This window comes from Hordeum vulgare, chromosome 7H (genome assembly GCF_904849725.1).
Source record: "Hordeum vulgare subsp. vulgare chromosome 7H, MorexV3_pseudomolecules_assembly, whole genome shotgun sequence".
NCBI lineage: Eukaryota > Viridiplantae > Streptophyta > Magnoliopsida > Poales > Poaceae > Hordeum > Hordeum vulgare.
The window spans coordinates 55,189,734-55,261,137 of NC_058524.1; the positions used below are offsets into that span (position 1 = coordinate 55,189,734).

General features: G+C 44.3%; 5 protein-coding genes and 1 non-coding gene across 7 annotated transcripts in view; 2 read left to right on the forward strand and 4 right to left on the reverse strand.

Annotated features, from left to right (window-relative positions):
* Positions 1-8,485: 8,485 nt before the first annotated feature.
* LOC123413000 (agamous-like MADS-box protein MADS3) lies at positions 8,486-9,774 on the forward strand. The gene has a single exon (XM_045105947.1). The coding sequence runs from the start codon at positions 8,568-8,570 to the stop codon at positions 9,675-9,677; it is 1,110 nt and encodes a 369-aa protein (XP_044961882.1). The 5' UTR covers positions 8,486-8,567; the 3' UTR covers positions 9,678-9,774.
* Positions 9,775-12,618: 2,844 nt separating this feature from the next.
* On the forward strand, positions 12,619-15,986 carry LOC123411070. Its single transcript, XM_045103992.1, has 14 exons — positions 12,619-12,698; positions 12,786-12,880; positions 12,966-13,067; positions 13,178-13,285; positions 13,376-13,456; positions 13,571-13,689; positions 13,800-13,901; positions 13,985-14,101; positions 14,194-14,247; positions 14,340-14,406; positions 14,490-14,543; positions 14,654-14,728; positions 15,303-15,335; positions 15,460-15,986. The coding sequence occupies exons 2-14, from the start codon at positions 12,791-12,793 to the stop codon at positions 15,550-15,552; spliced, it is 1,095 nt and encodes a 364-aa protein (XP_044959927.1). The 5' UTR covers positions 12,619-12,698; positions 12,786-12,790; the 3' UTR covers positions 15,553-15,986.
* Positions 15,987-24,423: 8,437 nt separating this feature from the next.
* Positions 24,424-28,011, reverse strand: LOC123410781 (probable protein phosphatase 2C 54). 2 transcript variants are annotated; one of them, XM_045103718.1, is made up of 4 exons: positions 27,637-28,011; positions 26,584-26,784; positions 25,852-26,063; positions 24,424-25,356 (listed from the first exon to the last, which is right to left on the reverse strand). In XM_045103718.1, exons 1-4 carry the CDS (start codon positions 27,712-27,714, stop codon positions 24,786-24,788), a joined length of 1,062 nt encoding a protein of 353 aa, XP_044959653.1. In that variant the 5' UTR covers positions 27,715-28,011; the 3' UTR covers positions 24,424-24,785. The 2 variants fall into 2 exon arrangements, with proteins under 2 accessions (XP_044959653.1, XP_044959655.1); XM_045103720.1 differs by having other exon boundaries at positions 27,633-27,653.
* A 29,048-nt stretch (positions 28,012-57,059) lies between these two features.
* Positions 57,060-57,132, reverse strand: TRNAK-UUU. The gene has a single exon. It is a non-coding gene; the product is annotated as a tRNA-Lys (tRNA).
* Positions 57,133-60,253: 3,121 nt separating this feature from the next.
* Positions 60,254-63,747, reverse strand: LOC123411207. The gene is made up of 6 exons (XM_045104151.1): positions 63,371-63,747; positions 61,726-61,900; positions 61,407-61,635; positions 60,959-61,101; positions 60,804-60,872; positions 60,254-60,709 (listed from the first exon to the last, which is right to left on the reverse strand). Exons 2-6 carry the CDS (start codon positions 61,885-61,887, stop codon positions 60,578-60,580), a joined length of 735 nt encoding a protein of 244 aa, XP_044960086.1. The 5' UTR covers positions 61,888-61,900; positions 63,371-63,747; the 3' UTR covers positions 60,254-60,577.
* Positions 63,748-70,854: 7,107 nt separating this feature from the next.
* The window catches only part of LOC123407140 (receptor-like protein 15), a 9,488-nt gene continuing 8,938 nt past the window's right edge, over positions 70,855-71,404 (reverse strand). The window contains exon 4 of the mRNA XM_045100208.1: positions 70,855-71,404. This exon is cut by the window's right edge and continues 1,576 nt beyond it. Within this exon, the coding sequence (XP_044956143.1) occupies positions 70,855-71,404 (550 nt within the window).

The window sequence follows — 71,404 nt, forward strand, 5'->3', positions numbered from 1 at the left end:
CTCTTGTTTTATCAATGCTATATCCATATGAGCTTTCCTACATGACTATGGTTAATATCATGTAAACCTTACAAGTGATTTTTATCATGTGATGAATTATTTCTTCGTGAGCTTCCCTTGATGACTATGGTAAATCTCATCTAAAACCTTACCGCTGTTATCACGTGATAAATTATTTCTTTATGATCAGATTGTGTTGGTGCCCTATGTTCAATTTATAGATGCATTATCTGATTATTTATATTTTCTTGCCCAGTTTAGATGATTAATCAATAGAGGGAAATGTCTGCGTTAGTTGGGTTTAATCTTGCCAGTAAACTACCATCATGAACGCAAATGAAAAAGGCTTGCATTGTGCTATTTCCATTAAGGATAAATATTTGTATGCAGCCTTTAGTGAAATCATTAAATACAATGGATGACATATTTCTTAATGTAATTATATGTGTTTACACTGAAAAGTTGGATTGTGCAAAATGATTATTAGTTATAGATGTAGGGATGGTCTTGTCGATGGTACAAAGGAACTGCCTATATAACATCTACACATTACACACAATCTAGGATGACCATGTGAAATTTCATATGCACGTTTACACATGACTATGTTACTTGTCAAAGTTTTCCTATTGGAGAGTTATACTTGGTGAACCATGAACCCCGGTCCAGTTTTGTGTGGGGGCACAAGTGAAGACCCTTGTATTTATGTTGCTTAGCTTATGATTGGTGTAAGAACCTTGTACCTCCATAGATTGATACCTTGGTTTCTAGCCGAGGGGAAAGTCTTGCCGAAGCTCCTAGACTTGGTAGCCCAACTAGTTGTTAGGCTATACACCTAGAAGCAAGCGACACACACCACTCACAATATTGATCTTACATCCAAACTAGCAAACTAATAGATTAGTGAATCAGAGAGCAATAGAAATCTATAAAAAAATACATGAAACATAAATAATTTGATCAAAAAGTAAGTGTCCATTACATGGCAAGAAGCTTCTTTGTATGATTATGTTGTATGGATCACATTTATGTAAGAAAATTCATGTGATCTTTGTGGGATATTAAAGAGAAGATGCTACATAGTAACTCTTACAAACATGTAATCTAGCAGATGGACTACCAACACATCATCAAAGGAGCATCAGGGTTCGATGGTTGCTAAATATGGAGATGAATTTATGCTCCACGAGAGTACCAACATAGGGTTGTAGATGAATTCCAGATCTGATTGCAAAGTGGCGAGGGAGTAAATTGTCGATAATTTGAGCGAGGGGTTTTAAATAAACATATCGATAAGGGCATGGGACTAAAAGGAAAAGACCCCCTATGGACCCCATGTGTATTGGACGCGCCCTAGACTACGAAACATGATCCTCATGTACCCCATGTCTACATATTTTGGAAGATGTGAGAATTCGTTTTCAGCTTAGGAAGGTTCTAGGACCCACAGACATAAAAAAATGCAACTCGTCTCTATGAAAACTATATTAATAAATAAGTGGAATTAAATAAAACATTCCTACTCTGCTAATAAAATGACATCGAAACTTCAAAGTTATATAGGGATCATCAATGTTATGCCCCTAGTTGTGTCCCACTCAGTTGTTCTACCCCTAGTTTTAAAAAACATTGTGTTCTGCCCAAGCCACTTCGCCCCTCTTATGCTTTTTCAATTTGACCAATTAACCATCACTTTGAAAACATCATCACAAATTCATATTAACACGGGAAAACACAAAAAATATATCCAAATGTTCACAAAATATCACCTATATGTGCTTGTCATATGTATTCACGACAGAAGTGGTGTTTAAACCACATAAAAGGTTATTAATGTTAGTAAACCTGAAATACCCCACCAAAACTTTTGTCATGAATGCAAGTGACATGCATATATAGGTGATGTTTTTATGAACATTTTGATATCTTATTCATGTGTTTCTTACTTAATATGATTTTTTATGGAATTTGTAGAGTGACTATCAAATGGTCAAAGGGCAAAATCATAAGAGGAGTAAAGTGGCTTGGGCAAAAACCAAAGATTTTTGGATACTAAGGCAAAAAACAGTCGTGTGGGACACAGTTAGGGGAATAAAATTAATTATCTGTGTTATATATATGTTAAGGATATAGCAGAAACCCCCATGAGGCACCTCCTTGCATGAATTTATCGTGGGTAGTCATAAATGCGATATGTTTTACCTAATTTTTTGGATTTTGAAAGATTTATGAAATCACAACCATACATAAAGGGAAACCTAACTTATGGATGTAGTAGAAACTTAGCACTAAATATAAATATTCAACAAAAAATGGAATTTAGTTTCAAAATGAATTGATGTGTCTAGGGTGTATCAATTTAGCAGAGAAGGGAGGTGGAATTTAAAGGAGTGGAGCCAATTCTTGGAGCAAGATAGATGACTTGGAATGAGTGGAAGGAAGGCTAGAAGAGGGAAAAGTGGATGTATGTTACCATTTACATGGTGCTTCACATGTGCATGTCTGTTCCACACCAAAACGCCATGACCCACTAATTGTTTGGGGTCCATGATGCTAATTGGCAGGAGCAATCGCAGTTCTCTATTCAAAGGGAGCTTAGGGGTTGAAGGGAAAGGCAGTGTACGATGACTTACTTATTACTAGTATCTAATATTTTCTCCCAATATATCGTACTCCTTCCATCCATGAAGTTGGTGTCAAATTCTAGTTTTCCGCTTTTAAACATTTAGGCTAGTCTTCAAAGCATACACATAACTCATGTCTTGCACGTTGCATCACCCTCGCTCAACTTCCAACAATTTAGCATTTTTTTGCATGTGTGTTTAGTCTCAAGCATTAATGGAAGGCATGAATCATATGGATGTATGCAAGACGCCATGGAGTATTAGCAATTATTTACATGTAGCGCAAAATATGGAGGAGAGAAAATAATCCCATATAAGGCATGCAAACCTGGGTCATGTTATGCTAATATATTTGTCGGGACCCCGATCCTAAGTCATAGGAATCCAGCCTGTAACACATTGCATCTCTTTGCGGTCTCACGCACGGTTAACTCCACGGCTGCAGCCTTACCTTAGCCGGGACCGTTTGCGTCTTTTGACTCACGTATGCAATAGTGTCGCTAGCATTCCAATGTCAAAGAACCCGGATCGACAAGTCTAGTCATAAACCAAAGTGGCGGTACCGCACAAGGACATGCGTACATGACCCAACAAAGCAGGTGTCGGTCACCAGCGAGTGTAGACGAGTCGTAGCAAGCTACAAGGACTTCATTACATCGCGTGACATTTCCCCAAAGGGGACAGACACAGCAGCTAAGAAGGACACATGCCGGTCAACCAATGTGTCCGGAGCAATAGCGAACTACCAAGGCTCGTTGGATCACAAAGGGGCATTTCCTTGTAAGGAGTGCTACTAAAGTTCACAACTAGGTAATCGAACCCCATACATATGAAGTACGACACACGTACGCATGGCATACCGATATGTATAGATACATCGATGGTATCACAACATAACCATAAACATACAAGCTTTATTTAAGAGGCTCGGAAGAGCCACACACATAATATTACACATTAAGGGTCTCACGACCCATAATAGCAGTCATTCAGTTACAAGCCAGCGGAAGAGTTTAAAACTGTCTGAGTACAGACAGGTGCAACTAGAAGGCACATGGCCTGACTATACTACAGACCCAACGTAGGGCCAGATCGTAGCCGGGACACCAGCTACTCGTCGTCGTCGATGTCTACGAAGAACCCTCCATTAGGGTCATTAGCAACCTCTGCAACATTTATTAAACAAACATGAGTACGGAGATACTCAGCAAGACTTTAGGATAACTATCTACTCATGCAATGTATCAAAAGGTATTGTGGGGTTTCATGCGGGAAGCCAGCATTTGACTCGTGGCTAGACAACTTGCATTTTTAAATAATTTTGACAACTTGATTTCTCGCACACGAGTCCACTAACACCACAACAATATACCATCGTGGAATCATTCCTTCTCCATACGGAAATGCCGTCCACGACACTCACGCTTATCTTGACAATTTTATGAGTAGCCATTGAAGTTATCTATGAACAACATATGTCTCCAAGTAGTCCATATCCGCGGACGCGGCTATTCGAATAGATCATAACCCTGCAGGGGTGTACTTCGCCACACACGCTCTCGCCACTTATCGTCATGTGCACGTCATGCACCTCGGCAACCTTCAAGAGGAAGCCCAGCGAGGGAGTCGGCCACGACCGTTAACCACACTAATACCTAGTCCAGGTTTATCGCCTATCTGAGAGTAACCCGTACGGAAGTCCGGCCGAGGTTTCTGCCTCGGCCTCAAACGATGTGCGCAGGGTTCCCAAGCCCACCATCCGGGTGCCACTTGGTACACCGTGCCACTGCCTACCGCATCATAGCCCACCTCTCAGGTCAGCACTATGCACGGCTTCCAGCATGACTATAAACACCAGAAACTACTTGCAACTCCTGGACCGAGTACTAAGCGATTAATAAGTCGAGAGGGTCAATTAAGTATCCCAACGTGTGGTACTATCTAGTCTTGGATTACATACACGGAACTCAGTTCCTAAGGACGGTTCCAATGAAACAACCCGCTATGTACTCCTACACAGCCTTTCACCGGTACCTTTACCAAATCAGGTTCAACACACAACCTTTGCTTACCGAACACATTCTCACAATTCTGTTCATCTCCCAGATGACAGACCATACACAACTCTAAGCATAGCATGCATAGCAGGATAAGACACATCATGGCTCAAGCAACTACCAGGTATGCTAGGTTGCAAGGTTCGGCTATTTGCTGTGACAAGGATAGGTCATGCAAAGGAAGTGGGTTCAACTAACGTGGCAAAAGCATTTGAAGCATTTGATCCTAATGCAATAAGTAAGTGCAGGAGCAAGAACATGGGATTTATCGGGATGATCAAAAATGGTTGCTTGCCTTGTTGCTCAGAGGAGTGACAATATCTGTCATACGGATATTCGATGGAATCCGGGGGAGCGGAGCCTACCGAAAGGAATGACAACAATCAATAACAATCATATGCAAACAAGATGATGCATGAGCATGGAATGAGAATGCAAGGTGATAAACTAATATAGCTAGCATGTATTAGGTTTGAAGTTAATTTGAATCAAATTCAAATATCACTTCAAACGAGGTATTCTCGGATACTGTGTTAATTGATTCGACCTGATGCTCAGATCAACTTGCTTTTAACATGCATGGGATGACATGTTAGGTTGCTGGTTTGTAATTAAGATAGTATTTGATCATGTCAATCATGGTAAAATTTAAATATTTTCCATATTCCATTTATAAAGTATTTATAAGAATTGACTTATTCATTAATCTACATGTTTGGGTTTTGTAACATTTTCAAACATGTTTGAAAATGGCATATTCAGATTCCTTGAATTTTTCTGATACTTTTTCATATATAAATTATTTTCATTGGAGTTACAGATTAATTTCTATGAATTTTTTGAAGTTTTAAACATTTCTGGAATTATTTCTATACTGGAAAATCCATTTATTGCGTCAGCCTGACATCAGCAGGTCAACTGACCTGATCAGGTCAAACCTGACAGGGGGGACCCATTGGTCAGCCTCTCAGGGGCTAATCCCGCGCTGACCAGCCCCTAAGTGGGTTTGACTTGGCCTTGGGCCCACTGTCAGTGAGTGCTTAGGCTTTAAACTTCTGGATTAGGCTGGCCACGTCGGCCCTCGCCGGAGCCTGGCCGGCGGCGACCAGATCCGTGGCAGAACCTCGCCGGAGACATGCTAGAACGTGTTGTGGTGCTCGGAACAAGATGCTGAGAGCACTGGAGTGATCTCCAGGCTCGACCACATCCAACGCTGGCCTCAGGGAGAGCTATAGGTGGCCCGAGTAAGCCGGCAACGAGCCGGGGCAGCTGCCGGAGTACGGGTTCGATGGTCCAGTGGCTAGGGGGCACGGATCCGAGGGGAAAGAGAGGGGAAATGACCGCAGGCTCACGGGGAGTGCAGAGCAGGGCTTAGACGGCTCGGGGAAGGGCTGTTGCCGGCGTTTCACCGTCGATTTGCCGGCAACTGAAGGTTGAAGACGATGGCGTTGGGGACGTTGCAGAGCTCGGGGAGACTTCGGTCATTGCAGAGAGAACCAGCTCGACGAGGCGAAGCTGCTAGACTACTCGGATGGAGGTTCCTGTGGCTAGAGGCGTGGCGGCTCGAGCTCGAGCTCGTGGCAATGGCGGCAGAAAGAGGGAGGAGAGATCCGAGAGGAGGGGGGAAATTGGAGCTGGGGAATGGATAGGGTCGGGCTCGGGGTGGATATTCCCAAGCTTGCCAGCGCGAAGCGGCGGCCAGGCAGCCAGGGAGCTGCGTGGAGGCGCGCGGCGACGCGGCGGCCACCTCCTACTTCTACTGGCAAGGAGGAAGACGACAGGAGCAGTTGGGCCGGGCCAGGTGAGCGACAGGTAAGGTTTCCTCTTTCTTTCTCTTTTGTTTTTTTCTGATTTGTTTCTGTTTTGCTATTTCATTAACTTGCTATTTATTTCAGCTCCCAAATAGTTTGTAAAAGCTATTTTAAACACACCAGAATACTTGTTGGAATATTTCCAACCATTCCTAAAGTTTTCAACATTTTTGAAAGTTTAAAGTTTCTGATTTCAAATTTAAAACTTGAAACCAGTAGCTTTTTGCATTTATTTAAAATGCCTAAAGTATAAAATAAATGGTTTCCTTTATTGATTATTTGTTTCCAAGAATTATCAGAAAAGTTGAACTTTTCTTGAGGCCATTTTGGGTTCATAGATTTTAACTAGTTGAATTTTCCTTTATTTTGAGAAGTGGCTAGGGTTTGTTGAATTTTCCTTCACCACTTACTTTCTTCTTGTTGATAGTTTCCTAGATGCAATGCAAAGAAAACATGAGCACAAGCTAACTTGCTTAAGGTGTCAGGGATGTGACAATATTCCTAAGAGATTTTTACCCACTACCTCAAATTATCTCAACATGCATGCTTCACCATCATCAAAATTATTGTAACCATTAGATTTACTAGACTGATCCACTCGCATCCATCCGATGTACGCATGAGTACTCTACCATGCAACAAGCATTAGTGCATTGTAAGTGGTTTTAAATCAATCCTTCCACATGCATTAAGAAAAAGGCCCACCACAACAATGCAAATATGCATAGGATAAAAGCCAACTCAACATTCAAACATGAACTATGATTGCCATTCTACTATGCTAAATATTTGACAACTATAAAATAAAAAACATAGTAAATCTTATGTATTTTTAATCTTAGTTCACTTATTTTACTTCAAATATCCATGTTCCGTATAATCAAAACGCATTAAAATGTGTTGTTGAAAATTCTACACAATGTGTGGGGTGTCATCTAGTTAAGAATTAAAAGAGACGAAGGAGAGTAGTACTACACACATGCTAAATCTTCTAAAAACATAATTGTTGGTACATAGAAGATTCTCGAGGGTCCCAAAATAATTTGAGCTACGAAAGTGAGCAAGTCAGTTGGCCCATTTTGTAACCCTGGTAAGAGCCCAACTTTCCCGCTACAACCATGGCCCATGGTATTTTGAAATTCAGACCTATAAACTCAGATGGAGAGAACAACTCATTTTATAGTAAAAACACACAAGTCCCAAAGCAAGTTCCATTGTTTCACAACATAGTATGGATTCAACGACTAGTACAAGAGAAAATATTACTATTAGATATTTTTTATGTAAAAAATGTTCTCACTAAATGATGTATATTTAATCATTGTAATCATTAAATTGTTGAACGCAATTAATAATAAAAAGCATTTTACCGTTATTCATAGAAATATAACTTAGTTGGATTTAACTCCTCATTAATTATACAATGCTAAAGGGTGAGGATGTGGATGTGTTCACACATCAATGGTTTAATGGTTCTAATTTTATAATTTTTTTGGAAGTGTTTTAATCGTTCTAAATAAGGATATAAATGCACACATATAGACACATATGCAGCGATTCGAAAGAACGATGTCAATGTACTCATATATGGATATTTGTCTAACAATCAATTCTATACAAAACTAGTATATGTTCATAAATTTGTATATATTTTAATGCTTATTAAGGCTTTACATGATCTAGCACTAACAAAAATGGCACTATATCAATTGCTACTAAATTTGGATGTATGGATAAGGATGAACTTTTAATATCATCCTTATTATGCAAACGTATCATGATCACAAAAAACATCGCGTACACCATTGCATATATGTCCATGACAAGTGGTCCCAACATATGCATAGTGAGATGAAACTTTTGTATTATTAGTAAAACTTTCTTTTGGATAATGTACACTATTTCGGGTCCTTGAGGCGCTCTGAACTATTCCCTTCTATATAAATGGATGACATCTCCACATATCTCCCACCAATATGTCACTAGTCAACAACATAGGTAAATCTCAGTCAGTTTTTAGATCCTTGTGCCTCCTATTTCTAGTGGTAAGTTTCTTTGTCGTTATAGCATTTAGTATGCCGAGGAAGGATAGGCGGTCAGTTATCGCTTACGTCGAAGATGACAAAGAGCGTGATGTCACGTTCTTCAAGCGGCGCGGCGGCTTGTTCAAGAGTGCTGCTGATCTTTCTGTTGTGACCGGTGCTAGGGTTGCTGTCGTCCTTGAGACGGAAACTGAGAAGATGCATTCCTTTGGTACGCCATCTGCTAACCCCATTGCTGATGCTTTCCTATCAGGAGCACCACTAGAAATTCTACTTGCCGATGAGGCAACAACTACTAGAATTGCACAGCTACAAAGTGAGGTGGCTCGTCTAGATCTTAATTGCATGAGAGAGTATAAGGAAAACCAACTCTCTATCGAGCATATGAAAAAGGTCCAAGAGGAGTTCCCAGGTATGACAGCAAACCTTATCTTCTCGAAGGAAGAAGACCTTGACCTTGAAGATCTCGAGAATCTATCCAATGAAATCTCTCGTGTCCATGATAACATTGGGCACCGGTTGCCACCATTGCGTCATGGCCGTAAATCCATGACAGGTGGTGCAAGCATGATACAAAACATGCTACCGTCAAGTTGTGTACCATCGGATCGCATGAAGACTATCCCTTCATCGGTGCACTCAATGTGGTCTCATCATCTTCCACAATATCAAGTGTGTTTGTATCCACTACCGTCATCACCAAGACACACTGTGGCACCACATTTTCCTCAGGTGCCAGCAATGATCCACTCGTCACCATCTGCTTCAGTGCCACAGTTGGATACCGAGATACAAACAACACCTAATCAAGCACATGAGCTACCTCCACCACAAGATATAACGGTCAAGGACTATGTAAGTCCTTGTAACCTAGTGAACCCACAGAACAATCTAAAACCTAACTCTACAACTGGGTACAATTTGGAGGCCTCTCCACTATTGTCCTACTCTGGTGGCATAGATTTTACCATTGATGGACCATTTGGCTATGAATCATGGGGCCATGCTCCACCAGAGCAACCATTCTACAATGGATTTGTAGATATGGGTGCTTACTTGGGCTATAATGGTGTTGATGTAGGACAGTCTTCCATGGGAAATGATGGATGTGTTAATGCGCCGCAGAAATCTTCCTCTAGCTAGACGCTAGTCAGCACAACCATTTTAGTGCTATGTTAAAATAAAGTCGTTCCATTTCCATTTGGAAATTTGTAATCATTTGGACTGTTTACTAAGTCCATTCAAGGCAATAATAAACATGTTTGATGTTATATGTATTGGACATGAAGATATTTCCTTATCGATGTGTCGCATTGTGTTTGGGTTATAGTCAAATATTTTTTATTTTCCTTGTTGACTTGTTCGACATCTTAAGAGCGAAGTAATATGAACCTGGAATTATAATTTCAATGAATTGGAAAATTCAAACTTTTATATCTATTTGTGGCATAGTGTTTTTGTTATAGTCAAATATTTTTATTTTCTTGTTCAGATGTTATGCATCTTATAGATGAATGAGTATGAACAACAATAACAACTTGATATGAGATTCATTTGAAATTATGGTAAATCAAGTTTTTTATAATAGATGCATGTGCATCTTGTCATTGAACTAAAACAAAGAGTAAACTCGTGGCCACATAATGCTCCATTAATGGCATATATGGACAATTACAAACATAGAAAAGCATCCAAAATCTAGAGCTCTACATGAATATATATTGTAAAATGTCATTTTTAACATGATGCTCGACAATTACAATGATGAAAGACTTAGAAACATATAATCACAATCCCATATGGACACGTCGGTTAAATAACACAAGTACACCACTTCTATATAAGAACACCCTAAATCTGAAACTCGTGTATGACTATAGACTCTATTATTTTTTTAGATAACATATGATAATTGTTCATTAGGTAAACTAAGTCATGGTGGGTATTTATAATATATGCCCAACTCAAATCATCATCCCTTACCACCACAAGCACATAAATATGAGCAAAAAAAGGAAATGCCTAATCTAGGAATCATTTTTCATATTGTAAAGATCAAATACTCATTTTTATGATACAACAAATCCTTTAACCAAAATAGAGTTTAGAGTATATAATGTCTATCCCGTCTGCACACATTAGTTAACAACACATACGTTGCCAGTAGCAACGTAGAAAATCACATCAAATTGGGATCTCACCTTGCACAGAATATAAACCCATATCATAGTTGAGTTGGATATCTCTGGCAAAAAGTAGAGTTTGGTATGATTTTCTTTTCTTGTATGGTCCTTTATATGATTAAAAAATGTGCATATAATTTTTTTCTATTGGTACTATGCATAATAAGAATAAAGTATTGTTTATGGATCTCAAAATGTTTCTCCTTGTGAGTAGAATCAGCCTAACAAAAATATATTTATTGATCATGCCAAAGTTTACTAAATCATCAACGATAGAATGGTTGCAACTTGAGAATGGTTATGGACCAACATGGAAGATCGCCACTTAATCCAAGGAAGTTGATTTATGAAAAAATAAAGGGAGTGTTTCTATTGAAAATAACAAAGACCAAAGCAACTCAATCGAGAGGAAACATAAAAAAAAGATGACCAAAATTAATAGAGTTTGGCCAAGAAATCCTAAAATATCTTGCATCAACTACACAACCCATAATAACATAAGCATGCCCAATATCATTTGAGTGGTTGGTTGATATGTGCTAAATATTATTTATCCTTTTATACATGATTAGTTATGAGCTTCAAAAGCATTCTCCTTGCCAAAAGATCTGAATATAAAAAAAGAGCTACCTGAGGATCACTGTAGAAGGAATAGAGAGGGGAATGGTGGAATCAATGTTTATTGCTTGAGTTTCGTGGGGATATATATAATATTACATGACCATTTTGGAGTACAAGACAAGCTAGAACAAATCCTAGTGTATCCTATGTTTCCTAAATAATCACATTGCCCAACTTCCCCTGCACTCACAATGTCACAATGATAATGACACATACGATGAGACTATAGAAGAATCCGAAGGTAGGCCATCCCCACATAGTCTGCTAGACTGGAGACCGACGAGGTTGCTCAAGCAAGGCGGAAGCCCTTTGTGCCATTGTCAAGATAGTCAAGAGCATAGGATGGTGTAGCCCTGTTTGAGGTAGCCATGCGAGGGACCCCGTGGTCATTATCGAGTCGGGGGTTGTCAGTGTCTAGGTAGTCTTTATGGAGCCACGGACACAGGGGGCACCGTGTTAGTCATGGGCACAGTGATGCGCTAGGATGAAGATAAAGTAGGCGAGGGGACGCATCTGTTTTGCCAAGCCCGAGGACAAGTCGTGGAAGAAGGCACGCGTCAATGTCGCCAACCCCGGGAATGTGTAGACTGAAGAAGTCGATATTGACAAGGCGCCGCACGAGGCTCAGACCTGGGGTCTGGGGACACGTCATGGACGAAGGCACACGTTGGTGTTGCCGGCACCAGGCATGCGTATACGGGGACGTGCAGGAGTTGTATGCCATGTAGGAGGAGCCAACAAAGGTGGACTCGACGACAATTGTGGTGTCAGTCGATGTGGGGTATAAGGTGTCCATGTCAACCATGGTCGTCGGAGTAGATGAAGTGATCAGGGAAAATGATGGTGATGTTGGCGATGAGCTGTTGCTGGACAAAGATCAATGAAAATAGCAGACACCGCCTGCTGCTCAGGTTGCCCAAATCAGAGGCAGGATCCTCGGCGCCGATGTTACTTCTACTTTTTGCGGGAACCAATGTGTAAATTACACAGCCATTGGTCTGTCACCAATTCTGTCTGTCACCGGCTCCCAAACCAGGCAAGCTCCATAGCATGCCACATATGAGCTGATGCTTTCTTCACCAGCTTAGCTTCCATATGATCCAACCAGGACTGCTTTTTCAGGGAAGTCAACTACGCTGCGCATATGCTCTGGATGCAAGTCTAAGGCAGGCTACTGATCTTTTCCACCTCCGTACTCTACCATTTTCCTTGGGATCAAAGACACGCGCTGCAGAGTCGTCGTCGTCGGGTGGTAGATTCTATAATGTCATGGCATAAATCGCACATCTATCTCTCTCCTCTTCCTGCCCTTCCTATCCCGGACCAGAAGCAGAGGTCGTCATCGATCGATATCGATCTTGTAAGTATCCGCGTTGCAGAGTGAGAATCTCGTTTCATATATATTCGTGTTCTGCCTTGAAATTTGCATCGTGAGTAATGTATGCAGTGAGGATGAGAATAGTCCCGTTTCTGTCGGCGTTGGCCTTTGTGTTGTTGGGGTTCGTCCTCGGGTTTTCTTTCCCGGTATCGATCACGCCCAAGGTTGTTCTTATCTTGGTATTGGCTTTATATCTAACTTCACATCATGGTAAGATTGATCTGGGTCTGGGCAAACAAATGTGTGCAGCTTCAGTGTGGCGTACTGCCTTGGAGTGGCGGTGGTTCTGCACGCTCCAGCTTCCTGGGCAGACTGTGGTCCCCATTCTGGAACAGCAGTAGCACTTCAGGGGTACATTGCATACATACAGTCCTGATTTTCTAAAATGATGCAGGTTAAAATTTATGAAGAAATTACACTACATGTTTGCAGATGATCTAAATAAATCTACCCTTCTGCAGATTGGAAATGTTGCAAGGAAACCTGAAGGAGCAGAGAGGTTACCGCCGGGCATCGTGGTTTCGGAGTCCGATCTTCACCTGCGCCGGCTGTGGGGATCCCCAAATAAGGTCTTTCTTGGCTTCTCTCAACCCTGAACTCATGTTATTGTGCCCAAGTTTTTCTACACTGAATAACTTGTTTCCGTTTGCGATGCGCAGGACGCGCCGGTTCGCAAGTACCTCCTGGCAATGGCGGCAGGGTACACGGAGAGAGCCAATGTCAATGCAACCGTTCAAAAGGTAAGAAGAAACCAACCAACAAGTGGTTTCTGCACTTTGATCATGCTGTCTCGGGCAAAGAGTAGCAGGTTCTTTACATAACGGTCATATGACACTGCACAACACATAACGCAGTTCTCGGACAACTTCGACGTTGTCCTGTTCCACTACGACGGCCGCACGACGGAGTGGGATGAAGAGTTCCATTGGTCGAAGGAGGCCGTCCACGTCAGCGCCATGAAGCAGACCAAATGGTGAGGGCACCGTGTCTGTCTGTCTGTCTCCAACATTCTCTTTTTCAGTCAGTCCAAAGAACAATCTTCAGACTTTCTGACCTGGAATGTCTGAATGATGATCGATGAAGGTGGTTCGCCAAGAGGTTCCTTCACCCGAGCATCTTGGCGCCGTATGACTACGTGTTCCTGTGGGACGAGGACCTCGGCGTCGAGAACTTCACCGCCGAAGCGTAGGATCATCGTCGATCATCTATTCGGTTTGCTGTTTTCTGAACCTGGCTCTGAAATGTGATCATCTTGTGGACGGCTGCAGGTACATTGACATCGTGAGGAAGCACGGGCTGGAGATCTCGCAGCCGGGGCTGGACGCGACCAAGGGGAAGAAGGCGTACGACGTCTCCGTCAAGAGAGATGCCGGCGAGATGCACAAGTAAGCAAAAGCAGGCACTGATCATGCACAGAATCAATCTTCTTGATATATACTAGTATGATCAATTAATTTGGCATGCGTGAACGGCACAGGACGGATGCAGGGGGAAGGCGGTGCCCCGACGTGCACAAGCGGCCGTGCAGCGGGTAATTGATCATCATCAACACAAGTTCCTTCTTCACCTTGTGTGATCTTTGTAGTGTCAAAAGGATGAAGAAGCATATGCATGCATGGGCAGGTTCGTGGAGGTGATGGCGCCAGTCTTCTCCAGGGATGCTTGGAGATGCGTGTGGCATATGATCCAGGTACATAAGCTAAGCTTGATTGGTCATTAATAGGATTTTCTCTCGAACTGAAACGAAGAAACGGATTAAATTTTGATTTGCAGAATGACCTGATTCATGGATGGGGGCTCGACTTCAATTTCTGGAGATGCGTCGATGTACACACAACATGACTTAACCATAGATACACGCAACATTTTGATCAAGTTATACAGAAACTCGCTTGGAAAACCGTTAACTATTTCCTTTTTTCTCTTTGAACTGGCAGGACCCTGAAGAGCAAGTCGGCGTCGTTGACGCTCAATATGTAGTCCATCATGGAGTCCCCACACTCAGAGATCAGGTAACGTAACTTCATCGACTGCTTGCCAGGAGCCCATCTACGTGTTGATTCAATTGCACCCCCTTTTTCTGCAAGAAATATATTATGTACGGTTACAGCTTAAAGCATGTTTATTTGGAAAGATGTTTCGCAAAAATATATTGAATTTTCACCATGTAGGGAAGACCCAGCATGATGCTGGCATTCATTGATTTAGAAGAAGAGAGCGGAAAACATTATTTGATCAAGTGATCATATGAATGGAAGAAATCTAGGCAAGAAAACCAAAACCAGAAAATAGCAATCTCCCAATTTGGTCCCGAAAGGGATGCTCAAGGCATTTAGCCCCTGCCAGACTGCTGTGTCTTCTTGACTGAGCACCGATAATTAAAACGTGCTGACGTAGTATTTATCTAGCACAAATTCATATAGTACATAAAAAATGGTTTAAGCAACTTACTACACACTACAACCTACAAGGAGTAGTAAAATTCAGTTAAAGCATGAACATATTACATATGAAGCATCTTCCATGCATGGCATGCTCTGGGATACTCTCTTCTAATTATTTTTGTGTTCCTCCATCGGCACGCAGGGCAACGGAGATAAGCAAGGAAGTAGGGCAAAGGTATGTATATATGTACATTTCAATTTTTTGTAGTACCAAATATTGACATTACATAGCACTAATTGATTAAGGTAACATAACATGTTTCATTAGAAGATTAATTGTTATTATTCTTGATGTGTAGGTGAAAGACCGGCAATACGAGGAGATGCACGCCTTCGACTCAAGAATGGCCAATGCTGACAAGGCGCTCGCCAAATCCAAATCCCTAACCTAAATTAGTTTCTTTACTTAGTCAGCTGGCTACACGGGGATTGTTGCACAACCAGATAATATAATTGACTAAACACTGTGGAAATACCCCTGGTTTTGTTAATTATAGACAGTTTTGTCCAACAAACCGAGAGGGGTTGCCATGAGATGATTTTATTTACTTCTATTTTTTGATTATTATTTGATTCATTCTTGTATATTTTATTTTATTGGACTTTGTATTATTGGACACTGATCGAGAGATTTATTTTATTCTTGATAACATACAGTTTCTGGTGGTTAGATACAACACTATGATAGGTAGAACTTGCTTTGTGCATTGACATCTGTGTGCTTCCCTAACACTTGCCGTGATGATTTTCTGGATGAATCTGTTACGAGAATGCTGCCTTATCCTGTAGTATTTGATACGAGAGTTCGTCTTAGCTTTGGTAATATCTCGTTAAGCGTCAGCTGTAAGCTGGTTATCCAGCATGCTTGCTCTATTCTGTGTGGCATATCAAACTGTACTTTCAGTATCCTGGGAAAGATATGGTCGCAATATTGTCAAAATCTTAATCCTTCAGTCATTTTGTTAACTTGGGCCCTGCAACTTCCTTTGCGTGGCAGAACGCTTCCTGTTTCGTGAGATGAAATAGCTACTGCCCACTCGGACAAGGAGTGTGTAATTAACTTATGATCGTTCAAATTTGCTGCAACATAAGCTATTTTACAAGCAAGTTTTTTATATGGCAGGGCCCGCAGTTCTAGTTATACCATTTCAACGTCCCCGAAGAATAAGCTAGTATCGTTTCAGTGTAGTAGTTTCGATAATACAGTTATCCTAGACACTTGCCGAGAAGAACTGCAGCATTTTCGGCCATCCTCCTCAGCCATACATGAGCCTGCTCACCACCAATCTGTATAACTTTTATATATCGGAATGTGCAAGGAGTCAGTTAATTAATACTTCCTCCATCCCAAAATTCTTGTCTTAGATTTATCTAGTTATGAATGTATCTAGTCACGCTTTAGTATTTAGATACATTCATTTTTAGACAAACCTAAGACAAGAATTTTGGGACGAAGGGAGTACATATGTACATCAATTATATGTTTGTCCACACATCTTTGTAACCGATCCAAGGAAGGAGACGAGTTAAACAAGTGGTTCACAAAGACAGTAAATGAGAGTTGCAACTACTTATATTGAGCACCTTTGTTGCTGATGCCTTTTGTCCTGCTCTCTACATCCATCCTTATATTGCCCATCCATCCTGATGCCTTTTGTTATTGCCATCATCTGGTTCCTGGTAAGCAATGTTCGTCACCTGGTATGTGAGCAAGGATGTTGAAAGAGTTCAACTAAGAGGCAATACTACTTAAAGTCTTCAACTCGGCTTCAGTTGAGTTGACTCGGCCCGATGGATTCGTCTAATTTGAGTTGACTCGGCTCCGATGGATTCGTCTAACTCGAGAATTTCTCATTTACTCGAGTTGACTCTGGCCGGTGGACTCCATACAAGTTGTCAAGGTAATGATTTAGGGTTGACTCGGCTCATATGCATAACAAGTTCAAATATATATCAACTTGGTTTTACTTGTGAAACTTGCAAGTTGAGACATTTAACTCATTATTGAAGTGAACAACAAAGCATGCATACATCGAATTTGACTATATGCGCATCATTACCATGTTACCTATACAATTTAAGAGATGATTAAAAATGCAAAATATTATGAACGCTCATGCATGACATAATCAAAACGAGTACAAAAAATCTATTGTCCATGCACTACTCTTCATGTGCTTGGTTGCCGCTTCCCTTCTGCTATGGGCTATGGGCTACGGGTACGGTGAGTCGGTGATTGTGGTTATGAGGTTCTGGGTGATCACGGGGTGGGACAAGATTGCCATTAACAGGACATAGAAGGAGCGGTCGGTAGAGGGGATCATGAGGACAAGAGGGACCAAAGAGGTGGCGCCAGGAACGATAAATCAATCGATGGGTGCCTAGGACCAGAGACTAAGATGAACCGATGAGTATTTGAGGCGAGGTACTTGGGTGATTGGCCGTTTGGGTTGAAATAAACCTAGTTTTGCGAGCTTAACAAGTAACTCACTAGTCGGCCTATTGTGCTTGTCCTTTTTCTTACGAGAAACAACACTCTCATTGTAAATCACAATCGCCTTGTTATGAATGGCTTGTTAATTAGTATATAAATTTCTGAAGAAATAATTTTCGAGAAAAGTATATCAAGTGGGAAACCAAAGATTTGTGCACAAACTCAAATTAAATTTGTATTTGAACAAGGGCGGGAGATATCCATGAAAGAAACCAAAGAGACATGTCAAGATCAAGAATATATTTAATGATACCACGGATGATGATTTATGGCTCTTAGGTGCCACACACCCCTATATGAATATAGTATATAAAAAAGACTAGGAAATTGTTTTTAAACACTAAAATTTTGGGATATCAAACATTGGTGCCATTCTACTCTCGTGTTTAATTTTGTGAGGAATGGATGCCCGGGGTATTCTTGGTAAAAAAATGTCAAAGAATTCCCACGTATAGAAAAACTGTTTGGATGGATCGTATGTCAGTCTGTATTTTCTTCATCGCGGATACACATCCATTCCTCGCGAAACCAAACACAGAGGTAGAATGGACACTATATTCGTATAGGGGTATGTGCCACCCGAGAGCTCCCATGCATTTCTCATGATACCACTCTATGTATGATACGGGTATTGAAAATCCCCCTAAAAAACAATATTGAATGTGATGCAAATAACCCCGAAACTTCAGAGAACAAATTACAAGATTTCGAACAAATTTTACTTTACACCTGAAAGACAAGAAAGAAAAAAATCTGCTGAAAACAAATCTGAAATAAAACGAAAAGGGGAAGACATGTTTTTCATTCTAGGCCGTATATCTCATAAAAAAAAATTGATGATCAACTGACACCAGGTTGCTCTGATCAGGCGGGTCTCGTCCCTTCCACTCTCACCCTCCTCAATCCCTTCGTTCTCTCTCCTCTCGCCCCCCACGTTGACTGGAAGACGAGCACGAGGAGGAAGAGAAGCTGAAGGAGGTGGTGGAGGATGTCAACTCGAAGATGGTCGTCTGGGATCCCGTGTCTGGGAGCAGAACGGAGCTGCACAACATCGTCGTCCCTGACATCGACCGCCCAAACTATTCGGCCACGGTGCTCTGTGCAGCCAATGGCTGCAACCACACTGCCTGCAACTTGGGCCCATTTTTCGTGGTTGTTGCTTTTATCGGCATTGATAAGAGGCTTGTGCTGGCCTCAGTATACTCATCGGAGACCTGGGAGTGTCGGCAGCTATTCATATCGTCGGCAGCTACAGTTATTCTAGTAGTGACCGGCCTCTATTGATATCGGCGGCGTTGGAACCCTTGGAGCCTACATCATCGCAATGCCTTATTTGGTCGATGGAGGTCAGTCTTGATGGAGTAGTGTCATGAATCCAAATCAGAGAAATGGACCTGAAGACACTTGTCCCCATTGGCAATCCCAAGACCTCATATTCATTTAAGTTGGTTGGATGTGTGGAGGGCACCGATATCATCCTTGCGATCACATATCTTGGTGCATTGCGAATTGATCTCAAGTCCCTGGGGTTGAGAAAGTTGTCGAGTAAGCCAAATAGGGGCACAATTGAGCAGGAAATATTTGAGAACCTCTTTCTCTACATGAGCTTCAACAATCCACCAGGTATATAATGTTTGCTTTAACCCTTTATGTATGGTTTCGATGATGTGTTCAATTCACCAACATATGTTAAGTTCCCCTTAAGAAAATCATGAAGTTGCGCAATGAAATTCTTATCCTAGGGACTCATTCTTCAGAACTGTTTGCTTCTTTTAGCGGTGGCAAGTGTTGTGGCGGTGGCTGAAGCAAGTGAAGCAGGGCCCCGTGTGTCTTGAAGGGGGGCGACACAGCTGTTTTCTTTAACAACACGTCATTCAACGAAGTGTTTCTGTTATTTGGCCATCGCTAAAATGTTTATAGTAATAAAAGTGAGCCGATTATATCAAGTTTAGATGATTCCCCTAACGTGATGAGTTTAGTACGTTTATCACTTTTAAAGATCACTGGTGGATGTGACAGTTTGAATCACGTGCCAGCCGTTGAAGAATCGAACTTCAGTTTTAATATTTTTGGTGTCGGTTTTCGTTTCGAGTCTTATCCTATATGTTTGATATGGGAGTCGTAGGTGTGGTATGTTGTTAAGCGTCAGCTTTAAGTTCGTTACCCAGCAGCATGAAGACTTGCTCTTCTTTGCGTGGCTTATCGGACTGTACTTTCAGTAACCAGGGTAAAGATATTGTCACAAAATTGTCAATCTCTTGTTCCTTCAGTGATTTTGTTAGCCTGTCAGTCTGCTCCCTGCAAGTTCCTTTCCCAGGCAAAATGCTTCCTGATCTGTGATACTCTCTTGCTAAGTTCAATTTTGGCACTAGGGGAACCAGGCGTGTGTACATGCTAAGTTCAATTTTGCTGTAACATCAGCTATTTTACGTGCACGGTTTTCAACTGCTGAAATAAATATGCAGTTACAGTTATACTAAAGCCACGGCACTTATTATGCTACTAGCAGACATGGTGCCATTTCGATGTCCTCGCTAAAAGAAAGGAAAAAAGGCGCCATTTTGGTGTAGGTTGTTTCAATAATATCATAGCCCATACACAAAGCAGAGTAGTTGGCCAGGGAAAAACTGCAGCATTCCCGGCCATGCTCCTCAGCCATACATACATGAGGCCTGCCCACCAGTCAATGTAATCTATACTAGTAGTCTTTTTTTCATCATGATATCGTCAACCAGTTAGTTCTACATCAGCTATGTTTCTTCCCCTCTTGATCAGGGCAAAAATGGGAAATGAAAAATAAAGGAATCACATCTTGGGTCATGGTTTGCCATAGCAGCAGCAGCATCCTGCCTCATCATGACCATCTAAAGAAGGAGGTGGAAGAAAAAGAATGGAGAATGCAGGGGTCTATGGTCCGCTCAGTGGTGCCTGGCGCTATGGCCCCTGGGGCCATAGTAGTCCACATGGATCTCAGGCATCCTGTGCCCCCCTGCCCTATCTTTCTCCTCAGATATGGCCTCCTCCGCTTCATCCCCAGATGACCCCTCAGCACCGTCAGCCTTGATCGCCACCCCTTTCTCCACAGATTTCTGCAACCAGACAAAGAAAGCAAGTTTAGAGAACCGATCCACATAAACATCGCTACGAAGGTGGCGAAACGCCGGAGACGGCAGTCGCAATCACTTACATTGAGCACCGGGTTGCCGAGCGCCGCCGCCTTGCTCCCCGCGTCCAGCCTGATGCCCTGCGCCGTCGCCACCATCAGGAGCAGAACCACGGCGGCCGCAGCCATTGCCAGACATGTCTTCGCCATCTTGCACGTCTAGTATCTGTCTAAGGACCTTGAAAGAGATGAGCTTGGAGTCTTCAAACCCAGCTCAGGTGGAGTGGAACAGCAGCAGCTGCGGGCTCTGTTGTTGTCTGAACTCTGAAGAACCATTTGACCCTGGAGAGAGGGCATATATACCACACACTGACACAGACACAAAGCTTTCCTCAAGGGCAGCAGCCCGGGCCCGCCCAGTGATTGATGTCTGCAGCCGAGGGTGTGGCCTCCTGAAGTACCAATGCAGAAACATGGCCATTGTTTATGCAGCCCTCTGCTACGCTTTGGACCAGTGTGTCTGCCCCCAACCATGGAGCCGTGTTCATTAGGACGCCGCCTGGCCCCTGGATTAGGCGCGTAATGCCGTGGGAAGGATTGGATTAAGAATTCTGTCAAGTGGTTCTCAAGCAAGTGATGATGGGCATCTGCTCCTGGAAAGTCGCCTGCATGTCTCCCAGGAAACGGGTAATGCACTTGCTCGCGCGTCCCTCCAGAAAGGTGTCCGGGAACCATTTGAATCGCGGTTGTTTAATTGCATGCGGAAAAGTGTCCGGAGACCATTTGAATTGTGGTTGTTTAGTTGCATGCAGAAAAGTTGGACTGGTCGATGTACGTGCGTGCAATCTGGCGCTGTTCTTCATGGCCTTATCACTTATCACGCAATATTTTTGCTCGTTTCCGTTCACTGTTCGGTTCTAAAACGCATTTTTTATGTGTGTGTGTGTGTGTGTGTGTTTCGAGACCTGACAACTGAAAATTCATGAGACAAGATGCACAAAAAAGACCATCAACTTCGCGAAAAATTCACGGGTGTATGTTGCGTGATGAAATTTCAGTTGAGTTTCACTCATAGGCTCCAACGATTTCGGCTGCAGTTTGGCTTTCTTCTTCTATCTTTCATGCCCGTTTGAGTTCAGTTTCCACTTATCAGGATTTTTTTGCTTGTTTCTGTTCACTTTTTTACCTTTTTTTTCTTTTGTATTGTTGAACGGGAGAATAGGGATTGATGAAATAGTTGGTGTATTGCTTGAGCCTCGTGTGCATATATATAAGAGTACATGATCATCTTGGAGTACAAGTCAAGGCAGGAACAAATTCTAGTCTATCTATGCTTTCCTAAACAATCACGTTACTCAACATCCCCCCGTAGTCACAACGGTAACGACGCAGATGGTGAGATTGGAGAAAAATCCGAAGGTAAGCCGACGTTCAACCCCCCACGGTCGTAACGGTCGATGCATCGTGGAAGTTGTGGCTGGAGTGGAAACCGACGAGGTTGCTCAAGCAAGGCGGCAGCCCTTTGTGCGTTGGTCGAGGAAGCCGAGAGCGTAGGGTGGTGTAGCCGTGGTCGAGGTAGTCGTGCGAAGAACGTCGTGGTCGATGTCGAGTCGGGGTAGCCGGTGTCGAGGAAGTCGCCGTGGAGCCGCGGGCACAAGGAGGCGCCGAGTTAGTCATGGGCGCAGTGTTGTCGAAGTAGTGGTGCGCCGAAAAGAAGACGTAGTTGAGACGCGTCGCGCCGGGTTTGCCAAGCCCGAGGACACATCATGAACGAAGGCACGCATCGGTGTTGCCAGCACCGCGCATGCGTAGACGGACGAAGTCGATGTTGACGATGCGTCGCTCCAGGTTTGCTAGGCCTAGGAACACACCGGGGACGAAGGCACACGTCGGTGTTGCCAGAACCGGGCATGCGGAGACGGGGACCTACACACAACCTGTACGCCATGTCGAGCAGGCTAGCAGAGAAGGACTCTACGACGGTTGCGGTGCAAATCGGCGGGGGCCGATATTGCCCGCGGTGGTCGGAGTAGATGAAGCGGTCGGGGAAGACGACGGTGACGCTGACGATCGGCTGGTGCTGGACGAAGATGAAGGAGGTGGACGAGCGGTGCGACTCGGGTGAGCGAGCTGCAGCAGCGCCAAAGAAGAGTGACGGCGGCGGCGGCTGGTTAGGAGCGCGGCGGCGAGGCTCGAAGTAGGCGAGGAAGAGCCCACAACATGACAAAGACCAGCGCGGACGATGGCGTTACCGCGCTGAAGGAGACGGTGCGGCGCATACCATAGGAAGTCGACGCGCGGGGACGACGGAAGACCTCGGGGTGGCGGCATAGACCGCGTGCCACAATGCTACGCCCCGAAGGGGCGATGCAGCGATGGTGCGCGGGTCGGTGCAGCCACGGGGACAGTCTCGGGCGGCGGCGGGGACTGCGTGCCACGCTCGCTACGGCCCGATGAGGCGATGCAGCGGCAACGCGAGGGTCAGTGTAGCCACGGGGACAACCTGCAAAGGACGGCCTCGAGGCGGCAATAGACCGCGGGCTGCAACACTGCGGCCCGAAGGAGCGACGCGGCGGTAGCGCGCGGATCGGGCAACCGCGGGGAGAACCACTGGGCGGCAGCGCTGCGACCCGATGGGGCGACGCAGCGGCAGCCCGATGCTCGATCGATGGAGGCGCGCGCTGCACTCGGCACAGTCTTCACGGGGCCTGCAGAGGCGCGCGCAACCAACGGGCCAGGTCGGTCGCAAGGCATAGATGCGGCGGATCGCGGGCAGACGGGTGATTAATTCGATCGTACGCGAGGTCGTGGACGTCGCTCGGTGGAGGCGAGGTGGCGGCGGCCGAGAAGCCGGCAGCCGGCCCGAGGCAGGCGCCGCGGCCGAGGCGACAACCGGCCCGAGGCAAGCGGCGCGGCCGGAGATGGCAGCCGACCCGACGCAACTGGCCCGACGCGAGGCCGATGCGGCCGGAACCGGGAGCCAGCCCGACGCAACCGGCCCGGAGGCAGGCGGCGGCACGACCGTACGAGGCGACGGTGTTGATCGACGGGAAAGTGGTGCGCGAACGGCGGCTGTGATGGGCAGCCGCATGGCGCGTGGCCGTCGGGTCAGGGCAATGCAGGAGTCCCGATCGGAGCAGGGCGATGACGATCGGCGGAGATCGACGAGCGTGTCGGCGCGCGAACGACGGCGTTGAGGGGCCGCCGGGTTTGCGCGAGGCCGCCAGGTCGAAGGAGAAGCCGGGTCGCACCGATGTCGGAGTAGGGGCGCGGTGGTCGACGGCGGCAGCGGGCGACGCAATCCGATCTAAGATCGGAAAAACCAAAAAGAAAACGCCGATCAAAGTGACCGGCGGAGGAGAGAAACCCTAGATCAACAGATCGGGAAAAGACTCTCTAGGGAAGCGAACCCTAGGTACGGGCGGCGCGGCCCCCGACGGCGGTCATGGATTCCGACCGCCCCGGGGGCGGCGCGCGGTGCGGAAGCGGCGGCTAGGTCAAGAACCTTGCTCTGATACCATGTTGAACAGGAGAATAGGGATTGATAGAATAGTTGTTGTATTGCTTGAGCCCCGTGGACATATATATAAAAGTACATGATCATTTTGGAGTACAAGTAAGGGAGAAACAAATTCTAGTCTATCCATGCTTTCCAAAACAATCACGTTACTCAACATGTATTTTTATACTTGGCAAATGGATATTCCTCTCACAAGAGACATATAAAATTTCAGTTGCACTGATAGGCCCCGACAATCTTATTTACAGATGAAAACAGGGAAATGTATAATGGTACAACAAAGGCACACAGCCTCTCCTCCAGGACATGTCTAGTTCCAGCAGCTAAGAAATGCTCACAAGCGTGAGCCCACATGTTCGTTGGCTTAATTACCAACAAGAATAACAGCCACTGCCTCAACAACAATGGGGTAACATAACAACAACAGTGAAGCACCGACACGACTACATACAATTAGAACTCAGCAAGCACCGGCACGGCACCCGGTCACGGCGAAGGAAGTGCGCCGTCATTGGCTCCCTAGGAGTATCCTGAGGCTGTTGAGCCCGTCGGCCGAAATGCTCCGCGCCACCCTGCGGGGCTGGCTCGCCCTGATCTGAGGAGGCGCCACCAGGTGGAATGAGACCAGCACTGCTGTTAAATTGTCCGTGGCGCCCCGTCGTATCGCCTCCTCGACGATCTCCCTGCAGCAGAGCTTCACGTCGTTGTGCTCCTGGAGACGCCGCCGGGCAAAGTCCACGGCGTTTTGGTTCGAGAAGACGTCCCACAGCCCGTCACTGCCGATCACCAGGAACTCGTCGTCCTTGGTCAGCGTGGTCAGCTTGATCTCTGGCTCGGCGCTCAGGGGGCCTCCCCCGGGCCTGCTGGCCTCCTTCATTCCCTCGAGGTGCCAGTCGCCGAGGGCTCTGGTGACTCCTAGTAGACCGTTCAGGTAGCCGTCGTCCACGTAGCCACCGAGAGACTCTACGCGCAGCTTTTCACTGAGGCTGCAGGGCCTGTGGTCCATCGACATCTCCATCGCAATGCCACACCGGGAAAGTACTGCTCTGCAGTCACCAGCATTCGCGACCAGAAGGGACCTGCAGCAGACATAATAACGATCAGTATTGGTTATTATTAGGAAAGTCACCAGTGCAGTGAAATTTACAGGCATGGAAAACCAGCAAAAGCTTATGACCTTAATGCTGGACAAATGTTTGCAATATTATGCCTTTAGAACTATCTCCAGGGATAAATAAGGATGCATATATATAAATCATATGCTTGGGATGAAGATTCAAAGTATGCGGAATCTCTCTAGTTTATCATAGTTGCAGTTTGCAGAACACTCAAGGTTGCAGCTCAAAAACAGTATATATAAAGTTTAAACTTCAACAATATCATGATGCCATTTTGATGCATTTTCATTGTATGTTCGTATATAAATGCTCCTTGTGTTCCATCCCATTTCATAGATGCTGAACAATGGGACTTCCTAGGCAAAGGAAGTGTATTGCAGCTTATGGTTTTAATGACCGGCTCAATCAAAGATGATATAGAAAGGAGAACCACAGTTATATTTGGCAGAAAAGTACCTTCCAAAAATCATTGCTGTAAGTGCCGTTGTGCCGGACGACAGAGCTCTCTGGTGAGAGCATTTATCCGCAAACTGACTATCTATGTGCACAAAGGATCTGCTCACAACTTTCTCAAGCTCCAGAGGAAAATCGGCATCTTCCACAATGACCCTCGGCAGATTATCGCAAACAAAATGGGCAGCATCTTTTCCACCATGCCCATCAAAGACCTAGAAAATGAGAAATGCAAAAACTTGGTTACAAAAACACAATACCTCGTGATTCATATAAACGGTGAACAGCTAAAATGGTAACCACATGTCACTACACTTCCTTACTGTTAATAAGAACTGTAGTCTTAAAGTACTGCAGTACAACAATTACACTCAGAGAACCACAGTGTGTACTGCATTCTGTGCATAAACAGTGAAGAGAACTTTATTGGATGATGGCATGCCAGAATGTAGATCAAGGTTCAAGGATGAAGCATAGGATTGACTGTGGATAGTTCTTGATGATACAGAGGATCTGCCCATACATACTTTATAGAAGTTTCCTGGTACACAAATACAACTAAAGAGTTTCTACTATTGGGTGGGTACATGGATCAATTCTGCAAAAAACTTTCCTTTTCATGTGGGAAATTGCGGTCTAGGTATAATGTGGGTTATACACTAGTTGTAAATTTGAATAGAGTTGATTTCTGTGTCAAAATGAGGAAAAAGTGAAAAAGAGAAAGCATGTACATACCCCATAAAAGGAAACAACTTCTTTATCCACTGTTGGATAACCAAAGTTTTTAGCTAGGTCGGCAATACACACATGGGTATCTTCCATGTACTGGCGGCTTCCAATATCTGACCAACCGCCTGATCTAACACTTGGAAGGAAATTGCTGAAGTTACTCTGCTTGAAATCGGCAGTTGTGGTGTTCTCACAAACACTCTCCATCTGCATGTTAAAAAACACATTAGCATAGCTAAGAATGTAAGTAAAGTAGGCGAACCCTATAACTGAGAGCAGAAATAATAGGAAATAATTCCGATGAAAAAGATGAAGCACCACTTTGCGTAGTGATGGCAACCCATCCCATGACAGCAGTAAGCAACATTCATTATACAATCAGGTCTATCACTGACATAGTGCAGGCACTTCGAAGGGAGCAATCAACATGGATCATTGCAAGAATAACATGTCGTTCACTCGGCACAGCATTAGGGCCATGTTTGTTTCACTTGAGCCTTGGAGAGGAAAAGGTACCAGGTACTCCAATGCACAAGGAGTACTAATTGTTCATGTTTGCTAGGTACTAGTACAATGGTCTGAAATTAGGACCTTGCCCCCTGCCTGTGGCAGTAAATCTCATCATCACAATTATCTAGCAAATGATTGGGCACAGCGTGTACGCCCAGTACAGTTACAGAGTAGTAGTATTAGTACTAGTACTACTACCGACGAAGAAATGCGGTGGATGGACAAACAACAAGCTGTCACTTCTCACCAGAAATCTCCTACCGAACGCAGGGAATTCTGACCTGTTGAACGATTCAAGGAGACTTTCCTCCAGATTTCAAGAAACGGGAGCACCAAACGCGTGCGCGCAAAGCAAGCACAGCCTGGTTCATGTCCTCTTCCAGCTCAATCCGCCCCTTTCGCGCCATGGTGGAACACAGCTCGGGACAGAAACCATCAAGTTCGCCGAGCACGACGAGATTCACCTAGTCTAGCAAGGAAGCGCGCTCCCGAAATCGAATCTTACACTGCAGAGAGAGGGGGGAGAGAGAGACGGAGTGCGGTACCCACATGAGGCGAGGGGAGCTCGGCGGGCTTCTGCGCTCCGGCGTGGCTAGAATCGGGCCTCCCGGCGTCGTCCGCGCGCATGCCGGCCTGCACTCCGGCGTTTCTTGGCGCAACTGGCGCTGTGGTGGAGTGCTGGTGGGAAGATCGGGCACGAGGAGGAAAAGCGGAGAGGGGGAGGGGAGAAGAATAATACGGGCGGGTGGGTGCGGAGTAGGAGGGAGGGGGAAGAGGAATCCGAGGAGGAGGGCAACAGGGAAAGAAAGGAGATGCTTTGGGAATATCTGTGGGCAAAGAAATCGATCCGGGGAGGGAAAGGAAGAAGAAGAAGGTTGAGGTGGTGGTTGTTTGTTGGAGCTCGATTTTTTTATGGGGGCAGAGAGCAGAGAGTGTGGGGAGAGAGAGAGTGTGTGTGGGGGGAGGAAGAAGAGAAAGGCACGTGGTGCACGGGCGTCACAAGTGACGCTGATTGGATGGGCTTTGGAGATTTATTCGTTTGTTACATTTGTGGATATTTATTTTTTGAATCCTAGTTCTTTAGGGTCCGATTCATTAAAAATGTCGAAGAGAATTGTCTGGTTAATAAATGGAAAACCGGTCTAAAATCGTCATAATACGCCTGCAAAACAAGGCACACATGGCGATCTGACAACCTACAGAAGAACGCGCACACGTCGCCAAGGAGAAGAGCGTCGTCGAGGTTGCAATCCGGCGTCATCGTCATCACACCTCCGTGAGGGCGACTCCGATTTCACCATCGACGACCATCGATGTAGCCTCCGTCGCAGATGAGCGCAGAGGCCTGCGTCGGTCAACGCCAAATAGTCCACAACACGCGTCGGCGAGTGATATGTCTCAAACGTATCTATAATTTTTTATTGTTCCATGCTATTATATTATCTGTTTTGGATGTTTTATATGCATTTATATGCTGTTTTATATTATTTTTGAGACTAACTTATTAATCCAGAGACTAGTGCCAGTTTCTGTTTTTCCACGTTTTTGAATATTGCAGATAAGGAATATTAAACAGAGTCCAAACGAAATAAAATCTCCGGAAAGATTTTTTTGAACCAGAAGACACACGCAACAGGCTTGGAGTAGGGGGCAAGGAAGTTGTCGGGAGGCCAAAAGCCTACAGGGCGCGCCCCTGGGGGGTAGCCGCGCGCCCCCTGGTTTGTGGGCCCCCTGCAGGTCTCCTAACCCTAAATTTCCAAATATTCCTGTATCGCCAAAAAGGGTCACGAAAATACTTTTACCCTGCTGGGAGCCTCTGTTCCCGAGAGATCCAATCTGGGACTCTTTTTCGATAATCTGTCGGAGAGGGAATTGATCACAGAGGGCATCTACATCAACTCCATTGCCCCTCCAATGATGTGTGAGTAGTTTCACCACAAACTTACGGGTCCATAGCTAGTAACTAGATGGTTTCTTCTCACTCTTTGATCTTCAATACCATGTTCTTCATGATCTTCATGAAGATCTATCGATGTAATACTCTTTTGCGGTGTGTTTTCGAGATTTGATGAATTGTGAGTTTATGTTCAGATTATCCATAAATATTATTTGAGTCTCTTATGAATTCTTATATGCATAATTTCATATCTTTGCAAGTCTCTTCGAATTATTTGTTTAGTTTGGCCAACTAGATTGGTAATTCTTGCAATGGGAGAGTTGCTTAGTTTTGGGTTCGATCTTGCAGTGTCCTCACCCAGTGACATAGTAGGGGTTGTGAGGTGTCACGCCCAAGATGCGACCCTATCCTCAATTTGGCAGGAAAGCCTCGTCAGGGATAGAAGCGCATCTCGTCGTGTCGCAAGAATGGATATCGTTACAAGTACATGTACTGAAAAGAAGAGTTATATACAGAGTTGGCTTACACTCGCCACAAGCTACATCAGAGTCACATCAGTACATTACATAATCATCAAGAGTAAGAGCAGGGTCCGACTACGGACGAAAACAAACGACAAAAGAAGAACGACGTCCATCCTTGCTATCCCAGGCTGCCGGCCTGGAACCCTTCCTAGATCGATGAAGAAGAAGAAGAAGAAGCAGCAACTCCAAATGAACAATCAACGCGCTCGCGTCAAGTAACCTTTACCTGTACCTGCAACTGGTGTTGTAGTAATCTGTGAGCCACAGGGGACTCAACAATCTCATTTCCAAAGGTATCAAGACTAGCAAAGCTTAATGGGTGAGGCATGGTTAAGTGGTGAGGTTGCAGCAGCGGCTAAGCATATATTTGTTGGCTAACTTACGAGTACAAGAAATAAGAGGGGAAAGATCTACGCATAACAGACGTGAACTACTGGTGATCAAATGAATGATCCTGAACACCTACCTACGTCAGGCATAACCCCACCGTGTCCTCGATCGGAGAAGGAACTCACGAAAGAGACAGTCACGGTTACGCACACAGTTGGCAAGTTTTTAATTAAGTTAACTTCAAGTTATCTAGAACCAGTGTTAAACAAAGTTTCCACGTTGCCACATAACCGCAGGCACGGCTTTCCGAAAAGATTTAACCCTGCAGGGGTGCTCCAACTAGTCCATCACAAATTACCACAAGCCGCATAGAAACCCTCAATCACGAAGCTCGTGATCTCGTCGGATTCCCTAGTGGAAAACCTCAACTCTGAGATTACCCAAAGCATCACCGGAATCCCGATGCACAAGATATCTCGTCAAAGGTAAAACTAATCCAGCAAGGCCGCCCGACGTGTCGACGATCCCGATAGGAGCCGCGTATCTCGTTCTCAGGACACGACGGATAAGCACAGCGTACGGTGGCCTGATAGAAATCTCCCGAGTTGCCCCGGGTTGGCCCCGCAAACGGCTCTAGTTTTGGACCAACACTCATGAGGAGCATTGGCCCGGGGGTTGATTAAATTACTCCGCGGGTGCCGGCGGGTCCCTATGCATTATTATTAGGTTATTAGGCAAATGTAGTACCAATGTTGGGCCTTGCCAGACCAGCTTTAATCTAAAACGAATTATCCAGGGGGTCCCCATAACAACCCCGATCGTGTTAGGAGCGCTCAATTATGGAACATAACACTGGTATCCGAAACTAAGGGGGCAAAGGTGGAACAAAACACCAGGCTAGAAAGGCCGAGCCTTCCACCTTTTACCAAGTATATAGGTGCATTAAATTAAATAGCATTTAATATGGTGATATAACAAGGAACCCATGCTTTCACATGGAAGCATCTGCACCTGCAACTAGCAACGCTATCAACAGGGTTAAGCAAGCGGTAACATAGCCAATCCGTGGTTTGCTAGGTTGAACAGGTTGAAGGTTATCATGGCATTGTTGAGAGGCTGATATTTAACATGTGGTAGGCAACGAGACATAATCGGTAGCATCGAAATAACTAGCATGGCAATGATAGTAATGGTATCTAGGGAAATGGTCATCTTGCCTGAGATCCCGCTTGGAAGAAGAATGCCTCCGTGAAGCAGACGAACCGACGTAGTCGAACGGGTCCTCACTTCCGACACGCTTGCGGAACTCTATTGAAACGCAGCAAACCGGAGACACAAATCAACACACGGAATTCACCACACGATGCACAACACATATGATGCATGAGCAGCTGAGTACATGCAAGTCACGGCATGACAAATCACTCACTCAAACACTACACGTTAAGTGAAGTTCAATATGCAACGAGTTGCATATTGACGAAACTCCACGTTTAATTATTTAGTTCTATCCCGATTAGTTACACGGCAATATTAAATGTGATTAAACATGGCAAGAGGTGAAGCGTAATTAAACTACTTATCTAGGCATTTTAAATGAGGTCGGAAATGACATATAGCACCTCCGAGATGACCTCACATGTTAATTTACAATTCTGTCCAGATCTGAACTAATGCATTTAATTGGTTGTTAAACAGCAAAACAAATAGGTTCACGTGATTCTACGCATCATTTCAAGCAACCTACACATAAACAACATCACCAACGGAGCTACGGATCAAAAGATACGGACACCGCAAGATATGATGGCATGAATGCAAAATGTGTGCAACGATGGTCATGAGCACTTCAAAACATACAAACAGCAAGAGAAAATGAAACTACACGAGATTCTAAGCAAGTTTCCTATAGGACACGATCAAATCGGAGCTACGGTTCAAAGACTACGAGCAAAACAAGAAATCACTACAATCTGCCAAAATCAGCCACATAGCATTTTCTACGCCCCACAGCTACGGCTACACAACTCCGATATGCTCAAGCAAGGCATGGCACGGAAGAGGGCAAGAAGCACTACTACAAACTACTAACAACAACTATCATGGCATCATGGATCACTAGGGAAACAAGACACAAAAATGGCATCTCACGCACTATTTCAGACTTTGTGAAAAATTACACCTCATGAAAGTGCAGTTTTCGATCTGAAGCAATATTGACAGCAGCAAAACCTATAGCTACAGGACCCCAAATGGCATGAAAATTTGCAGCATGCTAGAGAAACACAAGGGCTACAACTAACTCCATTGGACCAACCTCAAAAGAGCTACATATCACAAGATGCAAGCAAGACAAGACAGCAACAAAATAATAACAGATTTCAGACTTAGAAATATTTCAGCACTCCAAATCAGCACTATTTCTAGCAACTTGTGAGCAAGCAAATCACACCTAAACATGCATTTCTATTGCAACCAAAAATACCAGGGGCCAGGCAAATCACCCAAGAACAACTCCCTAGTTGACAACTCCGTCAAACGAAGAACGGATTAAATCCTACGAATTAAACAAAAGGGCATCACGGCGAAAATATCGCACGAACTAACTTGCTCGAATGCTAAAACTAATTGCATAGAAAAATCCCATGAATTTTTCTAACCCGAAAACATATAAAATATGTGCGGTTGCACAACAAAATAAAGCCACACAAAAAAAACGAGAAAATAACCTATACACGGGAAAATAAACTAGCGGCAATCCCTACACGCAAAAATACCAACGGCCGCTCTAAAATACATGGAAAATAGGTTCCTAAAACATGGGCATTTTACCTAGGAGATATGAACAAACCGGACACGCGCAAAAAATAAATACGGGACAATCCCCTATTAGGACAGCACGCAAATCTAGTCGTACGTCAAGTCCAACTACTTCAAATATGCCTGCAAGTTGTAAAATAATATTCTACACGGAAAACTACACAAGTTTCATATTTAAATCATCGCGATCCAACGCTCGGTTTAAAATCTACGGGTGTTTTAAAAACATGTAATTTTCTGAAAAGAATAAATCGCCGACAAATAATAAAACCTACACGTGCCTAATCTGTTTCTAATGGGCTACACACGGGTGGCGCATGATAGAATTATATGCCTGCGACGCTAGATAGGGCAGCGGGGGAAGAGGCTCACCTAGTGGGCCAAGGCCCAAGAGAGGAGGCGGTCTGGGGCGAGGGGAGCTGGGCCGGCTGAGACTGGCCTGCAGGAGGCCGACCTGGGCCAGGCGCTTGGCGAGCGGGGCGGCCCAAGCGGCTGGCGGGCGAGCTGCTTGCCCCTGGCTCCTCCCGCACGAGCAGGCGCACGAGGTAGCCATGGCACCAGCACGGTTGACCAACGGCGAGGGGGCTCGTGGACGGCTGGATCTGAGGAGGGGGGTCGATGGATCCGGCCTTGACGGGCCCATTCCCGGCGGCGGCGAGCCCGAAGGCGGCAAGGGCGACGACTTCCATGGCGGCCTACACGGAACACGGAGGAAGCCATGAGAGGGGGAGGCAGGAGCATGGGGAGAAGAAGGACGTGACAGATCTTCCTGGACTGGCCATTGGCGGCCTGGGGTCGCCGGCGGCGTCGCTCGAGGAGGCGCGGAGCGCGGAGCTGGCAGGAGCATGGGTGGCGCGCTGGCGAGGTAGGGCGCACGGGCGAGCTCCCCTCGGGCAGGCGGCGGCTCTGGGCCGGGGCGGGCCTGCTGCGGGCCTGGCGGGCCCGGCGGCTGGAGGGAGGAGAGAGCCTGCAGGTGGGAGGCGTCTAGGGTTGCACGGATTTCGAGGCAAGGGGGTTGGCTGCCCAAAATTAGGAGGAGGGGTCTATTTATAGGAAAAGGGGGGCTAGGTTAACCCGAATCGCACTCCGGATCCAACCGTGCGGTCGGATTCGGACGATTCTGAACGCGGGTATGGGTACGCGGCCGTGTAGAGGGGATATCCGGGGACGAGAGGGAGAATGGGCGGCGCGACAGCGAGTTTTTTTAAAACAACGAAAAATGTCCGACGGTAGACCGAATACGGTGCCGCTACGGTCGACCGTTCGGGTACCAGACGGACTCCGATCGCGACGAAATTCGACAGGCGGCCTAGCTATATATAAATAAGACCACACGTCAAATCTCAACCCGATCAGAGAAATTTTTACGCACACTTTTAAAACAGGGTTTCGAACGATGCCACGGGCGCGTGCGAGTGCGGTCGGGCTCAGAACGGACAACGACGAGAACCGACAACTAACAACGGATGCAAGTTTTGAAAACTGGCGGCAACGGAGATGCCGATGCAATGCAGATGATGCGCATGATGCGATGATGACGCGACAAAATAAAATAGGTACACGACGAAAACGGAAAGAAAGGGGAATCTTCTGGAACGTCGGTCTCGGGCTGACACATGTAGCACGTATTGTATTGTTGCCATCAAGGATAAAAAGATGGGGCTTTCATCATATTGCTTGAGTTTATCCCTCTACATCATGTCATCTTACTTAATGCGTTACTCTGTTCTTCATGAACTTAATACTCTAGATGCAGGCAGGAGTCGGTCGATGTGTGGAGTAATAGTAGTAGATGCAAAATCGTTCCGGTCTACTTGATAGGGACGTGATGTCTATATGCATAATCATTGCCTTGGATATCTTCATAATTATTCGTTTTTCTATCAGTTGCTCGACAGTAATTTGTTCACCCACCATATTATTTTCCTTTATGAGAGAAGCCTCTAGTGAAACCTATGGCCCCCGGGTCTATTTTTCATAATATATTTTCAGATCTATAAACCAAAAATATCAAAAATACCTTGCTGCAATTTATTTACTTTTGTTTTACTTTCAGATCTATCACTATTTTATATTTATCTCTATCAGATCTCATCCTTGCAAATATCTCTGAAGGGATTGACAACCCCTTTATAGCGTTGGGCGCAAGTGTTTGATTATTTGTGTAGTTACTAATATTAAAGCCTTGTTAGTTCTCTTACTGGATTGATACCTTGGTTCTCAACAAACCGAGGAAAATACTTATCTACTTCGTTGCATCACTTGAACACGATGCAGCTCCGACTCTGTTGACGAGCATTGTAGGATAAAAAGCGCTGGACCTGCGCCAAGCCAGCACCAGAACCGACCACCCGTCTCGCGTCATCGTCACCGCAAGGCTCCTCCTCAAACAGCTCCGACTTCAGAAGAAAAGAGAGGCACGATGACCCCTTGAACACGATGGATGATACCGACTATCAGAACACATCAGCAAATCCTACTCCGCTTGAAGCAACCATGGTTGCCACACAAGAAGCCACGTAGAGCATCCACATTGTCGGACGGGCCCCAGCCGACCGCAATATCGCGAGCGTCTAGCCCATGGAGCGTGCAAACGAGATCCAAAGCTCTTCAAGACGACGCCCCCAAGAAGGAAGCGACGATGCCGACGCCGTCGTCCGACCCAATCGGGCCTAAGGTTTTCACCCAAAGAACTAGATCCAAGGGTATGCAGGGAGAGAACTCCTCAACGGTGCCTCCAAGGAGGTGAGGCGACATCCACATACGCTCACACAGTCGCCCAGCAAGCTTTTGCCCGACAAGCTTTCGTCCGGAGTACCTCCCAACACCACAATCCCACGCACAACACCTCCGCTAGCCCACACGCCTCCCACGAAGCCTTCACGCCATGACCATGCAGAAGCCACCACAAACATCCAAAAGTCCCCACATCCAGAAACTTAGTCAAGGAGACAAGCTGCAACGATGATGCCCGCAACAGAGTCACGACGCCCGTAGACGCCTCCATCATTGCCCCGATCGCAGCCAGGCATGGTTTTCACCGACAGCTGCACCACACGATCGAAGACCGGCTAGTCCAACTGGCATAGCTCGGCCACCACTTCGCCCGCACGAACACTGTAGCCGTTGCCACCCACCACCGGCCCCGGGATCCATCCTCCACCATAAACAACTGCTCAGCCACGGAAGGACGACCAGGCCCGTCGGCATAGGGCCCGCCTCACCGGATCTGAAGACAGAAGAGGGGCCTGACCAGATCGACAACCGGCCCGAGCCTCGCTGCGAGAGGCCAGCCAACAGCCAAAGTTGCCGCTGGGGAGCCCGAAGCTTGACCACATATCGCAAATCCGTTGTTGCCGCGAAGCCGGAGCCCCTCGGGAGCAGGAAGGGCGCCACAGCCACCGGGCCCCGTCCAGCTCGCAAGACGCCGGCATGCCGCCGGCGAAGCAGGAGTAGCACACCGTGCCGTCGAAAGCCACACCCAAGGAGAAGACGACGTCACAGGAGAGGGCCTGAATTAGAGGGGAAAAGAAGCTGTCGCGGAATGCCCTGTCGCCGCTGTTCGCCGCCCGGTCTTAGCCGGGCAGCAGCCTTTGATGGCGACGAGGGAGGGAAGGGGGAGGTGGGTGGCGGCGGCGGCGGGAAGGGTTTCCGCCAGAGTCACCCGTGAAGGCGACGCGGGGGCTCCCATTTGTGGATTTTCAATCCAAGGAACGTGAAGGAAAAGTATTGGGTTACTTTCTTCACTCCGTTCCTTGGAATTTTTCAATGCTAGATAGAAATTCTTATAGCCATCACTTTCTGTTAAATTTGTTCTATGTCAATAGCAATTCGACCGTGCAATTAAATGGTTGGAAACAGAGGCAACTACTAGAAAAAGCATTGGATATTTAACAAGTGTTTTACATCCATCAACCCCAAAGGCAAAAGCATCAAACAATCTTTTGCAAACATAATGTTCACAACTTTCTACAAAACTTTGTTTATTTTTCTTGTTTGCACTTTATAGGGAAATTACATTGTTATGCGTAAATTCTAGTCTTTTGTAGCTCTTGACCACTTTCTTACAATTGCATAGGAGCGGTCGAAAATTGAAACTTGGAAGTATTCAAACACTAATTAACAAGTGATCATCATCAAATATAAGCAGACATGTTCAGACGTGTTCGTGGACATCCATGGATGAAGGCAGACATATTTTTAGCCCTTAAGAAAAAGGAAAAGGCGAGGAAAGCACTCCACACATTGTACTGGGTCAGCCCAAAAGCGAGCTGGATGGTGGGGTGGGGCTGGGGTTTGCGAGATTGGTAACATGGTTGATAAAACAGTCTTCTGTTAAATTTACCACATAATTTAAAGAAGGCAATAATAATAATGTGTTATTTCTTAGTTTTATTTTTAAGAACTAGATATCCCTAAATACTCCCTCGTCCGCGAACAATTGTATGTTTGGCTTTAAAATTTGTTCATACAAACGTGTACTTCTATCTTTTCAATGCATTTTAAAGAAAAAAATGTATTTCTCTCTCATCACACGGTAATAAAGACAAGTAACATTTTATACATGGTCCCCTTAATTTCTACATGCACTTAACACATTAGGTGTTGGGTAGTTAGAGAAAATAGTGATGCGTGTACCTTACTAATGTATTTTTTACTCCATTTCATAAACTGTCTTAAAATTTCTATAGGTACACTTATTCGTGGATCACCTCTTAATTGCATCCTCTTATGATTTCTCTCTTGCCCACCTTAGCATTTATTGTAAGTGACACTTGTTAACATCATTGCATATCTTTAGAGGAACTTCAACGGGGCGTTCCATTTCGTTCGTCACCGTTCGTTTGGATCCGCGCGGATAAAAGTGGTGGCCCAACGCGCCGACTTATTGCCAAAACGCATCCGCTTCACGCCCGCGCTGACCCATTTCCGACCCAAATTTGAAACTGAAATGCATCGGTACGGACACGCGCGCCCTCTTGGTGTCCGCCCCAACCACCGTCAGTCAACTTAATTTATGATGGCCACCCTCTGCGGGCCCACGTGTCAGCGACCGCGGTCGGCCTTTTCTAATCCGAGCGTGCGGTGGGGTTCGGCCTCATCTGCTTCCAGAACCCCTCCCCCCCCCCCCCGTCCCCATCTCGCCACCTCGTCGGGGACCAAACCCTAGCCAGCAGCCATGGTCGGCTCCTTCCAAAACAAGGACAAAGCCCCCGTCTACCCCCACGCGATCTCACTGTCAGCGTCTTCCTGCCGGCCTCGCGAGTGTGTCAGTGTCCCGATGCACCAAGCACGGTGGCACTGGGAGCACCGCGTCCCGCTGTCGTACCCTAATGTCACCCTCCCGCACCACTGACATCTGAATCCGGAGAGGATTCCGGTGTCGGTCGTGTTGCGGTTGGCGCGAATGCACATGGAGGAGGTGAGTCGTCGCCGGCGTCAGCTGACGTCGGAGCAGCGTCTCAACCCTGTGTACGCGGCGGACTCTTCCCACTGTGAGTTCTGGTTTGCGGTCGAGCACGAGGAGCAACACCGGCGCAGCGTGCGTGACATGCAGCGAGGAGGCCCTCCGCCGCCCCCGCCCGTTGTTAGCGACGAGGACCAAGAGGCGGAGGCCGCCTACTAAAAGCTATAGACGATGGAGGTGTAGGCAGCTGCGCTCCGGAACACGGTGTTCCCCTGGGCCGGCCCAACGCCGGCACTGGTTGACCTCACCGGCCCCGACGACGACTAGGGATGCCTCGTAGTTTAGTTTTTTTATGTTTAATTGATGTAATGGGAACGCGTGGACTCTCGCCGGCCTTCGTGACCGGCTTTTAATATTTAATTAATATTTGTTTATTATTTTCAAAAATGTTTTTTTTCGCGTGCCGGCAAAAATGCATCGGACCAGCGTTGTGTGCATGCGCCGATCCAAACGCCGAAGCGGACGTTGGTGTCTGCCGGGCCGACCTAGACGGACAAAATCGCCGTCTGTTTGGGTCGGCCCGTTGGAGTTGCTCTTAGGGGTTTGCTAAAGCTGTGGCGGCATCTGCAAGTTGTCCGCTTCGGGTTGCTATTAGAGCATCTCTAATGAACCCCGTGTATGATCGATCCGCAAAAGTCGTTTGCAGTTCGCGGAAAAACGCTTTTGCGGGCCGACGTGGACGGCGGCCGAGCAGACCCCGCAAAACGACATCGGGGTCTGCTCGGCCGCTGCCCACGCCAACCCACAAATCTATTATATGGCTTTCAATTTCAAGCATGAAAACACATGTATTTGCTTCTTTATTTTCTTCAAAGGCATTGGATACATAATAATTCACCAAATCTTTGCTAAAATAGCAAGACCAATGAAAACAAGAACCACAGTTAGGCATTTTAGAAGATATCCAACTTCCATAACTGTTCCCACTAGTTGGATCAACATCTTCACCATGCATTCGTTGTTGATCTACAAATTTTTGATCTTACATTCTTCAATCTCCGGCTTTGATTCCAAAGAATTAGACGTTGCTTCTCCTCTAATTTCTTTTCTAATTGCACATGCAGCCGCATCATTAGCCTCAATTATACTAAAGAGTGCACGAACATCTATTAAGTTTCTGTCTATCAATAAATCGATGTATTCTTTTTCCCAATGCCAAAATGAGCATCCACCTTCCACTAGTGGAAAACGGGCCTTTGGCCGGGACCCTTTAGTCCCAGCCTGCCTCTGGGCCGGGACTAAAGGCCCGGCCACGTCGCTCCAATTCTCAATGCCTCCCTCGAGGCTTTAGTCCCGGCCCGTAAGGAGCCTTTAGTCCCGGTTCATGTCCCAAACCGGGACTAAAGGGCTACGCGGTGGGCAGTGGTGGTGGCAACCGTTGGTATCCCTCTTTAGTCCCGGTTGGTGGCTCAACCCGGGACTAAAGGCCTAACACGTGGTCTGCCGTAGTGGTGGCAACCGTTGGTATCCCTCTTTAGTCCCGGTTGGTGGCTCAACCCGGGACTAAAGGCCCAAACGGTTTGCATCCCGCTTCACAAAACCACAACCGAAGCAGAGCCTGTGTCGCGTCGCCCTTCTTTCTCTGTTCTTCTTCCTCTCTCGCTCTCGCTCTGTTCTTCTCCTCTCTTCTTCCCTTCTCTTCTTCCACCATGCCACTCGCTTTGGAGAGGTGCTCGCACATGGCAAGACCAAGCTCGATGTCGTGTACACGAACGAGAGCAGTGAGGTGCCGCATTTTCTTAGACAGTTGAAGGAACGATGGCTTGACGCCGCAGTGGATCATGAGAAGTTCTTGGGGCTTGATTTGGAGTACACGGCCGATCAACGCGGTGTTGCCGTCATCCAACTATGTTTCTCACACCATGTCTTGATCTTCCAATGGGCGAGGTAAGCTTTGAGGCTTTCTTTGATCCAAGGTAATGGCATTTGTAAGTTTATTTGTTTCAATCATAGTTGGTTCCCTTCAAATAGTTGTAGTGAAACAATTTTGATTAGTTGAAGGGGAACACAATCTGATTGGAATAGTGTTCCATAATCTAAAAAATCGTATTAGAATCAACTAGTGTTTAATATGTTCCATTGGAATCATAGTTGGTTCGCTTCAAATAGTTGTAGTGAAACAATTTTGATTAGTTGAAGGGAACACAATCTGATTGGAATAGTTTTCCATAATCTGAAAAATCGTATTAGAATCAACTAGTGTTTAATATGTTCCATTGGAATCATAGTTGGTTCGCTTCAAATAGTTGTAATGAAACAATTTTGATTAATTGAAGGGAACACAATCTGATTGGAATAGTGTTCCACAACCTGAAAAATCTGATTGGTTCAATATGTTCCATTGAAATCATAGTTGTAGTGATACAATTTTATGCGGTGTCTTTGATCCAAGGTTATGAAAATTGCATATAGCTAGTGATCTCTCTAGGTTCCATTGGATAGCAATATGATATGTCATAGTCATGAAAATTGCATATAGCTAGTGATCTCTCTAGGTTCCATTGGATAGCTATAGTGATCTCTCTAGGTTCCATTGGATAGCAATATGCAATATGTCTAGCTTATTGAATATTTGCAAAACCGTGGGAGAATATATATATATATATATATATATATATATATATATATATATATATATATATATATATGTCATAGTTAATTTACGGTTTCTTGATCAATTCGTAGGATATGAAAATTGCATAGGATAGCAATATGTTCTATTTGAATCCTAAAGATAATTTTCTCTTTAGTTGTATTGAAACATGTTTCCTTATTGCAGCAGTATGTAACATTTGTTCCATTTTAATTTGTTTCTATTGCAGTAGTGACAAGCATTGTCCAGAACTCATGGACTTCCTTCGCAGCGGCATCACTTTTGCTACCGCTGACATAACGAACGACAAGCTGAAGATGAGGTACAACTTCGGTATTGAGATACCAACTGGTTGCCTCATTGATCTCCAAACGGTATTCAGGCTTCGACATGTCAGGACTTCGATGGCTCATATGGCAGTTGCCTTGATCGACGAGGAATATGGTAATATGAAGACCAATTTCCTAAAGTCTCAGCACAAACTTTCGGAGAAGGCCCCACTTGATCGTATCAACATTGAGTATGCAGCAAAAGATGCATACGTTTCATACGAGTTGTACCGCAAGATTCGAGTCGTCAACTATGGCCAGCGTCACCTCGAATAAGGTGGACATTCTGTTTCGAGTCATCAACTATGGCCAGCGTCACCTCGAATATATATATCTATGATAGCTATTATTATGTACAGTTTGGACTAGTATCATGTACTGCTTGGACCAATTTATATATGTCTAGTTTCTGTTTGTGCCATTATAGTTTCCAAATTTGAATGGTTTAGCCCTTTCTAACTTCATTTGCTACTTTTGAATGGTTTAGCCCTTTCTAACTTCATGGTATCATGCATTTCGACCACATATATATACAAAAAGTCTTCAGTTCAAATAAGTTCAAAAAATGAAATCCCTTTTGTAACAGATCTGTTTTTGATTAAAACAGTCATTTAAAAATGAAAGACCATTAGTCCCACGTGGCGTGCAGCGGAACCACTTTTGTTGTGGGGGTCGCTTTTCCTTCTTCTCCTTGTGCTAGATATTTGTTATGCATTAGGGAAAGAAGGAATAGCGACCATCATCGACGGTCAAAAAATCAGGTGAGGAAGTGTCCACCATACATGAGAGAAGAAGAATGCCGACTGTTGTTGTGGGGGTTGCTTCTCCTTCTTCTCTTTGTGCTAGATATTTGTTATGCACTAGGGGGAGAAGGAGTAGCGACCATCATCGACGGTCGAAAAATCAGGTGAGGGAGTGTCCACCATACATGAGAGAAGAAGAATGTCGACTGTTGCTGTGGGGGTCGTTTCTCATTCTTCTCCTTGTGCTAGATATTGGTTATGCACTAGGGGAAGTAGGAGTAGCGACCATCATCGACGGTTGAAAAATCAGGTGAGATAGTGTCCACCATATATGAGAGAAGAAGAATGTCCACCATATACCATAAGTTCAAAAAAAATGAAATCCCTTTGTAAGAGATGAGTTCTCGTTCGAAACGCTGATACTTCGAAAGAGATTGTCCGTTTTGTACACGAAGTGCATCCAGTTTTTGTCGTAGCCCTCTCAACCTTTTAACACATGCTATGTGGGTGAAATTATCATAGCATGCCAACTTTCAACATTTTCAGAGTTCATTTGTAGTGCTTTTCAATTTCAGGGTCAACTAGCTCAAAAAAAATAAGTAAATGCACGAAGAATACCAAATGAAGTCAGAAATTGTTGAAATTTTGTGATGTGTCTTTGAATGGTGCATTTTGAACACACAAAAAGTACGGAGTTCAAATAAGTTCAAAAAAATGAAATCCCTTTGTAAGAGATGAGTTCTCGTTCGAAACGTTGATACTTCGAGAGAGATTGTCCGTTTTGTACACGAAGTGCATCCAGTTTTTGTCGTAGCCCTCTCAACTTTTTAACACATGCTATGTGGGTGAAATGATGATATCATGCCAACTTTCAACATTTTTAGAGTTCATTTGTAGTGCTTTTCAATTTCCGGGTCAACTAGCTCAAAAAAAAGTAAATGCACAAAGAATACCAAATGAAGTCAGAAATTGTTGAAATTTTGTGATGTGCCTTTTAATGGTGCATTTTGAACACACAAAAAGTATGGAGTTCAAATAAGTTCAAAAAATGAAATCCCTTTGTAAGAGATGAGTTCTCGTTCGAAACGCTGATACTTCGAGAGAGATTGTCCGTTTTGTACACGAAGTGCATCCAGTTTTTGTCGTAGCCCTCTCAACTTTTTAACACATGCTATGTGGGTGAAATGATGATAGCATGCCAAATTTCAACATTTTCAGAATTCATTTGTAGTGCTTTTCAATTTCACGGTCAACTAGCTCAAAAAAAAATAAGTAAATGCACGAAGAATACCAAATGAAGTCAGAAATTGTTGAAATTTTGTGATGTACCTTTGAATGGTGCATTTTGAACACACAAAAAGTATGGAGTTCAAATAAGTTCAAAACAATGAAATCCCTTTGTAAGAGATGAGTTCTCGTTCGAAACGGTGATACTTCGAGAGAGATTGTCCGTTTTGTACACGAAGTGCATCCAGTTTTTGTCGTAGCCCTCTCAACTTTTTAACACATTCTATGTGGGTGAAATGATGATAACATGCCAACTTTCAACATTTTCAAAGTTCATTTGTAGTGCTTTTCAATTTCAGGGTCAACTAGCTCAAAAAAAATAAGTAAATGCACGAAGAATACCAAATGAAGTCAGAAATTGTTGAAATTTTGTGATGTGCCTTTGAATGGTGCATTTTGAACACACAAAAAGTATGGAGTTCAAATAAGTTCAAAAAAATGAAATCCCTTTGTAAGAGATGAGTTCTCGTTCGAAACGCTGATACTTCGAGAGAGATTGTCCGTTTTGTACACGAAGTGCATCCAGTTTTTGTCGTAGCCCTCTCAACTTTTTAACGCATGCTATATGGGTGAAATGATGATAGCATGCCAAATTTCAACATTTTCAGAATTCATTTGTAGTGCTTTTCAATTTCAGGGTCAACTAGCTCAAACAAAAAAAAGTAAATGCACGAAGAATACCAAATGAAGTCAGAAATTGTTGAAATTTTGTGATGTGCCTTTGAATGGTGCATTTTGAACACACAAAAAGTATGGAGTTCAAATAAGTTCAAAAAAATGAAATCCCTTTCTAAGAGATGAGTTCTCGTTCGAAACGCTGATACTTCGAGAGAGATTGTCCGTTTTGTACACGAAGTGCATCCAGTTTTTGTCGTAGCCCTCTCAACTTTTTAACACATGCTATGTGGGTGAAATTATGATAGCATGCCAACTTTCCACATTTCAGAGTTCATTTGTAGTGCTTTTCAATTTCATGGTCAACAAGCTCAAAAAAAATAAGTAAATGCACGAAGAATACCAAATGAAGTCAGAAATTGTTGAAATTTTGTGATGTGTCTTTGAATGGTGCATTTTGAAGACACAAAAAGTATGGAGTTCAAATAAGTTCAAAAAAATGAAATCCCTTTGTAAGAGATGAGTTCTTGTTCGAAACGCTGATACTTCGAGAGAGATTGTCCGTTTTGTACACGAAGTGCAGCCATTTTTTGTCGTAGCCCTCTCAACTTTTAACACATGTTATGTGGGTGAAATTATGATAGCATGCCAACTTTCAACATTTTCAGAGTTCATTTGTAGTGCTTTTCAATTTCAGGGTCAACTAGCTCAAAAAAATAAGTAAATGCACGAAGAATAGCAAATGAAGTCAGAAATTGTTGAAATTTTGTGATGTGTCATTGAATGGTGCATTTTGAACACACAAAAAGTATGGAGTTCAAATAAGTTCAAAAAAATGAAATCCCTTTGTAAGAGATGAGTTCTCGTTCGAAACGCTGATACTTCGAGAGAGTTTGTCCGTTTTGTACACGAAGTGCATCCAGTTTTTGTCGTAGCCCTCTCAACTTTTTAACACATGCTATGTGGGTGAAATGATGATAGCATGCCAACTTTCAACATTTTCAGAGTTCATTTGTAGTGCTTTTCAATTTCAGGGTCAACTAGCTAAAAAAAAATAAGTAAAAGCACGAAGAATACCAAATGAAGTCAGAAATTGTTGAAATTTTGTGATGTGCCTTTGAATGGTGCATTTTGAACACAAAAAAAGTATGGAGTTCAAATAAGTTCAAAAAAATGAAATCCCTTTGTAAGAGATGATTTCTCGTTCGAAACGCTGATACTTCGAGAGAGATTGTCCGTTTTGTACACGAAGTGCGTCTAGTTTTTGTCGTAGCCATCTCAACTTTTTAACACATGCTATGTGGGTGAAATGATGATAGCATGCCAAATTTCAACATTTTCAGAATTCATTTGTAGTGCTTTTCAATTTCAGGGTCAACTAGCTCAAAAAAAAGTAAATGCACGAAGAATACCAAATGAAGTCAGAAATTGTTGAAATTTTGTGATGTGCCTTTGAATGGTGCATTTTGAACACACAAAAAGTATGGAGTTCAAATAAGTTCAAAAAATGAAATCCCTTTGTAAGAGATGAGTTCTCGTTCGAAACGCTCATACTTCGAGAGAGATTGTCCGTTTTGTACACGAAGTGCATCCAGTTTTTGTCGTAGCCCTCTCAACATTTTAACACATGCAATGTGGGTGAAATTATGATAGCATGCCAACTTTCAACATTTTCAGAGTTCATTTGTAGTGCTTTTCAATTTCAGGGTCAACTAGCTCAAAAAAAAGTAAATGCACGAAAAATACTAAATGAAGTCAGAAATTGTTGAAATTTTGTCATGTGCCTTTGAATGGTGCATTTTGAACACACAAAAAATATGGAGTTCAAATAAGTTCAAAAAAATGAAATCCCTTTGTAAGAGATGAGTTCTCGTTCGAAACGCTAATACTTCGAGAGAGTTTGTCCGTTTTGTACACGAAGTGCATCCAGTTTTTGTCGTAGCCCTCTCAACTTTTTAACACATGCTATGTGGGTGAAATGATGATAGCATGCCAAATTTCAACATTTTCAGAGTTCATTTGTAGTGCTTTTCAATTTCAGGGTAAACTAGCTCAAAAAAAAAGTAAATGCACGAAGAATACCAAATGAAGTCAGAAATTGTTGAAATTTTGTGATGTGCCTTTGAATGGCGCATTTTGAACAGACAAAAAGTATGGAGTTCAAATAAGTTCAAAAAAATGAAATCCCTTTGTAAGAGATGAGTTCTCGTTCGAAACGCTGATACTTCGAGAGAGATTGTCCGTTTTGTACACGAAGTGCATCCAGTTTTTGTCGTAGCCCTCTCAACTTTTTAACACATGCTATGTGGGTGAAATGATGATAGCATGCCAAATTTCAACATTTTCAAAGTTCATTTGTAGTGCTTTTCAATTTCAGGGTCAACTAGCTCAAAAAAATAAGTAAATGCACGAAGAATACCAAATGAAGTCAAAAATTGTTGAAATTTTGTGATGTGCCTTTGAATGGTGCATTTTGAACATACAAAAAGTATGGAGTTCAAATAAGTTCAAAAAAATGAAATCCCTTTGTAAGAGATGAGTTCTGGTTCGAAACGCTGATACTTCGAGAAAGATTGTCCGTTTTGTACACGAAGTGCATCCATTTTTTGTCGTAGCCCTCTCAACTTTTTAACACATGCTATGTGGGTGAAATGATGATAGCATGCCAAATTTCAACATTTTCAGAGTTCATTTGTAGTGCTTTTCAATTTCAGGGTCAACTAGCTAAAAAATAGTTAATAGTTTGGATAGTCAATATAATTACTTTTGAAAATAGAAAATAGTTTTGCATTATTTATTCAATTTCAAACACTTTTCATTATCATAGTTTTGTCAAATTCTCAAATATGCAAAAATAATTTTAATAAACATAGTTTTTAATTGAAAATAACAAAATAGTTAATAGTTTGGATAGTCAAAATAATTACTTTTGAAAGTAGAAAATAGTTTTGCGTTATTTATTCAATTTCAAACACTTTTCATTATCATAGTTTTGTCAAATTCTCCAATATGCAAAAAGAATTTTTAATAAACATAGTTTTTAATTGAAAATAACAAAATAGATAATAGTTTGGATAGTCAAAATTATTAATTATGAAAATAGAAAATAGTTTTGCATTATTTATTCAATTTCAAACACTTTTCATTATCATAGTTTTGTCAAATTCTCAAATATGCAAAAAGAATTTTTAATAAACATAGTTTTTAATTGAAAATAACAAAATAGATAATAGTTTGGACAGTCAAAATTATTAATTATGAAAATAGAAAAAAAATTGAAACTATATGAGAATTTATAGAGAAAATTCAATCTAAATTCAAAGTGAACTCACTTTGAATTCAGGTTGAATTTTCTCCATAATTTCGAATATAGTTTCAATTTTCAATGAGTTTAGGCCCGTAAGCCTGCTTTAGAGAGGAGCTCGATGGAGAAGCTGCGATAGGGCTTATAAACAAGTGTTAGTCCCCCTCGCTGGGCAAGGTGGGACTAAACTTATCGTGCAGCCGAGGAGGGGCTTTAGTCCCGGTTGGAGCCACGCCCCGGGACTAAAGGGCCCTGCTTCCCACCTTCTGGTCTGCCGAAAAAGGGTTTTTTGTCCCAGGTCGTGGCTCCACCCCGGAATAAAGGGGGTCTTTAGTCCCGGATCGAGCCCCGAACCGGGACTAAAGATCCACCTATATAAGCGGGAGTTAGAAAATTTCCAACCCAAATCGCATTTCCTTCTCTCCTTCTTCCTCGTTCTCCTGCCCGGCGCGGCACATCGATGAACTCGACGACGCCGTCAGGCTGCCGCCGTCCTGCTCGCCGCCGCCTGCCGTCCTCCTTGCCGTTGCCGTCATCCTCCTCGCCGCCGCCGTCCTCCTCGCCGCGCGCCGCCCTCCTCGCCGCGCGCCGCCCTCCTCCTCGCCGCGCACCGTCGACACCTCCGGCCGGTAAGCCCCCCGCCCCCTCCTCCCCAACACTCCGGCCAGTAGAAGAAAAGAAGAAAAAGGAGAAGAAAAGAAGAAAAAGGAGAAGAAAGGAAGAAAATGGAGAAGAAAGGAAGAAAAAGGAGAAGAAAGGAAGAAAAAGGGAAGGAGAAGAAAAGAAGAAAAAGGAGAAGAAAAGAAGAAAAAGGGAAGAAAGGAAGAAAAAGGAGAAGAAAGGAAGAAAAAGGGAAGAAAGAAAGAAAAAGATTTTTTTTGTCATTTAATTCCTATTGTTATTAGGTTTGTGCTAGATTATTAGGGTTAGTAATATTTAGAATTAGGAAAAAGGAAAATAAGAAGAGGAGGAGAAGAAAAGAAGAAAAAGGAGAATAAGAAGAGGAGAGGAGAAGAAGAGGAAAAATAGAAGAAGAGGAGAAGTAGAAGAAGAGAAAAAATTAGAAGAGGAGGAGAGGAGAAGTAGAAGAAGAGAAGAGGAGAAGTAGTAGAAGAAGAGGAGAAGTAGAAGTAGAAGAAGTAGTAGAAGAAGAGGAGAAATAGAAGAAGAGGAAAAATTAGTTTAGGGTTACAAGAAGAAAAAATATTTTTTTTGTCATTTAACTTTGCTATTGTATAGTGTATATGCTTAAGTGTTAATAGTGTTTCTTAGATTATTGCTTAATTTTGCTATTGTATATGCTTAAGTGTTAATAGTTTAATTTTGCTATTGTATATGCTTAAGTGTTAATAGTTTATTTTTAGCAAGAAAATTAATAGAACTAGTTTATTTTTTAGTTCATTTCACGATGCCTATCCCGCATCCTCGTCGTCGACTCGGCGGAGGACACCTGCTTGATCAGAGGGGCCCTGTCCGGGACTGGGCTCCACCCGGCTGGTATTGGGAGGTGCTACCTTTCGACGGGCGTAGGTTGGTGAGGAGCCAGCCCGTCGTTGACCCGATCCTTGTTTGGTGGCGGTCACGTGGGCCAGTGAGGGTGCCGAGGCTTCCGGACACCGCGGAGGTGGTACGTCATCGTATCAGCGAGGAGGATGAGCACGTCCGTCGCTACATGGTTGCGTTGGAGGGCAGGTTCGAGCATACCTGGCAGGTTCTTCGGGGATCTCACTGGAGCTATGATCCTGTGATGGTTCCTTCTCTTTGGGTGTCCACCGCCCACGCCGATACCCGTCGGGCGCTACGGTTCTAGATGTATCAGTGATGCTATATGTATGATAGTATTCGAGGAGTATAGTGATAATATTCGACGATGTACGGACAAAAGAGATGATGTATTTGCTTATAATTGAATGCATGCTAATTTGAATACTACTTTATTTTACAATTTGGTTTTGCTTATTGAATGCTCAAATTGGAAAAGTACTCCTACTTTGAATACTATGCAGAAATCTAGGAGTCCCGGGTGGAGCCACGACCCGGGACTAAAGTTGTTTTGGAACGGAGTTCCTGATAGAATAATTCTTATTTGGTACAAAGGTTAAGAGAATCCGTTTTTTGCACAAATATGGATGCACATATCAGGAACCTCGAAGAGGAAGAACTTCTCGAAGATATAATCAAAGACGGCCCCGACGTTGAACCAGCTGAATCTCCGTCGTCATATCTAAACCCCTCCGGATATGAAATGGAGGTCGACCGACACGAAGATGAAGCCGATGGGGCAGGAGATAGGTCCAATGACGGAGAAGGTGATAGCTCCACTGATGGAGAAGCCGATGGATAAGCCGGTGAAGAAATAATAAAGTCCGGCGAGGTATACATATGAAGTTCGACAATCACATGTAATATGTGAAAAATATTGGAGATAGCTCTATATTGTATACATATACATTCATTTGACGAATGTTTCTCCCTCTTAGGCCTCCACATCGAGCAAAGCTACGAAACGAGGCCCGACTAGAAAGTTGGATGCACGGACGCATTACAACTTTGAGGTGATATTGCCTACGGGCGAACCGAAGCTTCCTAAGAATGCTGCTGACACATTCAAGAAGCAATGCGGAGTTCTCGTTAGGGATCACGTCCCGATCAGCGTTCGGGAGTGGAACAAGCGCAAAGGGGAAGCCGATAGTGACTATGTCGCCGAAAGGTACAAAGATAATCTTTGGAATGATCTCATGTCACATTTCAACCTGCCAGAATGTGAGAATGAAGACGCCGCAGACAAACTGAGGGCCAAAGTCAAGCAGTGGACTCTAAAGAAGATGGCCGAACTATTCCGTAGCTGGAAGAAGAAGCTATGGAAAAACTATCTGAAGACAAAGAAAGTGCCAGTATTCGAGGGGTATCTAGCCAAGCAGGCAAATCACTGGAAGGCATTTCAAGAGTACAAGGAGTCAGAAGATGCCCAGGCATTATCAGAAAAGAACAAGATAAATGCCGACAAGAAGAAATATCACCACAAGCTGGGGCCAGGGGGCTATGAGACTGCCATCCCAGAGTGGGATAAGAAAGAGCAAGATCTGCTAGATAAAGGCATCGTACCTGAACCACTCCGTGATGAGTGGGAATTGAGAGCAAGAAATTGGTTCCTTGCGCATGGTGGTTCGTACGACGAAGAAACAGGGGACCTCATCTGCAGTGACGGTCTTAGGATACCCAGGGAGAATTGGAAAATGATAGTGAAAGAAATTAAGGAGGGAAAAAGAAAGTTCACTGCAGATAGAGAGAAAGATTTGCTCACACTGGTCCTCGGCAATGACGAACATGGAGGACGAACGCGAGGCTTCGGTCCTTCTTACCCGTGGTGGCTTGGGTTTGCCAGAGACCAAGACACTTACAGAAGCCGAGAGAGAGCAAAGAAGCGGCAGCAGGATGAGGAGAATGACAAGTTCAACTAGTTGCTTGCGAGGATTAACGAGCAACATAAGAAGATTGATGAGCTTAGAGGAGTAGCGCGCCAGGAAGATCCTGCACTTGATATTACCGGCGCCCCATCTAAGCGGAAAAGCAGCGTGGCTGAATCTCAGGCCCCGCCCGACGATGCACGAAGAATGATAGAGGGCGGTCCCGGCTACCCCGTGGATGGAACATATCCATGAAGGTGGCCGTCGGACAAGCTTTACCTTCTGGCCGTGATGCACGCTGGCATGGCCGTGAGATTCCAGCTGGCTTTGGTAAAGTCGGGGTGGATGAAATCATGACGGGGTTTCATGATATGGAGCTCGACATAGCTGGACCCGAAGATGAGAGGACACTCGGAGAAGTACTGGGTGGAGTCATCCTATGGGACAAGAACTACATCAAGCTTCCAGGCTCGGCCCCAAGGACAACACCGCCTCCGAGTCATCACAGGTCACCTACACCTCCATTACCTCCAAGCCCTCCACATGACGTCGGCCAGCACAACACGAGTCCATCTCGATCACCGTCGCCGGACTTGGGTCGTCCGTCTCCGCCGCCGCCCGCTCCGGATACTAAGCGGAAGTGTGCCACCAAGAACGCTCCGCCGACGATTTCTAAGCGACGGAGCCCCCCAAATCGCAAACGGTCGCCCCTCCCAAAGGTACCTCATGCTAATCTTCCTATCAAACCTTATGTCCTTCCCCCGAGGAAAACGCCAAGATAGCAAAGGAACATCATGATGCGCAGATGAAAAAGAAGGAACCCGAGCCCCGCCCGGAATACACCGAGAAGCAAATAGCATTTTCAAAATACTTCACGAACCTTCCATCACAGTATGACTTACACCATAAGCCTGATGACTATACATGCACATTGCAGAAGGAAGTGAAAAAGAGCAGACCACGTGCAAGTGCAAGTGGGAGCAAATCAAGTTCAAATACAAGCAAGAAAAAAACAGACGTTCCTCAGCTTGGACAACAGGACAAACAGTCGATCCCACCCCTCAGGGTGTTAACCGAGAATGTCTCCCCTCGGGTGCAGGGGCAAGATTTCAAATTAGCAAAGAAGTGGGCGGCTGAATGGGGTATCTCGGTTGAAGACATTCTGACTTCCCAAGACGACAGGTTACCCAAGGCCCCTAAGCCACAGTTTGTCATGGGAGCGCATTTGGTCAGCAAAGATGATCTTCCAACAAATATGCGTTACTTGCATACATGGTACTTAAGTGAATCAAAGAATGGGAGAACGATGATCATGGTGAGTGTCCACGGGAGTACTACGGCCGCCCCGAAGAAATCCATATCGACTTTGATGAACTCTTCCAGATGTACAATGGCGACGCCCTCGACAAATCGCTTATGAGTTGCTATTGTTTGTAAGTTTTTCAATTCGTTGTCTACATATAACTTGTTTAGTTATTTCAATTCATTGTCTATATATAACTTGTACTCTATTATGCAGAATGAAGATTCTGGATTGTAAAAAAAAGAACATCCTAGATATTGGGTTTATTGACCCAGATAAAATACATATAGCAACGCTAACTGATAAACCCAAGGAGACGGAGGAAAACCTTCTAAGGTTTCTAACAGATCAAAATTTCTGTGACCACATACTGTTTCCATACAACTTCAGGTGAGGGTCTTTACTCTGTTGTGTCCATTCACTTATAAGTGTAATTGATAAGTTACTGACACACACACACACACACACATATATATATACATGTGCAGCTTCCATTGGATTCTGTTGGACATTCAAATTGATAAGGGAAGAGTTGATGCCTTCGACCTATTATCGAGACCCTTGGAACAGTTCCAAAGCCTGCATGACATGCTCCAAGGGTAATTTCAATCTTTCTTGCGCTCTATCGGTCTCTTTCGATGATTTTTTGATATATCAATTAATGAAAAACTTAGCAAATCATTATCTTTGTCGGGCAGGGTTTGGAAGCGGTTCAAGTGCATGACTCCTGGTATCGAGCCTGAGAAGCTGACCTTTAGAGCGGCTCAGGTAAGTAGTAGTATGATATACTTCTATTTTCAATACATTTATGATGCTAGATTATTATTTTGATTATATATATTCTATTCTCCTAAGTGCGACCAGCAGCCACGGGTACGCATCTATGCGGATACTATGTTTGCGAGACCATTCGCACGTTTACCTCTGAGCACAAGGATCACAGATTCGACGTAAGCAATGAACATTCACACCTCTATTTTTACCCGTCATTCTTTGTTATCATGATTGATATTCATATTCATCTCCTCTTCTTATATAGTACACGGCCATGAGGACGAAGGTCCTACCAGAGCAACGCGCGATTGCTGTTGCAGAGGAGCTTGCGACCTTTCTGAAGACGGAAGCTATAGATGACAAAGGACGATTTAGTGTAGCTAGGGGCCATTACTGATGTTCGTCCATGTAATCGAATAGACGGGCTCTAGTCCCGATAATTCAGATCTGCATATAATTGTATATATATGCTCGCTTGTAAGATAAGTTAATCTTATATATATATGCATAACTATTTCTATTTAAATTATATGAAAACTAATTCCCGAACACCAAACGAGGCATCACGTTAATCTCCCGAACACCTAAACCCTAAAACCCTAAAACCCAAAAATAATTTCATTCAAAAAAAACCCAAAAATAAGCAAAATCTGAAACTCTTTAGTCCCGGTCCGTGTAACGAACCGGGACTAAAGGGCCTGCCCCTGGGGCGCTACGAGGCGCCCACGTGAAGCACCTTTAGTCCCGGCTTGGAACAGGCCCGGGACTAAAGGTTAGGCCTTTAGTCCCGCCCCTTTAGTCCCGGTTGGTGAACCGGGACTAAAGCCCCTTACGGGTCGGAGCTAAAGGCCCCGTCCCCACTAGTGTTCCTACACGCATGAACACCTCAATAAGCTACTGAAATTTAACCAAATAAGTTGACAAAGTCGAACAGAAAGAAGAACATATCCCGTCGTTTTTGCATTTGAAGAACACCCATCCGAGGTGTTGCCGCGTGCTAGATGTGAGCCCCAACACTGTCTCTGTGCAGTCGTCGCACTGTATGAGCGGCATCGGCAAGCCGGCGAGCCGTTGCACGACCACTGAGCCCGGGCGACGGTCGGAAGAGTCCTTGCCAGCAAGCCCCCGACGATGACTAGAGGATGAACCAGTATCAGCATGCAGCACTGGCGCTTTGCCGGAGCTGTGTGGGGTGGTCCCCAACCAATCCATGCCTTGGCACAGCCGCCGATGGTCGGAAAAGCCAAATCCGATGGCCGCGACAAACAGTCGTCGATCTGCAGCTTTTCGGCCAGCCGAGGCACGAGGGAGTGGTGGAGGTAAATCTAGGGCGTGTGGCGGCCCGCCAGCGTGACCCCGGCGGCTGGTATGGCCGAAATCGAAGGCGGCGCCCGGCGATAGTGGATGGGGAAAAAGCACAGGCTGAAATGTCCCACCCACCAACCGCTCCTGATATACACAGGGCACCGACGGGGCGAAGGGGAGAACCTGCATTTTCACGGACCGGGGTGGGCATTTTGCCGCACCTCGCAAAAACTTTTACGGATCAGACACGTTTACGGGTCTGGTGTGGCAACATTTTTCGTCCCGACCCGTATTTTGACGGTTATTTTATGGATCGGGGCATTATACAGGGTCTGCTAGAGATGCTCTTAGGTTGTATCTCAGCTGCCCAAGATGATCTCTTTTCATTCTTCTTTTCGTTGTTGCACCTGTTAGACCTTTCCCTGCCAAAAAACAAATAAAAATAACAATGATTCTATAATATCTTGCAAGTCTGATTGTCCAACATCTGTGCTACCAAGTGCACAAAAAATGTACTTCCTCTGTAAAGAAATATAAATAATATTTCTTTATGGAGGGAGGAGGTAGTATCTAATTGTCAAGTAGTATCTAATTGTCAAACACCTGTACGCACAAGGAACGAGACCACAAGTCTACTAGGTGCCAGCATTCTTATTGTTTCACAGAATCATGGGATAAACTCTCCAATTTATAGTCCCTGCATCACATATTATATCTAAACTAGAAAATGAAGACTAAGCTTTCATACATGTATTATAAATGCATACGCACTGTCTATTGCTAGCATTATTTGTTAAAAAAATTAGAAAGGAGGATGACCCCCCTGCCTCTGCATCTCTCGAAGATGCATGCAACCACTTTATTAATTATTCACAAAGATCTTACAAAGCAATACATCAATATGTCTGAAGCCGTCCTCTTGACAACATCTGCCGCTACTCCTATTCAATGATGAAGAAGTGCAGAAAGTGTGAGCCACATACCCAAACCTCTCACCTAGCCTAACATCTAAAACCGCAGGCCCTGACCGAGTCACATACCGGGTCAGGGGCACAAACCGGTCCGACGCACCCTCATAGGTCGTCGCCGCCGCCTTCCATCAATCCATGTTCAGAATAGTTACTGACGCATCGACCTTGCAAGGCCTGCCGTCGATGCCCCCACGGCTCCATACAGTGCCTCCCCCCTACACGCGCTCATCATCACGCATCCGTCGTCGAGACTTTGTTGTGCCTTGCCGCCGAGACTCCACGACGTCGATGTGTCGCAGGGAACGCTGTTCCCACCGTAGATGCCGACCAAAGGTCCCTCGAGCCCGTGTGTACCTCCATGAATGATGCCCCCAAGGGGGAAACGGCACCAGAGCGTCGTCGTCATCCGATCTACTAATCTAGGGTTCCCCCCGGAGGTAGAACTTCTCCTCGGCGATGCCTTCAGGAAGGGAACGACGTAGACAGCGTCGCCATCACCGGCCTTGGCAGTAGCCGAAAGCAAGCTTTCACCCAGATCTGTTCGAAGAACCCATCTCTCCTGCATGGGCCACCACATCCTGCGACGTCCCCGGGAGCGGGATCCCAAGATCCGCCGCCACCGGCGGCGCCACAAGGACCCACCACCTGGCCGTCATCCGCGACGAGGGATGGCGTCACCACCTTGTTCAGATCCAGCAGCACGCCAACACCTCCTACCGCCCCAATCACATCTGTGAAGGAGAGGAAGGCCCGCCGTCCACCGTCCGTCGGGCGAGCTTCGCCCGCCGGCCTTCTCCGATGGCGGCAGGGAAGCAGGTGGAGGAGGGAGGTCGAGGGCGGCGGCGGCTAGGGCGCCCGAGTTGCCCCCTGGAGACGACGCGAGTGAAACATTCTGCTGAGGCTCTCTCCTCTAAAAAATGGGGAGAATTTTACTTCCCGGCCTCTGCACCAACTAGGGATGCATACAACCATATCAGTATGAATACCAAGATAAATATGGTCTTCATAATTTTTTTAAATGAGTATTAAGATATTTCTTGATGAGTAGTATCACCACACATCAAACTTGATCCTCAATAAATGGGGGAAAACCCCTGTGCATCACCTGTCAATTCTAAGAATCGAATTCGGGTCGTTAGGCTGCACAACCACATGCCTAACCACTGAGCCAAAGCTCTCACAAGTTTAAGCAATCAAGGTCGTGACAAATGAAGAGAAACTCAACACAAACATGTTTAAAAAAAATCTACTCGCCTTGCAAAGGTCAAAGGGTGACAGGATCAAACCAATGTAAGCATAAATTCCTGTATCAACATCCGTGAACAATAGCTACTTACCTGACAATGCTAATGAAGATCGAATAGTGTTTGATATTTACAGAATGATACAATACTGTTTACTTATAGCTCGAAATGAAAAAACAAATTGAGAGCAGAGAAACCAAAAGCATGAATTATCCACGAACCATGTACAGAAACAGACGTTCTAAATTAGTTCCCTTCACACTGATAACAATGCACTCGCGCTCCTAATTCCTAAACAAATCTTGCCTAAATACTGTAGAGAAAAACAGAGGAACGCTAGGACGATGCATAGAAATAATATTGCTTTGAAATTTTCCTTCTAGGTCCACATCCACAAATGAGCATAGGACACGTGCTTTCGGTCCGCGACAACAATTACAAAATGACAACATCACAAAGAGAAAAGAAGGCCTAATAAGACAGATTGTCAACTAATATACCATTCATTTGTTGTCATTTAATTCGAATACTGTTTGATATTTATGGAATCCAATAATGATACAACACTGTTTACTTATAGCTCGAAATGAAAAAAAAACTGACAGCGGAGAAACCAAAAAGATGAATTATCCACGAACCATACAGAAACAGACGTTCTAAATTAGTCCCCTTCACACTGATAACAATGCAGTCGTGCTGCTAATTCCTAAACCAATCTTGCCTAGAAAAGCAGAGGAATGCTAGGACGATGCATAGAAATAATATTACTTTCAAATTTTCCTTCTAGGTACCACATCCACATGTGAGCATAAGACACTTGCTTTCGGTCTGCGACAACAATTACAAAATGGCAACATCACAAAGAGAAAAGAATGCTTAATAAGACAGATTGTCAACTAATATACCATTCGATATGATGTCATTTAATTTCATGGTCATATACTTTAGTTTGTATCAGGCACAGAATGTTGATGTGAAAGGGGCTTTTCTCAAGGCCAAAGAGTGCTCTTTGAAGGCTACCATGCATCCTTCCGAATACAAGAGTGCTTCTTTTTGTTCTGGGTATAGCAGGATTTGAACCTGCGACCATTAGGTTAAAAGCCCAATGCTGTACCAACTGAGCGATACACCCGATTTTACAAGAAGGCTTTGTTTAATTTATTATCTCTTCTTCCATAGTTCTTCCTGTCAATTACAATTAAGTTTGGTTTATTGTACTTGTGTCTTACTGCAATACATTTTAATGGATGTTTCAGAAAGTTCACTAGTAGAGACTGTTAATCTGGAAACACTCCAGTCACAAACTAATCTTATACTGCTCCGACTTTCTCAATATTTTGAACTTAAAGGCTGACTAACAGTGTCAAATTCAAAAGATTACCAACTGGAAAGATTCTCCCGCTTTTTGTAGAAAGAATTCTCTCACGTTGATGGTCCTAAATAAATAGGAAGAAATGAACTAATGCTGCTGACGAAGATAATACTAAGCTAGGAGCTATATCAGGGATGTGTCGGACTGTTGGTGTTAAATGAATCATTTGCTGTTCTGCACATGCAGATATTTCAAAGGAGCAGGCATGCTTATCTGATTACTCACCCCGAGGTCCAGCAAGCAGCAGCGCAGCTCCTCCATGACAGCGTGTACGACCAGCGAAGCTCGGTGTCCAGCTCCAACTGTGGGCGAAGTTCAGTAGCAAGGCGTCGACCTCAGGCTCAATCGACACCTTGATGCTGACCTCCTGCTCACCGCGCCGGCAGTGTAAGGTGGCCTGCGTCCAGTAACCGCCTCCTGGGCCCCTCGCGTCTCTACAGCTTTACAGTTCGGATCTGGAGCGAGGCCGTGCGCAACTGATATGTGATATCCCATTTGAGGCTTTGAGCTATGAGATGGATAAATGTTTTTCGAAAGAGAAGAGAGAATGAATAAGGAAACTCACACTTGATTATTGACCCATTGCAGTTATGGCAGTGAGGAAGACTCAGTAGGCCTCGGTTGTTCCAGCCTCAGCTTCTCCATCTCTTCCATGTCCGTCTTCTCCTCCTTCTGCCTCTTCTTGTGGTCAAGCAGGGAGGTGCCGGTGTCTTTCACAGAGAAAAACATAGGACCCAGCTCTGCCAGACATTGTGTGGATCCTCTGCGCTGACACGCTGCATATACTCCTCGGTTGGGGTTTAGCCGATACCATAGAGAGCGCTGCTGGGATGCAGGTGGCATGGCATCCCAATCCGGCAGTTGACATACTCTCCGATGCCCTTCAACCTTGCAGAGTTATGGAAGTACGCGTGGCAGATAAGCCTTCAGCCTTCCTCACCAGGTTCTGTTCCATATGGCATGATGTCAGTGGGATCTTCAGGGCTTTCAGCAATTGAGATCTCACTTCCCAAGCCTCATGGAGACCCTTAACATGGATGAAATGGTCATTGCAGCAGTCTCCTCGATATTGGGTTGACTTCCATTGGAAGTATACATTCAGGAGTGTTAGGTGATGAGACTCTGGGACAAACAAATTTTTTTTCTCTTTCGGCGTGCTCTTCCTCTGCTCGATCTTCTGCCCAGAAGAGAACTGAGGGCACATAGAGCATGCATACAATGGTCAATACTTCATCGCACTACATCTTCTCCCCCATGAGAAGCATCTTTGCTAGACTCAAGTCCAACGGGAACTCCACCATCTTCAAACCTATCTCTGCAAGGCCACCAACATTGTTCAAAGCAATACCCAGAGATGGTACATGGAGTCGAGGATATTCTCCTGAGGGGTGGGTCCATGAAGTCAAAATCAAGCAAGTTTTCGACTCTGAGGATCAGTAAGAGAACCACGATTCCCGTTAGTCCTTTGAATCTCTGGGACAGGGTTAGGGAGCATCTGATCCTGGTAAGCTGATTCTGAAAGCAGCATGTAGCAAAACTATGATTACATTTAATAGAGTGAAGTTATGCAAGTGCTTTCATTGACTAGATTTCATAGTGTTTACTGTGGTGTTTTGCTTGCCACAGCTTACTAGAGAATGATATTGAGCTGAAATTTTTACACGGCAGAACCATGTTTGTCTAGTATTTTTTGTGATTTCTTGGGAATTTTCTGAGGTCTGTAGGTACTGCTTAATAATTATCTTCTACATGTTGTTCCGTTTGAGCAGATTCTTGTGTATCAGTTGTATTTATTATAGGATTGCATAGTTTTCAGTTCCTCCTTCATTAAAAGAGACTAATTGCATCCTTTACCATAGCTATTGCAATACTATCATGTTGTCAAGGGAAAATTATGATACGCTGATTGTAGTAATATTTATACAACAAGGTGAAGCATTTATTATTATTTATTGACTAACCCGAACTTACCACCTCTCTTGAGTTTTATGGTGCCAGGTGAGGTGACAGTGGGGGTGATATGATGGCCGTTTTTCATCTTCAAACAGATGTCGTATAATTTTAATATTTAATCAAATATGTAGAAGAAAATATTAGCAATCATACAATATTAAATAAATAATGGTAATATATTCAATGGTGAATATACTGTTTTGATATTGTTTATCTTCATAATTTTTATATACTCAGTCTTACTTCAAAGCATTGAAGGGGGCGAAAAAAACTTTTGGATCTCGGCCTCCATGAAGCCCGGTTTTCGAAAAACCCAAAATTCATCAAAATTCATATTTTTACAATTCAAAAAAATCTGAACAAAATTAGGAAGTCCAGAAATTTGTCTTTTTTATACAGATCGCATTAAAGGTATTTTATCCTGAATTTTTACATATACATACATTTCGTCCTTATATAGTTGCATATTTTTTTCAGATTTTTTTGAAGTCGAAAAATTTCAATTTTAAATTTTTCAAAAACAAAAGGCTCCATAGAGTTCGGTCACCAAAACACCCTACTCTGAAGGGAGTATAATGCATCTTCTAACTGTGGGTGTCCAGTTTGTAACTGACCATGTAGGGCGGTGGTGCCTTGTTAAGGCGTGTTTGTACTAGTTTTTACTCGGTTTTCCACCAATTAACCAAGCAACCAACTTAATTAATAGACAGGAAATTAATAGTTTTTACTAGGTTTAAATTGCCCTTTCTCTCTTAATGTCTTATATATAGACAGGAAATAAAAAACCTTATTTAATAGTTTTTACTAGGTTTAAATTTCCCTTTCTCTCTTAGTGCCTTATATATAGACAGGAAAAAAAACTTAATTAATAGTTTTTACTAGGTTTAAATTGCCCTTTCTCCATAGTGTCTTATATATAGACAGGAAATAACAAAGTCAACTTCACTGTCAAACTTGGTAAGAACATTACAGGGTTCCTAACAACAAAACATATAAATTAGCACGAGACAAATAAGGGCATATACAATGGTTGGTAAGATAGCCATATCTTAAGTTTTGCATGTAATTTAGAGATGGCAAAAAAACATGTCTACAATGGGTCATCTCTTAGGCTTATCTTTAATAACTAGCTATTTCTAAAAACGTGATGAGACATATTATGCTAAGAAATCATCTCATCATTTGTCCTACATGGCATTTTTAAGATAGAACCATTGTACATGCCCTAAGTAGCTGGAGCTACATCAGCTTTCTACTGCGCGTCTGCCAAAGGTGTACCATGCTGAGGATCTGGTCTTTTTTGGGGCTGAAAAAAAGCTTCGGCACGCGGATCATCTTTGAAACGCCTTCTCATTTTCTCCAAAAACTTTGGATCATCAAGGCACTGAAATGAATAAAAGCACAAGCATAATATAGTCAAGTAATAAACCATACCACCACGAATGGTAATACCCCAAAAAGATATACCGTAGTATTACCTTGTATATACGTTTTAGCCTAGCCTCCTCCTTGGCTTGCAGCATAGCCTCCTCCTCCTCAGGACCCAACTGGAAAAAGAGGAGCGAGACATGTAAGAAACAGTGAAGCCACAAAATGTTGAATTGAACCCGCACCAAAAAATAGAACACCATACATTCTTATCAGGGCCGTTGTCCTGTATTGCAGTGTCACCACCATATGGCAAATAGGGATCCAAGTGGCCACCGGTGTACTCATAAGCATTATTAGGGTGCTTCAGGTCAACCCTTTTATTATGTGTACAACCACGACACTGACCTTTATTTTTAAAAAAAGGAGACAAGAGGAGACATGTCATTTTAACTAACAAATAGCAAAGCGACACAAATACATAACACTAACTGAATAACTGAAAGATAAAAAGTTGTGCGCAATAAGGACCTATGCTTGGTTGAGCACCTTGATATATTTAAATTGTGAAGTATAATGGATGAATGAAGCAGAACATAACAAATGGGCAACTAAACAGTGCGATTTAGGAACACATTTACAATTACAACCAACATCAAAGTTCAAGTTAGCATAGTGACGACAACATGTATCTAAGGGAGGGTATATAATACCATTATCATTAGGTTTAAGCATGTAGAAACAGCTGAGCGCAAAATCTTTATATGGTCCTCCAAGACGTGTGACTTCCGCAAAGAACAGATTGTCGGTGCCACTGTGAAATTCATCATCTCCTTCAGTCCTTGCAGTGAAATTGAGATGATAGTACCAATCATGTTTCTGAGAGCTGCCCTCACAGACTGATTGGATGCACACAATATCTTTGAGTTCATACGCAAGATTCTAAAACAAGAAGGATGAGTTGTATCAGTAACTGCTACATGAGTAAGATAACAAAGAGAGTGAGGGTGGGTGGGAGGGAGAGAGACAAACCCCCAAACGATTGTGGTCATCGTTATATTTGTCCAGTAGAGCTTCAACTAATAGGCGTGTATGCTTAAGCCTTTCCGGTTCTAATGACGACTTTGAAAGCTTCTTTCTTGTGCCATCAGGCCGGTAAAGAGCCCGCCTTGTAACTCTCTCTGTCCAGGACATCTCTTCTAAGCACCTAGTTAAGGTCAAAGCATTCTATTTGATAAGTAGATTGTATTGTACTTCCTGAAAAATGGAGAATGCAAAGTAATACAAAGTACTGTCTCAACGTTCTAGGTCAGAATACGGTTAGGGTGAATTTAGTTTTAAATAGGCATCAAACAGCTGCCAAGTCTCTTCAGTTAGCTCATGGTAGTAATAATTATATTAGTGATCAGCAAAAACTAAACTACACTGGACTTTTTACATGCCTAAGTTCTCAGTGTATCTTCTATATATTAAAAGTGCAATATGGGGTTCTTTTTAGACACCAAGTTCTGTGAAGATTGAAAAATGCATGCATCTTGTTCTCTGTGAGACATCTCTCAATTAGTTCTTGAGCGACATGAAGAAACAGATGATCGATCCTCACTCGTAAAACTTGACTAAAACTGAGAAGAAAATAAATTCTCAAGTGTCCAAAGTCACTATGGAGGTACATTAGGCCACCTGCAAAGTCTCAACGTAAGCATCACAGCTGCAATGCAAACTAATATTCTAGGGGTGCTTATACAAAACTAAAAGGCACTAAGAATTCACTTGAGCGTCGAGCTCCAATTTAAGCATCAATGCCAGGATTCAGGTTGGGACTAGGGAATAAATGTAAAACAAGATAAACGCGAATGGGATTTGAGCCTAGCATTCACTTTTAGCCATTTAGGTGCCCCATTTGGAGATGCTATTAAAGTGTGTGTGAAGCAGTAAAGGTGAGAGTAGCGGAGTTCTTTATACCAAGATTTATGGAAGAATAAATTTATTTCTCGGTCACTTTCAACTTACTGGAAAAATAAATGAATCTGGCCCTAGCACTCAGTTTTGGGCTCTCCATTTGGAGATGTCTTACAGTGTGTGTGGAGTCGGGAGTGGCAAAGTTACTTGTAGTAAGATCTATTGAGCGATAAATTTATTTACTGGTCATTTCCAACACACTAAAAAAAGATGCCTCAATTCTGAGCGCCACCATGCTAGTTAAGAAAAAAACAGCATCCATCATTTGTTTCCAGATCTCCAACTTAGTGTGCATTCACCTCACAGTTGTGAACCAGTGAAAGGAACTTGTTATTCTCGCTATCCTCATTGTTTACCTGAGGAAACAGAGCTATGTGGGCGAGCCTGACTACAAGTTAACCAATAATACAAGATTTACAAGTCATGTGGTTTTTCGTATTCTATAAAATTTTAGCACACAAAGTGGTAGCATATATAACATGTTTCTTTTCAGCTACGCTAGAACTCTAAATACAGTTACAAAAATGTTTCCTTGACCTCAACAGATCCGACAGAAGGAATTTAACCAACTTTTCAGCTTTCCTACAGATTGTTCCTTCCATGATTCCTGCTGTAGAAACTGCATTTTTTTGTGGTCTACTCACAGAAGTATATGGCAGTCTAGTTTTTTGAACATAATCAATTGTAAATGTGAATGCATAGAATAGGAGAACTTTACACGTTCTTATCCTGCAGGTCATCAAGATGGCGATTGATAGCAATATCAACTTAATGTAAGCTCTGAAAGGGCCCACCAATATAAGGATATATATGATAAGATCCCCCACGGTCAGTTCTGATGATAAATGTTTTAGCCCAATTGTAAGGTCTCCGCGATGTAATGGGTGGCCCAGGAGACAAGCAGCCCGGTGGTGGCGAGACAACAATGGTGTCATCATGAGCTACTGCCACCGCCTGCAGAGAGGAAGAGGAACTGGCATTGACAGACGATTCCTTCAATGACGTGCTGTCAAACAACTGATCCAAGGAAGAGACATCTGGATCTGGCTCTCGCAGAGCTTCTGCATTGGTGGGCACTGCCAACGAATCTGGTAACCTGAAGAGTGAAGAGGAACAAACAGGCTCAAGGAGTGGAACGGTGTGTACTTATATGTTAGGAGATGAATAGCACACTATTATGGACAACTTGAATCAGACTGTATTTTAAAAAGAACTACCTGTATATCAAAAAATACCAAATACACAGACTGTATTTGCTGGAGTACTAGTTAATACTACATGACTAAATTCTACTTATATGGGACCATTTGTGAGATTTGTCATTATGTTCTGATTAAATTATACTACTTGATTGATACTACTACCTGAGCATAGTTATCATAAAATTTGTAGCGATTCACTGAAGTTGGAACCCCCAATAGTACTCGGATTCTAAGTCCGCCACTGCTCTATTTATTCCATTCCAAACAGACAAAACCCAGTTCGTCAGGTTTCAGTTGACACGACAATGGATGGATGCGCAGGGGGGAGCCCAAAGAGGAACTCCAGCGAAAAACTAAAGCGGAGAGGTGCTGGATCACGCTAAACCCAGATGGCTAAAAATTAGTACACTCCGACTCCCTCCCCAAGGATCGAACAGAAATCGGCCCTATCTCGGCCCGTAGAACAGGAACAGAGAAGCGACGGAGAGGTGGGCGCTTTCATACGGTGGCGGAGACCGCGGCGGATCGGGGAGCTCCCCCCTGCTTTGGTGATGGCCGGCCATGGCTCGGAGGGGCGGCGGGGGATTGGAGATCTTTCTGACAAGAGGATGTTCGTTTGTGAGGAGAGGGGCCATAGCCTTCGCCACGCGCTCACGATCAAGAGATCCACCGGAGGCCAAAGCCTCGTGTATTTTGCTCCGTGGCCCTGCCAACGTATCACCACCACCGTTTATATCTGTACCGAAAGAGCAGAGCATGAGTCGGACTTGGATTTTGAACTCTTGCCGGTGCATCGTGCACGCACGTACGTATATATAGCAGGGAAGCTATCTTTTTTTTTTTTTTTTCCCCTTTTACGGATAGGAAATCTACCATCAACATAGCATGCATCTACAACCGAGTACTCCCTCCGTTCCTAAATATAAGACCTTTTAGAGATTGTACTATAAACTACATACGGATGTACATAGACATATTTTAGAGTATAGATTCACTCATTTTGCTCCGTATGTAGTCTTATAGTAAAATACCTAAAAGGTCTTATATTTTGAAACGGATGAAGTATTTTTTTAACATAATACAGACGTAAACGCTTATATACACCGCATACACTTGTCTCTACACGTGTATCGTTAGATAAATTGAAAAGATCGATAGCCTCCCATGCCGTCGGATTAAAGCAGAAATAACCGTCAGATATCCCAATAAAAACATCACGAATTGGGCGAACCCTATTTGATGATTCAGACGTCTGTTACTAGCATTTTTGCAATCGGACGCCTGAAGCGGTCCCGCGTTGAATCAGCGATTTCCCTAAAAGCGGGATGATGGTGCAACCACCAAGCCACCCAAGTGGATCTGGTAACCCTTAACTTTTCTTCTCTTTCATTCATTTCTTTCCCTTTTCCCTTTTTTTGTTTTCTGTTTTTTTCCTGGTTTAATAAATTGTTCGCAAACACGTGCAAGTTTCTTTGAATTGATGATCTTCTTTGAAATTAGATTAAAAAATCCAAATCGATGAACCTTTTTTAAAATACATGAAGATTTTTGAATTTTCATGAACTTTTTCAAATTTGATGTACTTTTCATGAATTAGATGATCATTTTGTTTGAATTTGATGAACTTTTTTTTTCCAAACTTTGTGAAAAAAATTCAATATCGATGAACTTTTTTCAAATACGATGAACTTTTTCAAATTCAATAAATTTGTTTTCAAATTCAATGAACTCTTTTTAAAATTGTGATTTTTTTCTTCAGATTTACATTTTTAAAACTTTTATGAACTTATTTTCAAAAGTCAACGGGCAACCGTTAGATGATCAGCCAGCCAACCAGTTTTTCTAGACAAACTGAAGCAGCACACGGGAACGAGCGGACTACTATAGAAAAGAGCGAGTGAGCGAGCGCCTGTCATCTGGTTCGAGCGTCTTGTATGTTGATCGGTAGTTTTGTTGGCCGACCCAGTAGTGTCCCCCTTCGAGTGCTAGTACGCAAACCGGTGCTGAGAGCCCTGACTAGGAGCACCCCACGAATTGTAACAATCTGACTCCTCATTAATTTGCGTAGGTTTTCCTTCAATTTTTAAGGCTGATGTAGCACATCGATGATAAGTATTTTTCTCAGTTATGAAACCAGGGTGTTCATTTAGTAAGAAGATCATCAAGACTATGTAAGCGGCACCGACACACAAATAGCAAAAATCCTCGCAACCCTAACACGTGTAGGGGTTGTCAATCCCTCGTGGGGTAAAGTAAAGATAGATTGATAGATGCAAATAAGAGTGATAGCGAATAAAACGTAGCAATATATTTTTGGATTTTTTGATGGTATAGATCTGAAAATAAAAGAGCAAATAAAATAGAAACGTGAATAGCAAAGTAGAGATTGCAAATAGATGATGTGAAGTAGATCCGGGGGTCGTAGGTTCCACTAGTGGCTTCTCTGAAGAAAATAGCAGACGGTGGGTAGACAAATTACTGTTGGGCAATTAATAGAATAACAAATAATTATGGCAATATCCAAGATAATTATTATGTATATAGACATCACGTCCAAGACAAGTAGACGGACTTCTGCCTGCATCTACTTCTATTACTCCACACATCGACCATTGTTCAACATGCATCTAGTGTATTGAGTTCATGTAGAAATGGAGTAATGTCTTAAGAACGATGACATGATGTAGACAAGATCTATTCATGTAGAAATAGACCCCGTCGTTTTTATCCTTTATAGCAATGATACATGCGTCTCATTTTCTTTCTGCCACTGAGATTGAGCACCGCAAGATAGAATCCATCACAAAGCACCTCTTCTCATTGGAAGATAAAAGACCAAATTGGCCAGACAAAACCAAATATCGGAGAAGAAATACGAGGCTATAATAATAAAGCATGAATATAATTTCATAGATCCGATCATAAACTCATAATTCATTGGATCCCAACAAACACATCACAAAAGAATTTTCTTGAAGTGAAGTTTATGATAAGGGATACTAAAACTTGAATGACAAATGTGACGTATTTTCATACCTTCTCCACTGACGACGTGGATCTGATCTTTTCCACGATACTTGTCCTTCATGGTTACCTTCCCCAGCTCGCTGGTGATATGGCTCGTGGCACCACTGTCAACATACCAATTGGTGTCGATCCCATAGGAGCCATCAGCAGCGGCGACAACCTTGTCATCGTCTTGGGAGGAGTCCTTATCTTCTTAATAGCGGTACCAGTAGTCCTTCGCGATGTGGCCTGGTTTAACAAGATCTGATAACATGGGGTATCCGGGCAAGACTTGCGAGTGCCGCCACCGCGGCGTCCCCTGTTGCTGGAGCCACCGCCGCATCCTTGTCCGCCCCCGCTCCCGTTGCTGTCGGACCGCCCCTTTTCGCGGGAAGGACCATGCGAGCGAGAGCCGCCGCCATGCCCGCGGGATGCAGTGTTTGCAGAGGACTTGAAGCCCCCGACGCTCACACCGTGAAACTGCACCATCCTCTGATCGATATTGCCAAGCATGGAGAAGAGCTCGCCGAGGGAGATGGGAGTCACACAGGCATCGAGGGAGGAGACCGGGGGCTGGTAATTAAGGTCCAACCCATGGAGGATGTACAAAATCAGCTCATCATCCTGGATTGGTTTTCCAGCCGCTGCCAATTCGTCGGCAAGACCGCTCATGAAGGCGAAGTAGGAGGCAACATATTGGTTTCTCTTCTGCTCATTGATGAGCGAAGTATGGATGTTGTTGACGCGGCTCAGCGAGTGCGACGAGTACATGGTCGCCAGCGTCATCCAGAGCGCGTGCGCCGTGGTGATCGTGGTCACCGTGACGTGTACCTCTTTGGAGAGGTTGTTCAGCAGGTAGCCGAGGACCTGCCAATCCTCCTGGACTCAAAGAGGGTGGAGAGGATTGGGCTCGGAGGTCTCCTTGCCATCCTTGTCCTTGGTGGTGAGGAGCCTCGCTGGTTCCGGCGAGGTGCCATCGACATAGCGGAAGACACCGGCACCACGCAGTTGCGGCATGATCTGCATGCGCCATAGCATGTGGTTCGTGCAGGAGAGCTTCTCGATGACCTGGTCATTGAGGCTAGGTTGGAAGGCACCGGAGGAGGAAGGCATGGCTAGGCATAGATGCAATCGAGGGAAGCTTAGATGGGAAGTAGGAACGCTTTGATTACCATGTGCATTGGCGGAAACGTCTTATCCTATCGAGGGAGACAGGTGCATGTTATATTGGCAGTTGGCAAGCCTGATCACGCATACAAAGTTTGTTGGAGATACAACTTGGTGAAGAAGAAGTAAGAGAGATAAGCTAGGTAGTTAAAACCGAATTTGAATCAGCTCCGTGAGCCTACCTCTATCTACCTCTAACCAGCTACCTATCTCCAGCTATCTCGTATGTTTAACAAAATTTTCATGGATTGAGGATATAAACAGTGGGTTATAAGCTTACATGTGTATGCATCTTCAGGACATTCAGGAGCTTCTTAGCCTGCCGGCACAAGGTTTTGACATCTCACCTTCACAAAAGAAATTTCAAAAAGAGCATGAACATCAGCTTGACATGTAAGACAGTTGTTTTCATTTGACAAAATACGATGATGTCAACACTATGGCTTTACTGAAATTGGTTTTGACATACGCATCAAAATCTTGAGGTCCCCCTGGAGTTTGGTAGACATTTGACATATATGGAGTGCCAAACACAAATCTATCTTCTAGTTTCAGCTGAATTTGTTAGCTGGTGAGGGAGTTGTTTTACATCATCCCTGATATATAGCAACATTTAACTGACAATTCCATGTTGTTAATTTGGCTTCACAAGTCATTTATTATGTTTTCCTGTGCTGTAACTTACATATAGGGATGAGTCACTGAGGCAGCACATAGAGTTTCTAGAGCAGCAAGGAATAGCCGGCGTGAGCCACCACAGCCTCCTGTTTTCCAAGACAGAGGTCTTGCCAACTTTGAGTGAAAATGAGCATGCATCGGACAGGTTAGTGTTGCTGCCTTGAGCACGGACCATGCATGAATCTTTCTTACCAACCTTTCCTTGTAGCTCACACTGATAGTCATGCAGGGATGCCCATGCTGTTAAGCCAAATTGAGATGTCCCTGCCAAAGATATCAACCGGCTGACACAAACCCTTGCGAACACGGTAAGTTAGACGGTCAATCTCTTACTATTTTGCAACTCGATGAGCGATGCACTTTTGCCTATTGTTAACGGTATGGTGAGATGAGAAGACTGTACGTGTAATGTGGCAGGCGCTCGCGTCCGTGCTTCCGAACCGTGACAGTGAAGACAAGACAGAAGGTGGTTTGGATGATGAGCTGATGAAAAGTTGAGGACGGTTGCCGCTGAGTCGACATGATTCTCTGAACCTTTGTTTGTTTTGGCCATGTTCATCATACCATGTCTAACTTTTTTCGGATCCTGGTCGGCTGTTATAAAGATATACTGGCTGATCAAATAAATATGAATCACTGTATTTTATCAACTGAGAATTTTACAGTACATGCAGCAATACAGATAAGAGTGGTCAACAAAGTGACTTAACACTGCTTAGTCGAACATTAGGAAAAGCATTACCCTGTTCCAATCTAAGTGACATCACATTAACCAGTTCCAAAGAACTTAGGATTTACAATCCAAACAAAATATAAGAGAACCTCACAGCCTTAGAGCATCTCCAACAGCCGCGCAAAAAGGGGCGCGCGCTAAAAAACGACGGTTTACCGCGCGGGACTGAAATGCGCGCTCCAGCGGCGGCGGGAAAACCGCGCGCGCGGGAACCGCTAGCGCGTGCGAAAAGGCGGCAGCCCGCGCGCCATTTTTGCGGCGCCGCGTCCCGCGCGCCCATAAAAGGCAGCGCGCTGCCCTGCCTCTCGCGCCGCGTTCTCTCTCCCTCTGCCTCTCGCGCCGCCGCCGCGTTCTCTCTCCCTCTCGCGCCGCGCTCTCTCTGCCTCTCGCGCCGCCGCCGCCGCCGACGAGCCACCATGCCGCCGCGCCGCCGTTCTGCGTCGGGCTACCGCGGCGTTCGCCAGCGCCCCAACGGCGGGTTCTACGCCGAGATACGCTCCGGCGATCTCCGGCTGAGCCTCGGCACCTACGACACGGCGCACGAGGCCGCCCGCGCGTTCGACGCGGCGGCGTGGCGCCTAGGCAGGCCGCGACTGCAGATGAATTTCCCGGACGTCCGCACGCTCCAGCAGGCGTTAGACCTGGCCCCGCCGCCTCGTCTAAACTCCGCACAAGACCGTGCGGAGCACACTGCGCTGCAGCGCCGCCTCCTCGTCGCCCAGGAGGACGAGCGGGTCATGACGGAGTGGCGCCGGCGCCATCCGGAAGACGTCGCCTATGAGCAGGAATACTGGGAACGGCGCCGCGAGGAGGACACGCGCCGGCGCCGCGAGGAGCGGTTGGACAGACGTCGTCGGAAGGCTTTGGCGTGTGCGCATGCCGACCTCGTCAATGCAGGCGGGAGGTCCTTCTTCACTGAAGAAGATGAACGATTGGTTTGACATCTGGCTGTCAACCTCCGACGACACCGACGATGATGGTGGTGCAGATGACTGGAGCGACTAGGATTAGTTTTTTTTTATCGGACTATCTACCACCGAACTATCTATCTATATTTTCGAACTACCTATCTAGTTGCTATCTATGTAAAATAACTTTGTATCTTTTTTATTTAATGCAATCTATTTATTAAAAAAAATTGTACGCGCGCTGCATTTTTGGACACTGCTGGAGCGGCGCGCGCGCTGCATTATAGCGCGACTGTTGGAGCCAGCGCTGCGCGACGCGCAAAACCAGGCGACCAACGCGCGGCAAACTCGTTTTTTAGGCGCGGCACGAAGCGCGCCTGTTGGAGATGCTCTTATTACACAACTTAACATTTAAGAATATTTTAGAACAAATCATACAACTTTTTAAGTACTCTACTTGTTTCACAAAAAGGTAATGACATGACGATTATTCTGCCCTCTGGAAACGTCAATTGGTGCTTCGGTTCTTTCTTGTGTATATAGCCAACTTAACGATTACAAAATTGCTGAACTTGTCCACGGCAGAAAACCATGACCATCGCCAGCTTGTCTTGAAGTAAAGCACACCCAAGGACGTCCAGAAACCAACCATGTAAAACATTGCTGAACATCCAAACAGAATTATATCACCAACTCTGTCATCATCTGCTCCACGTTCTTCAAGCTCAGGAACCGACGCCACAAAGCAACTCTTTAGCAACGGTGGGCCACAGAGATTTGGATTACCTTCATAGCTGCTCTGATCAAATGTGAGGAACTGCCCCATTGTTCCCGGTGTAGGACCAGACAGATTGTTGTGTGCCACTGAGAACACTTCAAGGGCCTGTAATGCTACTAGCTCTGAAGGTATATGGCCTTCCAAGTTGTTGTGTGAGAGATCCAAGCTCTCGAGATCACTTAAATTTGATAAGGATTGTGGTATTGATCCATCCAAGTAATTGTCTGAAAAATTCAATGCTCTTAACCATTTCATGCTACCTATACTTTCATGAATGGAT

What these genes read in the sequence shown, in the direction of transcription:
- LOC123410781 (XM_045103718.1), bottom strand. Translation starts at nt 27,714, where the DNA reads ATGCGCGCGGACGACGCCGGGAGGCCCGATTCTAGCCACGCCGGAGCG. An exon ending in CCGAGCTCCCCTCGCCTCAT is followed by an intron (nt 26,785 to 27,636) that starts GTGGGTACCGCA and finishes TTTAACATGCAG; the next exon opens with ATGGAGAGTGTTTGTGAGAA. An exon ending in ACAGCAATGATTTTTGGAAG is followed by an intron (nt 25,357 to 25,851) that starts GTACTTTTCTGC and finishes TGTCTGCTGCAG; the next exon opens with GTCCCTTCTGGTCGCGAATG.
- LOC123411207 (XM_045104151.1), bottom strand. Translation starts at nt 61,887, where the DNA reads ATGTCCTGGACAGAGAGAGTTACAAGGCGGGCTCTTTACCGGCCTGAT. An exon ending in GCTTAAACCTAATGATAATG is followed by an intron (nt 61,102 to 61,406) that starts GTATTATATACC and finishes TTAAAAATAAAG; the next exon opens with GTCAGTGTCGTGGTTGTACA. An exon ending in ACAACGGCCCTGATAAGAAT is followed by an intron (nt 60,873 to 60,958) that starts GTATGGTGTTCT and finishes CTCTTTTTCCAG; the next exon opens with TTGGGTCCTGAGGAGGAGGA.
- LOC123411070 (XM_045103992.1), top strand. Translation starts at nt 12,791, where the DNA reads ATGAGAATAGTCCCGTTTCTGTCGGCGTTGGCCTTTGTGTTGTTGGGG. An exon ending in ATTTCTGGAGATGCGTCGAT is followed by an intron (nt 14,544 to 14,653) that starts GTACACACAACA and finishes TTGAACTGGCAG; the next exon opens with GACCCTGAAGAGCAAGTCGG. An exon ending in TCCCCACACTCAGAGATCAG is followed by an intron (nt 14,729 to 15,302) that starts GTAACGTAACTT and finishes ATCGGCACGCAG; the next exon opens with GGCAACGGAGATAAGCAAGG.
- LOC123413000 (XM_045105947.1), top strand. Translation starts at nt 8,568, where the DNA reads ATGCCGAGGAAGGATAGGCGGTCAGTTATCGCTTACGTCGAAGATGAC.